The sequence below is a fragment of the Crinia signifera genome, chromosome 2, assembly GCF_055691185.1.
Source record: "Crinia signifera chromosome 2, ASM5569118v1, whole genome shotgun sequence".
NCBI lineage: Eukaryota > Metazoa > Chordata > Amphibia > Anura > Myobatrachidae > Crinia > Crinia signifera.
The window spans coordinates 262,594,708-262,666,796 of record NC_139218.1 but is presented as its reverse complement, the minus strand read 5'-3'; the positions used below and the strand labels follow the sequence as shown (position 1 = coordinate 262,666,796).

The following is a 72,089-nucleotide window of genomic DNA, read 5'->3' as shown; positions in this document are numbered from 1 at the left end:
CTGGGGGTTTGAAATGTACACTATACCCCTAGATGAATTCCCTGAGGGGTGTACTTTGCAAAATGGGGTGACTTGTGGGGGGGTTCCACTGTATTGGGGCTTTGGGAGTCTTGCTAATGCAACATAGCACCCACCATTCATTCCACCAAAATCTTTGCTGCAAAATCCAAAAATCACTCCTTCCCTTCTGAGTCCTGCCATGCACCCAACTGGTATTTTTTGGTCACATGTGAGGCATTGCCGTACTCGGGAGAAATTGGGGCACAGATTTTGGGGTGCTTTGTCTCCTTCATTCCTTGTGAAAATGAAAAATTTTGAGCCAGAACTGCATGTTTGTGTAAAAAAATGTAATTTTCCATTTTCACATCCCAGTTGTACCAAAATTGGTGAAACCCCTGGGGGTTTGAAATGTACACTATACCCCTAGATGAATTCCCTGAGGGGTGTACTTTGCAAAATGGGGTGACTTGTGGGGGGGTTCCACTGTATTGGTGCTTTGGGAGTCTTGCTAATGCAACATAGCACCCACCATTCATTCCACCAAAATCTTTGCTGCAAAATCCAAAAATAACTCCTTCCCTTCTGAGTCCTGCCATGCACCCAACTGGTATTTTTTGGTCACATGTGAGGCATTGCCGTACTCGGGAGAAATTGGGGCACAGATTTTGGGGTGCTTTGTCTCCTTCATTCCTTGTGAAAATGAAAAATTTTGAGCCAGAACTGCATGTTTGTGTAAAAAAATGTAATTTTCCATTTTCACATCCCAGTTGTACCAAAATTGGTGAAACCCCTGGGGGTTTGAAATGTACACTATACCCCTAGATGAATTCCCTGAGGGGTGTACTTTGCAAAATGGGGTGACTTGTGGGGGGGTTCCACTGTATTGGTGCTTTGGGAGTCTTGCTAATGCAACATAGCACCCACCATTCATTCCACCAAAATCTTTGCTGCAAAATCCAAAAATCACTCCTTCCCTTCTGAGTCCTGCCATGCACCCAACTGGTATTTTTTGGTCACATGTGAGGCATTGCCGTACTCGGGAGAAATTGGGGCACAGATTTTGGGGTGCTTTGTCTCCTTCATTCCTTGTGAAAATGAAAAATTTTGAGCCAGAACTGCATGTTTGTGTAAAAAAATGTAATTTTCCATTTTCACATCCCAGTTGTACCAAAATTGGTGAAACCCCTGGGGGTTTGAAATGTACACTATACCCCTAGATGAATTCCCTGAGGGGTGTACTTTGCAAAATGGGGTGACTTGTGGGGGGGTTCCACTGTATTGGTGCTTTGGGAGTCTTGCTAATGCAACATAGCACCCACCATTCATTCCACCAAAATCTTTGCTGCAAAATCCAAAAATCACTCCTTCCCTTCTGAGTCCTGCCATGCACCCAACTGGTATTTTTTGGTCACATGTGAGGCATTGCCGTACTCGGGAGAAATTGGGGCACAGATTTTGGGGTGCTTTGTCTCCTTCATTCCTTGTGAAAATGAAAAATTTTGAGCCAGAACTGCATGTTTGTGTAAAAAAATGTAATTTTCCATTTTCACATCCCAGTTGTACCAAAATTGGTGAAACCCCTGGGGGTTTGAAATGTACACTATACCCCTAGATGAATTCCCTGAGGGGTGTACTTTGCAAAATGGGGTGACTTGTGGGGGGGTTCCACTGTATTGGTGCTTTGGGAGTCTTACTAATGCAACATAGCACCCACCATTCATTCCACCAAAATCTTTGCTGCAAAATCCAAAAATCACTCCTTCCCTTCTGAGTCCTGCCATGCACCCAACTGGTATTTTTTGGTCACATGTGAGGCATTGCCGTACTCGGGAGAAATTGGGGCACAGATTTTGGGGTGCTTTGTCTTCTTCATTCCTTGTGAAAATGAAAAATTTTGAGCCAGAAGTACATTTTTGTGTAAAAAAATGTAATTTTCCATTTTCACATCCCAGTTATACCAAAATTGGTGAAACCCCTGGGGGTTTGAAATGTACACTATACCCCTAGATGAATTCCCTGAGGGGTGTAGTTTGCAAAATGGGGTCACTTGTGGGGGGGTTCCACTGTCTTGGTGCTTGGGGGGTCTTGCTAATGCGACATAGCACCCACCAAAATTCCACCAGAATCTGAGCTGCAAAATCCAAAAATCACTCCTTCCCTTCTAAGTCCTGCCATGCACCCAACTGGTATTTTTTGGTCACATGTGAGGCATTGCCGTACTCGGGAGAAATTGGGGCACAGATTTTGGGGTGCTTTGTCTCCTTCATTCCTTGTGAAAATGAAAAATTTTGAGCCAGAACTGCATGTTTGTGTAAAAAAATGTAATTTTCCATTTTCACATCCCAGTTGTACCAAAATTGGTGAAACCCCTGGGGGTTTGAAATGTACACTATACCCCTAGATGAATTCCCTGAGGGGTGTAGATTGCAAAATGGGGTGACTTGTGGGGGAGGTTCCTAACTTTTAGCACTTATGGTGCCTAGAAACCTACATGGTGCCTAAAAAAAAATCTCATAAAAAGGAGGCTCCAAAATCAAGTAGGTGCTCCTTCTATTATGAAGCCTGTGGTTTGGTCAACGTGCACACTAGGGCCACATATAGGATATTTTTGAAAACAAAAGAATTGGGGGAATCAATTTTTAGTCACATTTCTCTAGTAAAATCTACTGTATTCGTTAGAAAAATGTATTAAAATTGAAACTCTGCAAAAAAAAAGAAATTTTGAAATTTCACCTACACTTTGTTTTAATTCCTGTGAAACACCTAAAGGGTTAACAAACTTCCAAAATGCTGTTTTGAATACTGTGAGGGGTGCAGTTTTTGAAATGGCATCATTTATGGGGGTGTCTCACATACAAGTCCCTCAAAGTCACATCAGAACTGAACTGGTCCCTAAAAAAATCAGTGTTTGAAATTTTCATGAAAATTTGAGAATTTGCTATTCATATTGTAAGCCTCCTAGTGTCCAAAAAAATTAAAAGGAAGTTGAAATAATGATGGAAACATAAAGTAGACATATGGTCTATGTTAGTTATTAACTATTTTGAGTGGTATGATTATTTGTCTCACAAGCAGAAAATTTAACATTTTGCAAATTGCTAAATTTTCCATTTTTTCACGATATTTTGGTATTTTTCACAAAAAAACACAGACTGTATCGACGAAAATTTACCACTAACTTGAAGTACAATGTGTCACGAGAAAACAATCTCAAAATCACTGGGATAAGTAAAAGCAAAAAAAAGTTATCCCCACTTAAGTGAGACATGTCAGATTTGAAAAAAAGGGCTCTGTCATGAAGGCACAAACTGGCTCTGTCATGAAGGGGTTAAAGACCCACAGGTGGACATAATTATTTTGCTTGTGGTTTTGTGCGGAGACCTGGAAAATGTAAACTGCTGGGGATACATGAGGACCAGGGTTTGGAACCACTGTATTAAACTATGGGAAGTTTTCATTGGAACAGCAGCTATATATAGTTATAGGAAAATAAGGGAATTACACACCAATAGTTTTGACAGTGGAACAGTGCTTAGGGTGCCACAGGTTTCATCTAGTAAATCAGAGTTTAAACATATAGTTATTTCATTCTTAATATAGGGAAACCAGAGGAAAAAAAAAATTACAAACAGCCAAGACCAAAATGTTCTTTCATCAAGAAGCAGAAGCTTTCCGTGCACACCACAATTCTGGACATCTATTGCTGGACAGTTACAAACACAAGTCGATGGCATGCACAATAATAGGGTTAGGCCACAGTTATGACTCAAATGGCACCACTATGTTCACATTGGCAGTGTCAATGTTTTGACTATTGACATTTTGTACCATACACCAATTGATCATGATGGCTTGCTGTAAATTATATCACTGTTGAAATTAAGCATAGGAGTAAGTTAGGGTTAGGCACTAGTCTACTAGAGGGAGGATTATGGGTAGTAATAATTGTCAAAAACTTATTGGAACCCCAGAGGATAATAGGTCTGCTCTAATAGTAATGGCCACATGACCACCGGGATCCGCATGATGCCACTGCAACCACTAGGAGTAGATAAGTCACCAGGACGTAATGTCGACATTTTATCATTGTATATATGATGAATGTCAACATAGTTGACTTTATCCTTAGGACGGTTGACATTTTGTGCCATAAAACACTGAAATATCAGATTATTACCTGGTAATATGTTTTCCTCTACTCCACCATGGCAGCCATTACTATGGGTTCCTCCCTTCTGGGTAGTCCTTCGGAAAAGAAAAAAAGACACCAGCCCCTATAAGAAGGCTCCACCTCCCTGCTCCGGTGTCTTGCATTCTCCAGCTTTAATACATAAACAGAAACAATTATTCCACATAACACAATACACAACAATTCGTAAGGGATGGGAATATATGCTGCCATGGTGGAGTAGAGGAAAACATATTACCAGGTAATAATCTGATATTTCCTCTACCTTCCCCCATGGCAGCCATTACTATGGGTCATACCCCAGCAGTTATTTTTGGGAGGGCATACTCACAACCAGCACCGAATTGTTGCCTCCTCGAAATCATAATAATCGCAAATCATAGTTTCAGAAAACTTCTTCAAACTTTCACAGAGCTGTGCTAAGAACTTTCCTTCCGAACTTAGCGTCTGCTGAAGACATTACGTCCAGTCTGTAATGTTTTGTAAATGTATGTATCGACGACCATCCTGCCGCCTTACATAATTCTTCCACTGAAGCGGATCCTTTCTCCGCCCAGGAAGCGGCCATTGCTCTTGTAGAGTGTGCCTTCAAACTCACAGGTGGCTCTCTTTGCCTCACTTGATACGCTTTAAGTATACAGTCCTTAATCCACCATGCCCATGTCGCTTTTGAGGCCATTTGACCCTTTCTAGCACCAGTTGTTAGAACAAAAAGATTCTTGACAGTTCGAACTTCTTTTGTTCTCTGAACATAAACCTTTAGCGCTCTCACAATATCCAAGTTATGCAAACGCTTCTCCTTTTCATTTGTAGGATTCATACAAAAAGAGGGCAAAACAATCTCTTGATTTATGTGAAACTCTGTCACAACCTTTGGCAGGAATTGTGGATTAGTTCTTAGAACTACCCTATTCTCAAAAAAAATTAGAAAAGGCTCTTCCGCCCACAACGCTTGCAATTCTGAAATTCTTCTTGCAGACGTAATTGCCACCAAAAATAAAACCTTCCAAGAAAGAAATAACAATGAAATTTCATGTAAGGGCTCAAACGGAGGTTCCATAAGCACCCCAAGCACCAAATTTAAGTCCCAGGGTGCCATGGGAGATCTAAATTTAGGTTTCAGTCTTCTCACTGCCTGAATAAACCTTCGGACATACCTGTCCCCTGCCAAGTCCCAGTCCAACATTGCCGACAGGGCTGAGACCTGTACCTTCAAAGTACTTAAGGACAGTCCCATCTGCAGTCCTACTTGCAGAAAACTTAGTACTGATGTAACTTCCCTCGGTGACTGCATTTTCTCCTTACACCTTGATACGTATTTTTTCCACACTTTGTAATACGCTGCAGAAGTGGACCCCTTCCTAGCCTTGAGCAGGGTTTGGACCACTTCCTCCTCAAAACCCCTTTCAGTCAATGACCTGGTTTCAACCGCCAGGCCGTCAACTTCCAGGTCGATGGTTGCGGCTGACATATCCGCCCTTGAACTAGGAGATCGGGTCTTGACGGAAGCGTCCACGGTTCTTCCACCGCCATCTGGCGTACTGAAGCAAACCACGCCCTCCATGGCCAATAAGGCAGAATCGCAATCACCTCTGCTTTCTCCCTCTGAATTTTCCTCAACAATCTCGGAATTACCGGATTCGGAGGGAAAACATAGGCGCGCCTCATCCAACAGGTGGCCGTCAGCGCGTCCCATTGCTCTGCTTGTGTAACCTTGAAGCGAGAAAAATACACTGGCACCTTGTTGTTCTCTGCTGAGGCCATGAGGTCCACTTGAGGTAGACCCCATCTCCTCACTAACATGGTGAAAACTTCGTTGTTGAGCGACCATTCTCCTGGAAGACAGGCCTTCCTGCTTAATTCGTCTGCCATGTAGTTCTCTTTCCCTGCTAGAAAGACCGATGTTATGTTTAGAACATAAGACTCTGCCCAGGCCAACAATCTGTCTGCCACTTCCATCAGACTGCGACTCCTTGTTCCGCCTTGGCGATTTATATAGGCCACTACAGCCCGATTGTCTGATCTGATGATGAGCTCTTTGCCTTAAATCTGCCTCTGGAACTGACGACACGCTCTGACCACTGCCTCCATTTCTCTCACATTGGAGTGTGCCATTCCCCAGGATGGGGACCATCTTCCTTGTGCAATCTCCGGACCACAAGTTGCCCCCCAGCCTGTTTGACTGGCATCTGTAGTCACGACTACTTGTTCCATGGCGGCGAATGACCTTCCCTGCTTTAGCCGATCGTCGTCTGACCACCAGGCCAAATCTAATTTTGCCGCCTTTGTCAAAACTATTCTTTGCATCAGATCTTTGCTGTCCTTGTTCCATTGCATGAGAAAGCAAGCCTGCATTTTCCTCATGTGAAACCTGGACCATTGCACTGTCTCCAGTGCGGCCGCCATGAGTCCCAGTACCTTCATACAGTCCTGTGACCTCACTGTTGATCTCATCCGCATCATATTGGCCTGTTGTATCAACTTCAACCTCCTGTCGGCGGTTAATGCTACATTCATTTGGCTGGAATCTATTATCACTCCCAAGTACTGTATTTTCTGAGTTGGCTCTAAATGACTTTTCTTTCGATTTATAAGCCACCCATGTTGCTCCAAACATTGAATCACTCTTTCTGTGTGACGTAGCACAATGTCTCTGGAGCTTGCCACTATAAGTATGTCGTCCAGGTAAGGCCATAGTTTTATGCCTTCTTGTCTTAATTTTGCCATTAGTACTATCAGTACCTTTGAGAATGTCCGTGGGGAAGTTGCCAAACCGAATGGAAGCGCAGAAATTTTCGATGTCCCTCGAATATTGGCACATGAAGATATGCATCTTTGAGATCTATTGAAGTCATAAAATCTCCTGGACCTATTTCTGGAAGTATGGACTTGATTGACTCCATCTTGGCCTGATCCGCACCTTTTTGTTGAGACGTCTGAGATCCAGAATGGTACGGAAACCTCCGGATGCTTTTTTTATAACAAAAAAACGAGAGTACCACCCTAGAGGTTCTTGTCCTCTTGGTACTACAGTGACCACGCCTTGGGCCATCATTTCTTCCAAACTCAAAAATAAAGCTTCCCTTTCCTCTTTGTCCCTGGGAATAGGGGATTCTACTACCAGATTTCCTGGCCATGTTTTGAACTCTATCTTGTATCCTGACTGGATGATTTCCAAGACCCACCTGTCTGTGGTGGACCTTTGCCAGACCTGATGAAATTTTAACAGCCTGGCACCTACCCTTTGAGGGTCGGCGTCATTGCTGTTCCTTTTTGGAAGGGAATCTATTTTCTCTGCCTCTTTGGGCCCGAAAATTCGCCCTGGATATCCAGGATCCCCTTCTATAGGCCCTGCCAGGCCTATAACTCCTGGCTTCCCTATAATCCTGTGGCTGGTATCTGTTGAACCTACTAGGCACATTCTTCTTGGCAGTTTTATCCTGAGGCAACCAAACCGACTTGCCCCCAGAAATTTTTGTCACCAGATCATCCAGTTGCTTTCCGAACAGATAGTCACCCTGGAACGGAAGAGACATTAACTTGTTCTTTGACTGGACGTCTGCAGCCCATGGCTTTAGCCATAAGGCTCTCCTGATGGCTGCTGTAGTGGCCCCTGCCCTTGCAGCCAGACGCACTGAGTCCAAAGAGGCCTCACACAAGAACTGTACTGCCAGTTGTATGTCCTGAATCATTTTGATTAACTCAGACCTCTTTATGCCATCCAATACGTCAGCCTCAAGCTGCTGACACCAGCCTCTGAGAACTCTGGAGGTCACCGCCATTGCTGCAGCAGGCTTTAATGCCGCCCCTGCTACCAAGTGTTGCCTTTTAAGGCCCAATTCGATCCTCCTTTCCATGGGATCCTTAAAAATGTTTGCGTCCTCTAGTGGAAGCGTAGACTTCCTGGATATCCTGGAGACCGCTGCATCCACCCTAGGGGCCTCATCCCAGGATGAAACTTGCTCCCTCTCAAACGGATACATCTTTGCAATTCTGCCTGGAATGGCAACCCTTTTATCTGGGCATTTCCATTCATCAGAAATCACCCCCTTTAAGGTTTAAGACAATGGAAAAACTTTATTCTTTTTCCTTTTATCCTTAAATAGCATCTCCTGCAAGTTAAGATCTTCTGTCGGATCTTGTATGTTAAGTGACTTGTGAATAAGCCCCAACAAATTATTAATCATGTCTGTGCTAAAGTCAGAGTCAGACTTGTCCTGCACCTGATCCTCATCATCCATGTCAGGATCCTGATCCAACATATGCACACTGCCAGTTGCTTCCACTGATTCATCTGAATCACTTAACACAGCATGTTTTCGCTTAGATCTCATCTTGGAAAAATCCTCTTTTGTCATAAAAGTATCCGACAGAGACTTTCTCAGCATATCTACCAGACTGTTCATCTGAACCATTGGTATTTGCAGCGGGGTCTTACAAGCCTCACATAGGTTGCCCACATGCTTTTCAGGCAAAGATTTGTCACAAGAACTGCATTTAGCTTTATGAGAACGTTTATGCTTGGCTTCTTTCTCTCTGCTGGTCTCCGACCTACCAACAAAAACACAGCCTAATCACTATAGTGGTGTCACCCAAAAAATAAAAAACCAATGACCACCACCAAAGAAAAACTTATCTGGGCTTACCCTGACTTCCTAGCAGCCTGCCGGTTTTCTTCCTCCATAATTATTAAGGTGGTGCGCACTACAAAGAGCATGTATATAAAAGATATTCAGGACAAGTCCTCACTGAAGGCACTCATTTCACACTCCTACTGCACAGTAATCAGTAATCACCTCAGTCCAGCTGACAGCGTAATTCCAGCAGCAGTGCTTCACTCTTTACTTCTCACTGTCTCCACTCTGACACAATATCTATTGTAACATATGCCGTTACTATTGCTCCGGAAAACATTGGTGATACAGCGGGTATATTCATTCCTCTTACCCGCTCTGTCCGACACTCTCCGTCTCCGTACTCCTGTCGCAGCAGCAGCGCTTCACTCCACGCGTCTCCGGCGTCTTCCGGCTTCTTCCTCAGCCGGCTACTTGATATGCAAGTGACGCGCTCCGTCACGCCGCACACCACCTGACACCCGCCTGTTCTCTGATTAGATTAACACAGGCCAGGGACATACACAGCAACGCTCCGGCGCCGCTATCAGTGTATCCCTGCGGGTGCCACCGACTCAGCTCCCCCCTGTAATGGGTTCGCATGCGGCACAATATACTGGGACCGGATCCCGCTGACTGCAACAAGGTCAAAAATACCTGAGCAGCGGTCTCTCTCCCAGGCAGCACTTCACAGGGTAAGCCCTTCTCCAACTACCCGGAAAAGAAAAAAAGACACCGGAGCAGGGAGGTGGAGCCTTCTTATAGGGGCTGGTGTCTTTTTTTCTTTTCCGAAGGACTACCCAGAAGGGAGGAACCCATAGTAATGGCTGCCATGGGGGAAGGTAGAGGAAATAAAGTTTATATAACCACAGATAAAATAGAGGCCCTCATTCTGGTTGACTCGGTAAGCCGTGAAGCTCGAAGCTTACCAAGTCCCAGATAGCCTCCCCCATCACCATATCCCCTCGCAACCATGGGAGGGGATGTGTTATAAAAACAAATCCACTCGCATGTGCCTAGAGCAGGAGAAATCATTCGATGATCGGTGACCATCGAATGATTTCTCATAGACTCGCAAATATAAATGGAGACTGACTTAAATCTAAGGGCTCCGGGACAAAGACCTCATGTGACGTCAGCCACCTGCCCCTGGTACACTGTGTCCCGCCTGTGCATGGGGATGCCCATGAAATGCTGGGCGTTCTTATTACCCCCCGTGTGTGAGAACGACATGCTGACTTTGCAAGTCGGTGAGGGCGCCTGCAGAGAAGCCCTGCACATGCGCATAAGAGAATATGCGCATGTGCGGTATTTGTTTTTCTTAAAAAATAGGATAGGTAAACTGGATTTATTAAATATTGTACGGTTTATTAAACAACAAATTAAAAATAGCATGGACAAAAATGATAGGCCCCCTTGCTCTAATATTTTGTTGCAAAACCTGTAGAAGGAATCAAGTAATGTTTCTAGATCTCACTGAGCATTCTGCATATGTCAGTAGGTAGTTTGACTCACTCCACCTGAAAAAACTGCTCCATCTGTTGCTGGAATGATGGGTGCTTTCTCCAGACTATAGGTTTCAGCTGTTTCCATAGAGCTTGTTAGATCAGCACTCATAGAATGCCACTTCAGAACAGTCCAATTTTCTTTTCTTATACATACTTGGGTGCTTTCAGCTTTGTGTTTTCGGCCATTATCCTACAGAGCTTTCTGACACTGGGAAGTATGTTTCTCACCTTTATAGTTTTCAGATCCCATTCTGCCCTGCACAGATACAAGGCATCACATGCCAGACGCAGCAAAGCAGCTGTAAAAGAGATTCCTCTGTTTCACAGTAGGTATGGTGAGCTTTTCTTTAAAAAATGTATTAATTGAAACAAGTTTAAATGACGGATTACACGTTTGAAGATAGTGTTCCCTCTAGGCTGTTTTAGCTAAAACTGGTGCCTGCCCTGGCTGTGTGCACGGGGAAGCGCAGCGCTGCCTTAGATGGCGATTCCCATCGCTTCCCCGGCAGCACGGTAACTTTGGCGGGGTCGGGCCCGCCTCCTTTAGTGACGGCGGCCTGGTCTGCCCCTTTTCATGACGTCACGGCCCGGGCACGCCCCTTTTGTGACGTCGGCTGCCTGGGACCGCTCACAACTGACGTCGGTGGGCCCGGTCCGCCCCCTTGCGCTGCCCCCATGCAGCAGCGCCCTACCCGCCCTCATTTCTAGAGGGAACACTAAAAGACATACTGTATGTGATGTTGATTCAAGAAAGCTATTGGCTTGAAATATCACTTTACTCCAATTACTACCTTTATTAAAGAGTTCAAGCACATTTATTCAGGCTATTTTACTCTATATTTTAGTATTAAGCAATACATTTCTCTTTACAGTTTCTTTGTTTTATTATATGACATAGCAAAGTAATGACATTCTACATAAGAAAAAAGCTTTTCAAGAAAAATGAAGCATTTATTCGGTTAGCTTTAAAGCTGTGTACACATGGTGCAATATATTGTTCAGTTTCTCATTTTCATCAGTCACCAGAGACACCCTGCCAGGGGGAAACAGCTGGTCGCAGGAGCATGCCATCAGGGGCTGAACACGGGAGCGCGCACCCCCCGATGTATCACGCACAGCACATACAAATCACTGGCAATAAGGTCGCTCCATGTGTACACATCTTAAGGGTGTCAAAATAGTTGTCAATGTGCTCATATTGATACAGGTAAAGTCCATTTCCCCGAATCACCGATTGATTCCACCATCGAAGACTGGCAATCCATTGGGAAAATTCTTAATTTTAAAAAATCCCCAAATTTGTCGATCATGACCGTTTTCAGACAGGGTCAGGGAAATCACGATTTTTAAACATGTTTAATATTCCCGATCACCAGCCTGCCCATTAGAGAATGTGGAAATTGCAGCACAATTAGGCTAGAGAGCATATTTTCTGTATATCTGTAAAGAAATCTATAAATACTTCTCCATGCTTAATACATCTGCCCCTATATTCGCTACCACACGTGCCTCTACCTCGGAGTGTGTGCAAATTGACTGAGGCTCTCTCTGTGTGTTACACGCATTGCAATAAGTGGAAAACATAATACAGCTTGGAGAGAGATAATATGCCAGCCAACCAGCTGTGGCACTCAGAAGCTGATCACTAGGGTACTTTCTCTCATTCCACTTTACCCCTCCAAGCTTTGATACATCTCCAATGAAATGTGGTAATTTGCACACAGCTATGTGACTGCACCACCATTAGCAGAACATTTGGTTTAATTGCCAACATAATTTTCAGGGAGCACTTTCACCACTTCTAACCTTGGTATTTTTATTTATTACCAGTTATTTATATAGCGCACACATATTCCGCATGGCTTTAAAGAGAATATTTGAACATTCACATCCGTCCCTGCCCCAGTGGAGCTTACAATCTATATTCCCTACCACATGTACACGCACACACACAGACATTCTAGGGTTCATGTTTGTTGGGAGCCAATTAGCCTACCAGTAAATGTTTGGATTGTGGGAGGAAACGGAGTACCCGGAGGAAACCCACGCAAGCACGGGGAGAATATAAAAACTCAATACAGTTAGGGCCATGAGAAAAAGGGAAACAAATGACCAGCGCTGTAGTGGATACCCAATCAAGGTTATCTTCAATGCAGTTTTCTATAAGACTCTCAGTAGATAATCTTCCTGTTGTTATTAGGAAGTAGACTTACAATTAAATTCGTTCAGGGGTGCCCGTAACGGTTTCTTTTCAAACAGCCCTCACACATGCAGGAGAATCGACATGCAGAAATAACGACATGAAATCAACTTACATGAAGTTTCAATCTCGCGTGCACATAAAAGGTTTCTTTGGCCAGCGATCCGCCCACCTGCACAGCCTGGACCTTCCATTCCACTTTTTATTCCCCGTTTTGTCGTTGTTGGATTTGTGAAAGTGTAAGAATAAAGACCCTGTTACCTGTTCCCTGATGTCTGTGTTGACTTGGCAAACAAAGAAACCTTTTATGTGCACGCGAGATTGAAACTTCATGTAAGTTGATTTCATGTCGTTATTTCTGCATGTCGATTCTCCTGCATGTGTGAGGGCTGTTTGAAAAGAAACCGTTACGGGCACCCCTGAACGAATTTAATTGTAAGTCTACTTCCTAATAACAACAGGAAGATTATCTACTGAGAGTCTTATAGAAAACTGCATTGAAGATAACCTTGATTGGGTATCCACTACAGCGCTGGTCATTTGTTTCCCTTTTTCTCTTGTCTGTAACTACACTGGGGTTTCTTGCGTTAACCCCTTACAAGAGACCAGCAGCTAATTATCTTTTCAGCGCTGGGTACACACCAATCCTCCTTGTACAGTTAGGGCCATGATGGGAATTGAACCTCAGTGCTGTGAGGTAGTAATACTAACCTTTACACCATCCATATAAAAGGAACAACTGAAAATAAATGGATCTCACGTTTCCAAAAAATATAGCTTCACGTCAGGGACACGTATTGCAAAATAAAAAGGTAGTGTTACTGTATCTACAGTAACCTGATTTTTATATGGAATACACAACAAAGCAGATTTGGGACAGGCTAAGATCTACGGAAAGGCAGGTTGGTACTTTTACACCATCTAACCCATTATGGACAGTAATACACAGAAAATATGCCAAGTCTCCACTGTATTTCTAGGCATGTTTCCCTTTGTTACGCACTGAAATAATACAATGTGATCATAGTTTAATAATCATTTAATGTGACTTTTTAGAATTCACAAATACATGACTAGTAAAAATCCTGTTTAAAATACTTGCACAAAAACAAAATCTACCTCCTGAAAGTATTTATAACAATAAATGCAACGCAGTCTTCAATTTGAAGCATAGAGTGTACATAGCCAAGCTTTACCTATATGACATGATTCAGTGTATTAGTTTTCCCAAGATAAGATCTCATTAGCGTAGCTATACTTCTGTCAGAAGGACATGGTCACTGAAAAGTTGACAAGCTTTTGCCGACTCTCCATGGCTGAAATGGAGGTATCACAAATAACTGCTGGGTATGAAAGACTGTGCACTTTGAATACAAAGTAATACTGTAATGAAAGCTGTAAGCAAGGCAAATGGAAACAGAAGGTGTATCGGGCAACTACCTGCACTAGCATCTTCACCGGCATTTTACTCCTTCCATACAGAACCAAGCTAGAGCCCCAAATGGAGGCAGCACAAAAAATACACACATCATAGAAATTTAAACCTCTTTATATTATAAAAATAATACAAGTCAGTTCTGTTAATATATCTAAAATAAACAAACAAAAAAAACCACAACAAACATCCTACGCCAAGATTCATTAGGACAGTGTTAAACTTTCCATCCTCAGGAACCAACAGTCATGTTCTCCCCGGCAATAACCTGGAGATGTGATCAGTAGAAAGGTGTGCGTTTCTGGTATTGGGAACACTGTCCTGTGGCAAAATTCATGCACCTCCAACACCATTCTGGATATAAAAAGGGATATCAATGTCCATTTGCCTCTAAACTCCATGATTGACCGCTAGGAGAAGATATCCAAGTTGAGTATGTCCTCAGGGTGGTAAATCATGGCCATGTGACATGTTGAATCTTCTTCTTTGCGTCTGTGGGTTTCAGGTCATTCTGGAATAGAAGTAACATTAATTGCTTGGTTTCGACACTGGGGCCATAAGCAGACCAAGTGTTCAAGAATGTCAATATAATACAATAAAAAAACCATTACAGTTTAATCTACTGTAAATGCAAGTCTTTTCTATAGGGTAAACCAGTCTGTAATAGACACAGCAGCTTAGATTGGTGAAATGTAGGGACACACACACAAAACGGTATCTGGTCCCTGGGTCGATGGTGGCAGAAGGTCGGCATCTAAATGCTCGATCGTTTTTCATGATTTTTTTATTTTTTTAAACGACTCAGTTCATACTTTACCATCCAAGTGGGCATAGAGATAAATTATAATGGTGTGCCGGAAGCATGGCGAGCAGTACACTTATATGGTTTCCATGTCAACATATGTTGCCAGACACCCCAAAAAAGACAACATTTAGCTTGTGTCAACCAGTCTTAGACAACGTCTAGGTGACTAGGTTGACACCTATCATCTATACCAGAACCAACAAAACAATGAAACAAGTAAATATTTCTTAGGGGTAAATTTACTAAGATGGGAGTTCTATTGAAGATTCTACTTATTTAGCACCTTTTAGAAGATAATAGATACAATCTGATTGGTTGTTATGGGCAACATCCCATCTTCACAAGAACTCCAATCTTAGTAAATTAAAATTGCAGCTGCACTTGTATTTGTATAAGTATTTGGTGGCGCCCAAGGTAATCCCATCCTGTATCATTTGCTTATATTGTACTGGTGGGTGGGTTCCACTTGATTGCATCCAGACAGATGCTATAGCATATAGTGCCGTTGCATTTTCTATCTAACCATAGTTTAGAAACTGTGTGCCAGAGGCAATCCCATACATAAAATTCTCACTGAATGCAATAAACATACTATAATTACACCCAGGATGAAGGATGGATAATGGAAACAAAAAAGCCATGTAGATCTATCTTCTGACTGCTGTTCTGTAAATATCTAGCTACAATTTATTTTTAGGAAAACTTTTACATAGGGTGGCAACACTATACACATGTAAAATGAACAAAGCACATAAAACATGCTAATATATGACCACTAAAGTACAGGCTTAATGACCAATTTCAACTTTCGGTACTTCCTCATCTTTGTAGCCACAGCTTATGCAAGTTATGTTAGCCACTTTGAGAATAGCATCTTCGTCCCCTCGCAGGCTCGGTGGCACAACTTTACTAAAAGTAAAAGATAGTGGCATGGACACAGGAGGGTGGTGTGGGTTACGGTACGTAAGTTCCGTAGCGTAAGCTGTGGCCGCAAAGATGAGGAAGTACCCAACTCTCTTCTTTGCAAGAATTGAGTCCTCAAGTGATAAACCCGGAAATCTACTGGGCCGAGCTGCAGTGCTGGGGGAGGGGGGGTTACCCAGAAGAATTCCTTTTTACACACCTCTTTCTGATCCCCTGGGAACCACAAAGTTGATCATGGCGGCCCGGGAATCAGTAAAATGCATTATACGCTTAAGCCCACGCCCTGGACTCCTATTGGATTAAATGTATAGTGCATATAGTTCCCGTGACCTGTAGATTACATTACATACCGTCATATCAGACTCCTCCTTCGGTGCAGCTCTTTTTATTTTAACAGCAACTCCACTGATGGCTGACTGTGCTTTTAAATTGAGTGCCGCCCCAGTGCTCCCTGGTCCACTAGTCATATGTCCATGGTTACCAATAGTGACCACTTTGGTCTGTCTGTTGGCAGTAGGAGAAGTAAGGTTGGACACAGGGCTAGTAGGTGCTGATCCTGATCCGACACGTGTTCTATTATTTTTTTCTGGGCATTGTGGATGGATTCGCAAAGCTGTCTCTCCATTTTCTGTCTTTTTCACCTTTATACTAGTGCTAGTGGAACTTCCATCGAACACTATGAGAGGTCGTTTTCTTCCACTTTCAACACTGAAACTAAAACATTGCTCAGATTATGTTGCATCCATACAACACAGCGTGTGTGTGTGTGTGTGTGTGTGTGTGTGTGTGTGTGTGTGTGTGTGTGTGTGTGTGTGTGTATATATATATATATATTATCTTTTAACAGCATAAAATTATAATGTGTAACTTGCTGAAGTACATTAAGTAATACAATGCCCTGTACACAATTCTCAAATTTTGTAGCAATTTGTGAGCAACAACTTTTTTTTTTTATAGATGTGGTGAAGCATACTGGAATGTATCCTAACGTTTGTGCAAATATCTATGTCTACCACTGCAACTGTCAAAAAGAAAGGTAGGCAAGGGTGCAGTGAAATGATGGGAAAGGGGGGGGATTAAGGTACTACTTTCTGTAGTGTTCATTCTAGCCCCCGCCATCTTTGAAAACCCATGCAGTTCCTCTTCCCTACCTGGGTTGTCGCTGTCTGCTGTAGTGCTTCTAGCACAGTGTGGTCTGTATATCAGCACTGATATGCAAACCAGGCCTGTGCTAGAAACACTACAGCAGACAGCGACACCCCAGGCAGGGAAAAGAAACTGCATGGGTTTTCAAAGATGGCGGGTGCTAGAATGAACACTACTTTCTGTATTATATGGCAGCCACCGATGCCTCTGAATTTTATAATGGTCACTTATACACCCTCACCCCTGCCAATTATCAGTGTGACATTGTCAATTTCTTGAGGACTATGGGATTGCAAATTCCTGTATATGATAAAACACAGACTTTAGCTATTCAGTTATCAGCCATACAAATTGCAGACATCTTACCTCATCTGTGGCTCAATGTCCTTCTTTTCACCCCTCTTACTTTCCATCATTTTACCCCACCGGCTCTTGGGTAAAGGTCTCTGAGGAAGGGGCATGGCATGCTGGACAAATATCTCTGTTAGCTTCTCCTTGTCACACAAAGCATCTACAACTGCAATATTTTTCTGAATCAGAACATAAAAGAGAGGCACTTTAGAAATGGATAATTGCAAAGGTATACCCTACATTTTTGATACAAAATAACCGCATCCTATGCAGGTGGTGAGTAATGGTGTGTACACACAGCAGATACTGCCGTGAGATGCGAGTCCCGATGCGATCAGATCGCATCGGGACTCGCATCTCACGGCATGCCAGAGGGGCACAATTTACACTATATAGTGCAGATCTGCCAAATCTAACCGTGTGTACACACTATAAGTCTTCTATGCCTCTCTAGAAATAGCCCTCCTCTAAAATAGCACATAAACTAATCCATTTTGGAAAGTGATTCTTCAACTCTGAGCAATATCCTGATCCTACTTCCCTACAGAACAGCTTTGCTGTTGTCCCAGGTGGTTGTAGGTAGTTATATAAAATTCAGTTTCCTATCTATTGCACACCGTAAAAGTCCCATTTTTCTACATTGCATACAGCGGCAGCCTGTCACATAACCCATATACAGAGAGCGATGCATCAACCGACAGAGCTTAAATGGAGATGTTGCCCATAGCAACCAATCAGCTTGTCAATTTAAATGGTGCTAGATAAATGACAGAAGCGCTGTATCAAAGATGAGAGAGATAAAGTGCCAACCAATCAGCTCCTGTCATATCTCTATCACAACCTGTAACAGGACAGACGCGGATTGGTTGTTACTTTATCTCTCCCCAAGCTATAATAAACCTTTCCCATAGCACGGTGCGTGCCCTAGCTGGGGCACAGGTGCTATGCCCGCGTGTGTGCCACCCCTCTGCCTCACCTGGCCCAGAGACAGCAGCAGGAAATCCCTGGAGAGCAGCTCCGGGTGCAGCAGATCACACTCCGGCCTCGCATCACCCGAACTACCTCCCAGAGCCATGGCTGTGGGATCCCACATCCAGCGCTCTGCGCCGCGCCCGGAAGTGGCGTCAGAGCTGCGCTCCCTATAGTGCCCTGCAGCGGCAGCTGCGGTCTTCAGAGCCACTTAAAGACGCATTGGTGTATAGCGGGTACACAAGCAGGCGGGCATAGAAGCTTACTGTATCGACCACAATACACCCGCGGGATGCGCTGTAATATAGGAATTTATCCAACGGGGTTTATTCTATGTACACATACCCACACCAAAGATGGCGGCGGCAGATTCCTACAGGCTATCACGTGGTAAGTGCCAATGTCAGTGTGGCACGTCACGTTCCGCTGAAGACCCGCCCTCTCGGGATCACGTGACTGTGACAGGAGAGGAGGCCCGGGGCAGCACAGAACATCCAGGTACTACTGACCCGCACACTCTTTCCCATACATACAATAAATACATACATACACCTGTGTGCCGCGCCCACCTGTATGTGATATGTGTCCGGCATTTGCCGGAGCTGCGAGAATGCTACAGGAAATATCAGGTAGAATCCCATACGTCCATTTACATCACAGTATGGAGAAGGGGTGTATATATTATAGCGTTGATTAACGACATAGGTAGCAAATAATTTTGCATGTGTATTGAACAAACGTGTCCGGCTTATCCATATCTGCAGTGTGTTATGTAGCATTAGTGCTGCACATATGTGGTGGTTCTGTGCATGCTGCAACTATATGTGTGGCCAGTATGGTATATGTGTGGCCATCATTGGTGGTGGAGGGTTAGTGTATGTGCCCGGGCACTATGCTCTTATTGCTGCCAGCGCAGGAACTGCTCCCAGTAAAGCCACTGACTGACTCACCTGGTGGAACCTGTTCCTAATGGATGTAGTGCAGTGTTGTGCAGGAGACTAGGATTAGGCTGTAGCCTACAGTGACGGCTACTGGGCAGCTACTCACCAAGGGGAGTGTGACATTCACAGATGCCTTACTTCTGATTTTCTAGCTCCAGTAAAATGAACTGGATAAAGCTTAGAAAAGTGGAAGGAAATGGATAGCATTTACTATACTTCTGAGTACTCTGTCCAAGTATTTAGTGTAATGGCCCAAAATAATCTGTGTTCCCATTAATATATGGTGCCTTTATATTGATGATATGTATACAATTGTATTTATGTTGTATAAACACATGAAATACACACAAATATATTTGATTTGTGCATTCAAGTTTGTGTACTATCTCAGGCACTGACTTTGAATGCCAAGCAATAATTTTCTTGCACATATTTATTGCCAGGGGATACGGTCATTGGGTCTACAGCAAGTTGGTCGACATGGGTCTAGGTCAACAGGTCATTAGGTCGACACAAGCATTAGGTCGTCCGTCAAAAGGTTGACATGGGGTTTTTCACGCCATTATGGTGGGAGAATAAAATAGTGTGCCGAGCAAGGTGACGGGATGCGGTGCATTGGAAACTGTGTCCATGTCGACTGTGTCAACATTTGGGTAAAAACATAGAGAAAAACACCATGTCGACCTTTTTACCGTCGACCTAGACACTGTTGACTTATTGTTTGTGTCGACCTAGACCCATGTCGACCTTTCCCCATGTCAACCTAATGGTGTCGACCTAATGCTTGCCGACCAACTTGCTGTAGACCAAAGGATCCCAACCCATTGCCAGTTGCACATCATGTCCCCAGGAGTGCCAGTTGCACATCATGTCCCCAGGAGTGCCAGTTGCACATCATGCCCCCAGTAGTGCTTTTAGCACAAAAAAATTAATTATTATTAAAAAATAAAACATTATTTTGGAATAATTTGGATAACGAATATTTGAATAAAGTATACTCAACCTGTATTTGTATAGTGCCAAAAGGTTTACTCGAGTGCTTTACTAAATACAGAAAGTGTGTACAAGACAAAATGAAGTGGCGTACAGTACAGAACATAACATTCATTCCAGCACCCTGCCTCTAATCAGTGAGGAAAGTAATATTTCATTTTGAACGGGAACTGCAAAAAAGTTGTTGCAGTTTAATCAGCCCTATATGTAAAAATATTTAAAACAAATCTTTTTTTATTAAAAATGTTTATATTTATTTTTCCTTTCACGGGGTTGATTCAATTCACAGTGCTGTGAATAGTGCCAGGTGGGAGCTCCAGGAGCTATTCGAGTGAGCTTGCTGCTAACTTCGACTACTGTAAATCTGACAACGGTAGGCCGGCGATGCTGTTTTTTGCCCTAGCACTGTGCAAACCACATCAAAGGGGACTTAAGTCAGAAAATTCCGGTTTTGTGACTAAACACCCATGCGTACCTGCATTCTCCGACATAGCAGTGAACTGATTTGAATAGCTCTAGGAGCCCCGCCCCTATTCACTGCATACACATGGGGTGATTTGGAGCCGTTTTCTAAAAGATCTGTGTAGATCGCTTAGAATTTAAGAATGTATTGGTCCATTTGTACAGTTCATGGGCATGTGCTCAGATCTTGAGCACAATCTCAATCTTTATAGTAGTGTTCACTCTAGGATTTTTTTAGGGCAGCGTCATGACCACTGGGCACTGCACTTTTTTCAATCAGGAAGGCACATTTTATATTAGAAATTTAAATTGAAAACAAAATAAAAAAAATATATAAAAAATTGCACACTGCACTAGGATTACACCCATTAAACATTGTCATACTCTGCTATGCCCGTTACATATTCTATTGTAATGTCAGTTACACATTATACCACACACCTTAATGCCCATTACACATGGTGGCACACTGAAAGTTCTCAGCGGCATGTCAGCACAGTGGTGGGCAGCGTAAGGACGCACAGTGCCACACACAAAAAGGGCAGGATGCAGTTTGAGGTTTTAAAAATGGGCACCCTACAAAAGAAGCTTAGAGGGAACCCTAGATAGACTCCTGCATGTGCATCAAGAACATTGTTAGCACAAATTGCTCAGCACACATCACTATGGGCCTTATTCTAGTTTACTCTTTCTGACAAATTCCTTCTTAGACGGACAAAACCATGTGCACTGCAGGTGGGGCAGATGTTACTTGTGCAGAGAGAATTAGATTTGGGTGGGGTTTTACTTCAAAGTGAGATCTATATTGCAGTGGAAAAATAAAGCAGTCAGTATTTACCCTGCACAGAAACAAAATAACTCACCCAAATCTAATTCTCTCTGCACATTTTACATCTGTCCCTTGCAGTGCACATGGTTTTGTCAGAGAGTGAACTAGAATAAGGCCCTAAGTGTGTATGGGCAATCTTGGATGCGATGTGTGTTGATCGATCTGACAAGCCTAGATGGCTTAGTACACATTACTGAGTATAACTCACCCTGTGTGTACAGGGCTTTAGGCAGATGTCCCACTGTCCTTTTAGATGCAGCAAATTTACATATTTTTGTTGCTTATAAAAAGAGCTAGGGTTATTTCCATGTGTGTCAGCACTTTATCTCCTGAGAGAAATGTTGTCACTGGCCGCCTTTTTTATGGTTTGATTCCGTAAAAAAAGGCAATTTCAGCATTTTCCCCAGGTCAGTGTATTATAGTGTATCTTTCCAGTATGCTACATCCTGTTACAGAAGCACAAGTGCAGTGTCATGTAAGCTGTGTACACAGCGTTGATTCTTATTTCTGGCCTGGATATCACTAAAACCTGCACTGTTGGTGTGCCTTGAGGACCATGGTTGTGAATGCCTGAAATACAGCCTGTATTTCTCTGTTAAGTTTAGGAATCCCCTTACAGAATATTCAAGTTCATGTATGATTTCTGGAGCAAGTAAAGCAACTATTATTGTACATTATTTACAGAGCTGGATAGTATAGGTGAACTAACTTGTGTTAATACTTAATAAGAAATATGTATCATGCTTGCTCCTCCTCAGCAGGTTGAGATGTTAGGATTCGGGAGTGGGGTGCTCTTTAACCCAGACAAGCAGCCCGTGACTGACAGCTTGGACTACATGGATTGGTTGATTCACCCCTTTCACATCAAACTCCCAGTACTGAGCTGGGATAATGAGTACAGTTTAAACCTGTGTTGATACCCCTTTTTACGGAGTTTGGTACCTGGGGAAAAACCCAGGTTGTGTGTCTGTTATCCTTTAAAAAAAAAAAACACATTCACATTCACATCACCATTTATCTGGTTCAGACGTAGGAAAAGTCATTGAGGCGGAGTACAAAATTCATGTACACCCATTCACATGGATGCTTGACCTGGGTTTTCCCCATGCATACAATCCGCTTTATTCACAATGCAAGCTACTGATTTGTCAAAATATTGCTTATTGTATTTCCATTTAACTCCACAGGACGCCCTGGGGCTCCCTTTTGATTTGGCCATGAGTGTGCAGGCGTTCAGACTGGTTTGTGCATCAGGGAAGGAACACCTTCCCCCAGGAATACAGATTGAATGCTTGGAGTGTTGTGGACATGATCTGTACATTGGCACCAGTGACAGCTGTATTCATCACCTCCTGCTAGTGGAAGAAAATGGTACCGAGACGCCTGGTCTACCCTTATCAGATCATCCTAATACTAGCTTCACAACCACACGGCAAAGGCAGAGACAGCTGGGTTTGAAAAAGCCAATATGTGAATTGAGAGCTGCCTCCGCTTTGGGACGGTTACTAGTACTGTGTGATAATACTATTACATTGCTGTGTAGTGACTTACTTGAACCAGTTCCTGGAATCAAGATCCGAGGAGCACTCAGCTTCACCCTCAATGAAAATCCAGTAAGTGGCGATCCCTTCAGTGTGGAAGTCTGTATAATCTCCTCAAAGCGACGCACAGTGCAGATCTTCAGTGTGGGGCAGGAGAAGGTGCAACTGGTTCGGGAAGTTCCCACACCGGAGCAGCCTTGTGCGCTAGCGGCAGATGGACATTTCCTGTGTCTGGCACTCAGCAGCCGTTATATTACTCTCAACTATACTACATTACATTGCCAGGATCTTTTCCCGTATCCCAGTGAGCAGAAGAGACCGATTATAAAGAGGATCAGCAGACAAGAGTTTCTTTTGGCTGGACCTGGGGGTTTAGGTAAGGAAAAATTGTGTTTACCAATGAAAGGGAAATATATTGCTTTTTAATGGTTAAATAATGTGCCGTAAGTAATCATCCAAGAATAAATAATTATGCACAACAAACCTAATTAATATAAGTGTTGCGTTCTACATTGAGGTATATGGGGGTATTCAATCTTGGCCGAGTCTTTAACCAGGTGAAAAAAATGACAAGGATTCACCTATCAGTATTCAATCACGGTTTTGAGTACATTTTTATTCATGCCATTTCACTTTTTCATGGGGGGGAATCGGCATGGGCAAAAAGGAAAATTTCAATGATTTAAGCATTTTTCGTCGATGCTAGATCTTTCACCCAGGTAGCTTAATTAGGGCAAGTTGAATTCGCCCCCAAAATGGACGGAAATAGCAGATTTTCGCCTGGTGTAAATTTCGGCCAGGATTGAATAACCCAACAATCTCCAATCATTCCCGTTCAGTGAAAGTTATCCTTTAAAATGGTATAACACTTATTTGTATTTATTATACAGCATGTTTTCATTAAATATTCACGGGTTATACATAATGCAGTCATACGAGTGGAGAAGTTGCCATGGCAAACAGTCAGCTGCTCTGTATAATTTTATAGTATGCATATTATATATGTTACTTCAATGTTGATTGGTTGATATGGGCAATTGTTCTACTCTTATCACCGCTCCATACATTTACCCCATTGTGTTGTAATGTATTCTAGTGATTGTATTCATAAATACCAGTCAGTAAATGTACTATCCTGATTTACCTGAAATAATGTCAAGCTGTGCAGGTGGGATGTACCAAGCAGTTACGGTACATCCCACCACACATCGCATTCATACTAATCGTATATGCAATTAGTATCGCAAAGGGCAGCTCTTGTGATAAGAGCTGCCCTTTCCGAAGCAGCCAACAGGGGGTGAGCGGGTCTCCGTGGCTCTCCCCCCTCCTGCTGTGCCTGGCCACTGCTCAGACATCTGCAGGGGCTGCCAGACTCCGCCTACTCGTCCCTGCACCCGGAAGAGGTGCAGTGAGGAGGAGGTCACTGGTCCGGGCAGCACAGCAGAATGCTGCCTGACACAGATGAGAGGGGTGCGGAGGGGGGCGCAAACAGAAGCCAATGGGCTTCTATGGGGTTACGCCAGATAGAGATGGCATAACCCCACGCGGTGAAGCCCTGGCGGTGGGGTTTATCTGCATATGAAAATGCGGTAAAACCCCCGATTAATGGGTTTTTACCGCAGTTTCATTTTGGTACATCCCGCCCTGAGTCTCTTATATAAGGCACATTTTAACAGGCGAGTGTATAGCTAAATGGTCACACTTGTGTAAGAAGCTTGAATGACAGACTTTAGGCTTTGTGACAAAAGATGTTTTGATACACTTGAAACGTCGGTAAACCAGATGTTATGTTATTCTTTTATGGAGTGATTGAAGGGGTGATTGATAAGTACCCGTATTAGGCAAGATATTTTTTTTCTTTTTTTGGGGGGGGGGGGGGGTTATTTATTTTTCAACATAGTCCCCTTGTAGCTCAATACTCTTGGCCCAATGATATTCCAACTTTTTCAAGCCCTCCAAGAAATAGGATTTATCGAACTCCGCTAAGCAGGCTTCAGTTTCGGTGCTGACCTCCTTGTTCAATGCACATCTCTTTCCACTGAGCCATTTTTTCATGTTCGGAAAGAAGTCACAGGGGGCAAATTTGGAAAATACGGTGGATGCAGCAACAATTCGTAACCCAAATATATATATATCTACTATATATTTGGCTACATCTGTCACTCAAAGTGGGTGTCTGTGTCTATAACGCTCTGTTCCTGGACTTTCCTCTTAATGTGTGATTGCCTTCATCTGTGCTGAACACCTTTCTGAGAAATTAACCTGTTTAAAACAGGTGATGGCAATCATACATTAAGGGGAAGTCTAGAAACAGAGCATTGTGTCCCTCCTGGAGAGGGTCATGTTGGGAGGTATGTGACAGAGAACCAGCCCAGTGAGCCCACAGACAGTGCCAGACACCCACTGCCTTCCCATGGTGCCCAGCACTGCTACTCCACAGCCACCAGGTGAGCGCCCCCCTCCCGCGATTTGCGGCAAAACCTCCCCCCCCCTCCCGCGATTTGCGGCAAAAATACCCGCTCCCCCGAGACCCCCCCTACCGCGATTCGCAGCAAAAATACCCCCGCGACCCCCCCTCCCGCGATTCGCTGCAAAAAGAACCCCCCCACGACCCCTCCCGCAATTCGCGGCATAACCACCACCCCGCGACCCCCCCCTCCCGCGAATCGCTCTAAACCCTCCCCCCTGACCCCCCCCCCGATTCGCGGAAAAAACACCCCCCCCGCGACCTCCCTCCCGCGATTCGCGGCAAAAAGGACCCCCCCGCGACCCCCCCTTGCACGATTGGCGGCACCCCCCCTGCGACCCCCCTCCCGCGATTCGCGGCAACCCCCCCCCCTGCAATTCGCAGCAGCCCCAGGATTAAATGACACATGCAAAACACTGACATGGCTATGGTCGACAATGAAAAAGGTTGACATGAGTTTTTGAAGATTTATTTTTAATTTTTTTAATTTTTTTCATATTCATTGTCATGTGTCGACATGGACACCAATGAAGTGGCACACTTATGTCAACATTTACATGTGTTGACCTTTCTGTGTTGATTTTTTCTTGTGGCGATTCGCGTCACACCCCCCGCAACCCCCCCTCCCGCGATTCGCGGCACCCCCCGTGACCCCCCACCTCCCGCAATTCGCGGCAACCCCCCACCGGAACCCCTGTGAACCCCGCCCTCCCGCGATTCGCGGCACCCACCCCCGCGACCCCCCCTCCCGCAATTCGCGGCACCCCCCCGTGATTCGCGGCAGCTCCAGAATTAAATTGCACATGGAAAACACTGACATGGCTATGGTCGACAATGAAAAAGGTTGACATGAGTTTTTGAAGTTTTTTTGAATATTTTCATATTCATTCTCATGTGTCGACATGGACACCAATGAAGTGCCACACTTATGTCAACATTTACATGTGTTGACCTTTCTGTGTTGATTTTTTTCTTGTGGCGATTCGCGTCACACCCCCCGCAACCCCCCCTCCGGCGATTCGCGGCACCCCGGCACCCCCCCGCGACCCCCCCCCCTCCCGCAATTCGCGGCAACCCCCCACCGGAACCCCCATGAACCCCGCTCTCCCGCGATTCGCGGCACCCACCCCCCGCAACCCCCCCTCCCGCAAATCGCGGCACCCCCCGCGATTCGCGGCAGCCCCAGGATTAAATGGCACATGCAAAACACTGGCACGGCTATGGTCGACAATGAAAAAGGTTGACATGAGTTTTTGAAGATTTATTTCATTTTTTGAATGTTTTCATATTCATTGTCATGTGTCAACATGGACACCAATGAAGTGGCACAGTTATGTCAACATTTACATGTGTTGACCTTTCTGTGTTGAGTTTTTCTTGTGGCGATTCGCGTCACACCCCCCGCAAACCCCCCTCCCGCGATTCGCGGCACCCCCCGTGACCCCCCACCTCCCGCAATTCGCGGCAACCCCCCACCGGAACCCCTGTGAACCCCGCCCTCCCGCGATTCGCGGCACCCAACCCCGCGACCCCCCCCCTCCCGCAATTCGCGGCACCCCCCGTGATTCGCGGCAGCTCCAGAATTAAATTGCACATGGAAAACACTGACATGGCTATGGTCGACAATGAAAAAGGTTGACATGAGTTTTTGAAGTTTTTTTTTCATTTTTTGAATGTTTTCATATTCATTCTCATGTGTCGACATGGACACCAATGAAGTGCCACACTTATGTCAACATTTACATGTGTTGACCTTTCTGTGTTGATTTTTTCTTTTGGCGATTCGCGTCACACCCCCCCGCAACCCCCACTCCCGCGATTCACGGCACACACACACCCCCCCGCGATTCTCGGCACCCCACCCCGTGACCCCCCCTCCCGTGATTCACGGCACATCCCCCGCGACCCCCCCTTCCATGATTCGCCGCAACCCCCGCCCCCGTAACCCCCCTCCTGCGATTTGCGGCAACCCACCCCGCGACCCCCCTCCCGCGATTATCTGCAATCCCTCCCCTCCTGCGATTCGCAGCATCCACCCCCCCACAACCCCCCCCCCTCCTGCAATTCGCGGCACCCCCCCTCCTGCAATTCGCGGCACACTCCGCGACCCCCCCTCCCGCGATTCGTGGACACCTAAGTTGCAATACAGGGCATCTTTCATACAATTCTAACCATATTTCTCATATACAAACGTTCACAAATTAAGGGGGCGCAGCCCCTTACGACGGTGTGAAGAGCGCCCGTAGGGCGCGATGAATCACCTAGTATATATATATATATATATATATATATATATATATATATATATATATATATATATATATATATATATATATATATATATATATATATATATATATATTTCTTAAATGGGTAAAAACTATATTGTTAGATGTTTACTACATCTGTAAAAAGAAGGTATCCACAGTATCCACAGTTCTTTAGTGTTTCGGTTAGTAGGTGCAAAGCTCAAGTAGTTAGTAAACAATTAGTTTGTAGTTTGCAATTACTAAACGTCTATCTGAATAGTAATGCAGAGGCGGGTATGTGAAGGTGTTATGTAACCATTTTCAGAAAAAATAAATTTCAATAAATGTGTTATGACCTAGGGTTTATAATAACAATGTTATTTTAAATGTTTCATAGTCTATTCACTGAAATATTTTGTGTATTAAGCTATGTACACACGGTGCAATATATTTCTTTGTGTCTCCTATTCATCAGCGACCAGAAATGGTCACTGATGAACCGAACACTCTGCTGGGGCCGCTGCAGAGGGAAACAGCTGATCACGGGACCAAGCTCCTGCAACCAGCGACCATTAGGAGGCTGAACACGGTAGCGTGCACCCGGCAATTTATCGCTGCAGCACAAACAAATTGCTAGCAATATGGTCACTCAGCAAGCATATTGCCAGCGATATTGCACCATGTGTACACCGCTTAATGCTGTGTACACACGTTGCGAGTACCGTGCAATGCGATCTGCATACAACTTTGATTATATAGTGCAGATCTGCACTATATAGTCAAGGCAGCCAAGACTTTCTGCTTGCAATGCAATCTCCATGCGATCCCAATGAGATTTTGACTATATATAGTCAGAATCTCATGCAGATTGTACCCATGTGTACACACCATAACAGTGCTTTGTCCAATTCAGGTCCATATACAATCTTTCTAATCTGGCTGGTTATTAATTCTTTGATCTCAGTTTCTTCTAAATATTGCATAGCACCTTCATCCACTTGCCCCTTCAGTTGTTAAGGAGCCCATACACGGTCCGTTGTGTATGGCTCCGTTCTGTACTATGCGATGCGCGCTCCCGCGCATCACATAGTACGGTGCAAAAAGTATGTGCTGCACATACTTTTTGTACTAGCTATACATCGGATCGGATCGCAGTGCATGCACACTGCATACACTAGGGATGCGATCCGATGTGTGCTGATTAAGCACACAACGGATCCGATTAACGGACCGTGTATGGGGGGCATTAGGATATCTTCTTATTTTCTACATGCATTTAAATCTTCAATTACTACATGCAATTTAGCCAGTCCAACTCCACATGGGTGGAATTAATAAATTCTCTTACCTCCGGCTGCTGGTTTTCTCTATTATGCAGCTCAAACAGGAGGATTCCAATTCTGTCCATGTAAAATCCAGTTCAGATACTCTCTGTAGCTCCAGCAGTAGTATTGCATTTATTTGTGGTGGTTTTAGCCTGAGTAAATTGGCAGAATGGAAACCAAAACTGCAATTTAGTAAATGTAGCCCTGGGTGTTTGCTATGTGGGTGATGTGTTATACCATACCCATGGTTTTCCTTAACTCTTTCCAGCTTTTGGGAAAACAAAGAGATATTAATGTTAAGCTCTGCAAATGAATAGATAATAGTTATTAATGAGCAATCTTACTCCAATAATGAAGACCCGTGCTGTTTAACCTGACTGATTACTCTACACTGGGGCACAACATGCAGCCCTCCAGCTGTTGTCAAACTACACATCCCAGCATGCAGATTTAGTATTCCCTAACTGTGGCAGGGCATGCTGCTATGTGTAGCTCCACAACAGCTGGAGTTCTGCAACCCTTCACTAATACATAGGGGATGCCAGGTTAAATTGCTATCAGAACCAGGCTATGCTGCTCGCACCAAAACTTGGTCAGCACAGTTTATCGATATTGTAAGCTTGCAAAACAGGGCCCTCCTACTCTATGTTGGTTTGTTAAACATCCCTCACTGTTTCATCACTGTTTCCTATTGTAAAACGCAACAAAATTTGGTGCACTGTGGCACTTATTCTGGTTCACTCGCAAAGGCAAATGGCTTCTCAAATGGACAAAACCTTGTGCACTGCAGCTGAGGTAGATGTAACATGTGCAGAGAGAATTCGATTTGGGTGGGGTTTTAGTTCAAATTGAGATCTATATTGCAGTGTAATAATAAAGCAGTCAGTATTTACCCTGCACAGAAACAAAATACCTCACCCAAATCTAAATCTCTCTGCACGTGTTACATCTGCCCCACCTGCAGTGCACATGGTTTTGTCCATTTGAGAAGGAATTTGCCTTTGTGAGTGAACCAGAATAAGTACTTATATAAGAAACTGTAAATAAATAAGACTGCTCTCCTGAACACCCTTGGGTTAATAATAAAAGCTTTACAAACCTTTGTGATGGTTCCCCTCAATTCATATATCTTATTCTGTCACACACCTACTGTTCAATTAAACCGCTTATTATTATTAATAATAATAATAATAATAATAATAATATATTCATACATAAAGGGTCATACACATGTAGAGATGTGTGCTATGCTATTTAGGGTAGGCTATTTCCCTGTGCCCAGATCTCCAATGGAGAGCACATACACATGCAGAGATTTGTGCAAAGCGATTTTGCCAAGCAATTTTGCTGAAGAAAAAAGTCAGGGTATTAGTTCAGAATGAGAGATCTCGATCACTATCGTTCATTGTGTACACACACAGAGATTTGCAGTCACTTGCTAAGCAATTTGACTAGATTTGGACTGCATGCACTGACTTAGCAGGCGATAGCGCCGTGCGTGACTGCGTACACATGGAGCTATCTTCGCTTACTTTCTAAGCAATCTAGTCAGATTGCTTAGAAAAGAGCACAGAATCGCTCCGTGTATGTGCCTCTCAACACACATACAAAATATATACAATAAAATAAACAAAACTTGTGATGTGCATTGCCAAATCCTCATCACAATTCTTGTGCATGAGTCAACATCAGGACTAAATAGTGTAATCTGATTTATAGACCACCATTTTTTGGACAGCTGAAGGGAAATGTATAGGCCACAGCTTCTCAAAGTCGGTCCTCAGGATCCCACACAATGCATGTTTTGCAGGTCTCCTCACAGAATCATGTGAAGAATTAGCCCCACCTGTGGGTCTTTTCAAATGTGTCAGTCAGTAATCATTGCACCTGTCGGGTGACCTGGAAAACATGAACTGTGTGGGGTCCTGAGGAATGAGTTTGAGAACCACTGGTATAGACTATGGTCCATGGGATATGTGAGTGCATGTCCAGGACCAGAAGATACACACCAGCCAGAAACTCAGAGCAGACACTGGCCAACCAAACCTGCAGCATCCATTTCAAGCTGTGTCTTGATTGGCCAGCACTATGGTAATGGAGCACTATCACTAAAGCCAAATAAATGTCAGGACATATTTGATTATTACCAAATAGTCCAAAGTAATCTTTCGGGGTTGAACCCAGGACAGATGATTACCTTAGCAGCTGCCTGCCACCAACACCTCTGGGATCAGTCGGCATAACTCTAGAAAACAATGGCTAATGGGAGGGAAAAAAGAGTGGGCGCTCGATGATAGTTTTTGGAATGAATGAGTAATCAGTAAAATTGTATTCTAAGCAGGCCTATGCATCAGACTGCCAACTTTTATAAAATTATAAAAAAAAATACATAGATACATCTCTGCACAAGTCATCTACTCATAGCTATGTGTCAATTCTTAATCAGGTTCTGGATGGTATTGTACTGGTTTCTTATGCAATGCTCCACCCCATTTACTTGCATCATTGACTCTTCTGCAACTTGAAAATAATGCATACTTTTTTCTCTATATTGTGTGTCTCTCACGTTAAAATTATTTACATTGCTGTATGTGTGTGTACAGTATGTGTAAAATTTATATATGTATGCATGCATGCTAACCCGGGTGTTTGCAGAACACAGCACAGTTGTTCAGTTTCCCCAGGCCAAAACTACCTAGGTTTAGGACGAAGAAATCCTGGAGACTCCCATCCATGCAGATCCAGTCCAGGTGTTGGAGCAAGCGCTTCCAGCAATCAGGCACACGCTTGTCACACTTTTAGGGCAAGGGCTCAGGGCTCCTGATGCCAGCAAGCGGCCAGGTGATAGAGGGTGGTGGGCCAGTGAGCTAGAGACAGGGAGCCTGTAGGCATGTATGCTGTTTGTGGACCGGTGCCTGGCAGTGGCATAAGTTCGTTCCAGTTGCCCGGAGGCAAGATATATATTGGTCTTTATATTGGCAAGATATATATATCTTTCTTTATAATCATTACACCAATATATATACTGTAGGGACCGATTCATGATAGATTACATGCTTAATCAACAGCATACATCACTATGGGGGAGATTTAATTGAATGCAGTGTTTTTTAGATCTTACACAGGGCTTAGTCACAGTAAGGTATAATGCAGTATTCCACTGTTAGTGCCCATGGTAATCCCGCGACTAGCATTGTGGCACTAGTTACAGTTAGTCAGCTTTCTGTGCACACCTCAGGATGGAGCAGGCAGGAATCCTCTGGTTGTGGGCTTGCCACGCAGCCAAACAGCTTCAGGGCTCATTTCTGGAGCTCTACGAAATTTATTCCAATTGGGAAGAGTAAAGTGTGCTGAGAGCAGTGGTAGCAGAATGAGCCCCCTGTCCATTAGCATGTAGAGCAATGCAAAACATGTGAAGTGCATTACTTGGGGGTGCGTGTGCTCAGATGTCCACATTGACACACACAAAAAAAATGTTTTAAAACACATTGACCTTTTCCCTGTTGTCCTTTTGGTATCAACCTAATATAACATGCTTCCCTTTAATACCAAAATGCTGGCTCCATCCCTGGTCACTGAACACGGGTTTCAAGCACTATCACAGCGGCTTGAAACCTGTTTGTACTGCAGACGACCCGGGGTTATTGCCGGAACTTCTCCTCTGCCGACACTTGGAGACTACATGAGCCTGCTCTCCAGCAGATTTTGACTGTTACCCAATAACACTGCCCCATTATATGGTTTCTTTACCGTGTCCAACCTTCCTTGCTGCGCAGGCTGGATTCCTGGATCAATGGACCTGGGTTATGTTTTGGGACCCTTTACACCGTGCTGCATCCTAAGTTAATTTGGTTTTCGGGGCATCATGAAAGGGGTATTAGTATTATGTATTCCTTCAATATGAAGAGGCGATCGCATGTTATTAGCGCCACTGTGAGGATCACTAAGAAAGAAGAATCTTGGGCTTTTCTGATTCATCGGCTGGCAATGTCTTTTGAGCTGACAGTCATTATTCTGCTGTAGAGAATAATACAGCAGAATATTGTTCTATAGCCTCATTAGAAGGGTGGGACATCATAAGTCTTTTTTGGACCATATTGATAAATAGGCATAATAGTGAAAAGTAGGCAAGTAGCTCTTTCCCACATTCTGTATTCCGATGTCCTGCTGCTGCTGCTGATTTTGTAATGGCAGCATCACAACCAGTAACCCAATCATTGTCCTTTTTAAATAAAGCAAATATTGCAACTACTTTATACAAAAACATTGAAAATCTCTTCATAAGCAAGGTTTTGTAAGAGCAAGATATGCTTTTTTGGATGATATAGTCCATAGTGGAAAATGCATATTGACAGGAAGTGTTTAAGTGATTTGAGACCATAACACTATAATTCCTGAAGGTATGAGGGAGCGGCCTGTGTGAGAACGGAGTATGTACTTGTTGTGCAGTCTGTATCAGGAAGTCAGCCACACTGTGTCATGCAGGTCGTTACTGATGGTATCATGGTGCCTGTGATAAGAACAACTCTGCTTTACCTGGATAGTTGGTGCATATCTGTAGCTGAACTAAACGTAATATTTAGAGAAGGTTGAATGTAGTAAAATATTGTCTGTGCTAACCAAGCAAGTGCTATAAAAAGCAGCACGTGAGATGGTAATGAGTAAATAGCAACATATTTCAGCAATAGGGTGTGCATCCAGTGAGCTAACTTTGTTCATACTCTTTTATTTTATTTTTTTAAAGAGCAAAATACAATCTCTACATAGACTATATTTAGTATCTGAATAAGAGCCCGTATTCTAATTGTTTGGGTGAGGAGATTGTATCTGAAAACAATATTGGGGGTATCCAATTCCTGGCTGAAACAGACTATTTTTCATGATTTTTGCCCAATGGTCATAAGGGATCAGGAATAGCCCATTTTCATGCGATAACACATGATTCAGGATTATTTTCTGGACCTATGTCCTAATATCTAATAGCAGAACCAGTCTCCAATGGCAGGTTATTGGGGATTACCCCCAGTAGGTGTTGGATATCAGGATATTGGATAGCCCCCAGAGAATACAGTGGATACTTCTCATTCTGTTAACATTATTAAAAATTTGGGTACTTATGTAGTATCTGGGCGCCCGATTTAGAAATCGGGTCGGATCGGGCACATCGCATCGCATGCGACCAAATCGGATGCGATGCGATGGACCCGATTTTTCCATAGGATTCAATGTTAAAATGGTCTGAGTCCATTTTAACATAGAATTCAATGGGAAAAAGGGGTCCTTTTCATACCCCTACTATCCAAGTGGGCATGGAGTTGGATATAAACCTGTGGCGAGCGTAGCGAGCCACCGAGCCCGAAGCGTGGTGAGCGGACGGTATTCTGTGTCCCCTCGTGGGGCTCGGTGGCTCGCTACGCTCGCCACAGGTTTATATCCAACTCCATGCCCACTTGGATAGTAGGGGTATGAAAAGGACCCCTTTTTCCCATTGAATTCCATGTTAAAATGGACTCAGTCCATTTTAACATTGAATCCTATGGAAAAATCGGGTCATCGCATTGCATGCGATGCGATGCGATATCGCATCGCATCTGATTGTATGCCTTCACTTAAGGCATACAATCAAAAAATCGGGCGCCCAGATACTACATAAGTACCAAAATTTGTACTGTATCTGTTTTTGTTTATCTAGCTATTTGGAACCGTTTTCTCTTAAGGGGTGTACACACAATCCGTTTGCCTTGCTATTCTATCCCGATTTGATCAAGATCATTTGGAATATGAAGTACAGATCTGTAATATATAGTCTTGTCTGCATAGTCTATTTTTTTATTCAATTTCGATGGGCCCCGTATCGGGATCGGATCAAAATAGAATGCACTCAATTTCCTTTTGATTCCCTTTTAATTTGATTTTGCTTATATAAGCAAAATCGAATAGAAAAATAGACCACATCGAACTGTGTGTATGGGGGATTAATCTGTTTTCTCAAAATATTTACAGCAGTATGTGTTAATTGTATGAAATTTGTTACCATCTGTATACAGTATAAAGTGTGTAAAAGGGAGTTGGGGAGTGGTTACATGGTCCGTGATATGTGAAAGAGTCTCTAAGGCACGGGTGTCAAACACAAGGCCCGCGGGCCAAATCCGGCCCGCCAGACCTCGTCATGTGGCCCGCGCAAGGAGATAACACGCAGGGGCAGTGTGTCCCAGCTCCTGCCTAGGCCACCTCCTCTCACCCACCCCCCACCCCGCGCGCACTCGCTTGCTCGCCGGAGCTGCGGGGTTGGTTGCTGGGACTGGGACGTCACGCAGCTGGCGATCCGTGCTGGACTGCTGGTAGTAGCGGTAACCGTGTGTGCGAGGCGGCTGACTGAAATAGGTTAGTAGTGTATAGCTCGGGCTGGTCGCTGTACGTGGGGATCTCTGTCACTGAGGGTGCCATTTACACACCAGGCCATGCTCTCCTCTAGTCACTGCGTGTCTATCTTGCTAGCCCACATTAAAATGTCTTTCCCAAAATGGTGTCACCTCCTCTAGCATCCCTAAGGCAGCTCTGTACCTTCTGTCCCTGTCTACCACTGAACCCTGCACCTCAATATAATTAGTACTGGATGTGGAATTAAATTTCTGCAGCATAGCTCTGTGTTTGATGGCCCACCATTTTTGTTATCGCATTGTTATATGCATGTCCTGTTTCATACTGCTTTAAAGTACACCTTGTACAAGTTTTCTGTCATTTGTACTTTTTGGGGGACCGGCCCTTTGAGGGTGACCAAACTGCTGATGCCCCCGATGAATTTGAGTTTGACACCCCTGCTCTAAGGCCTCTATATCTTCCTCAAGTAATTAAAATGCATACAAAATCTATTGCAGATGGTACCTGGTGTCTATCAGTTCAACAAAATGTATAGCTCCGCCTCAGACCAATGTTGTAGTGGTTGTTGCGAGGAGTGCACTTACTAGCACATCTGGTGGTTATGCCCTAAGAGAGCCCGGTTTTGAGTGAAATTTCCCTGCTTCCCTCAAGGTGCCATAAAATTGTGTGCACACCTAAAGACTTATCCGTACAATCTGTCTGGAGGGAACACAAATATGGTAATATGGGAGCTAATGACAACTGACCATTTGCTCCCAAACACTGGAAAACAGCCAATGAATGTTGGGCACCATCTACTGGCTGCTAGCAAGCAAATAATTGAATCTCATCCTATGACTCTTACCGAAAGCTTTTAAATTTGCTTGTTTAGTGCGACTCCAATAACCTTTTGTGGTCTCTGTGCATTTCTTATTGTTTTCAGTCCCTCCATGTGTAAAGCTGGGTTCTCGCAAGGTCCCCAGCGATATTTTGGGTGATGGGATCTGACATCGGCAAGTGCATACAACCTTGCCGATGCTGGCATGTACGTAGCGTGCATTGTCAGTTTTATATAGCAGGTTCACACTGGAGATAGCACAACATATATCGGTCCGATCTGCTGGTTCAGACCACCTATAGGGCCTTATTCAGATCTGAGCTCAGTACAAATTTGTTTGGAAAATGGGCAAAACCATGTGTACTGCAGGTGGGGCAGATGTAACCTGTGCAAAGTTAAGTTAAATTTAGGTGGGGTGTGCTGAAACTAAAATCTAAATTGCATTGTAGAAATAATGCAGAAAGTATTTACTTTGCACAGAAACAAAATATCTCACACACATCTAACTCTCTCTATACATGTTACATCTGCCCCACCTGCATAGCACATGGTTTTGCCCATTTTCCGAACAAATTTGTACTGTGCTCAGATCTAAATAAGGCCCATAGTCTAGTGTGCACCAGCGTAACACTGTAATTTATGTCATGCTCTCTAAAGATGTCCTTATTTAACATTTCAGTCTGGCCCCTTCCTGCTTTGGATTATTGATTGCTGCTGTCACTATTTATTGTTGCCATATTGTGCTTGATCATTCTCCTGTTCATATTGAGACCGTTTACTTGCTGTTTTTGCAGGTATGTTTGCCACAGTAGCTGGGATCTCCCAGCATGCCCCAGTGCATTGGTCGGAGAATGTCATTGGAGCTGCCGTATCTTTCCCATACGTTCTGGCTCTGGATGAGGAGTTCATCACAGTGCACAGCATGCTGGACCAGCAACAGAAACAGAGTCTTCCCTTCAAGGAAGGCATCATCCTGCAAGATTTTGAAGGTAGTGCCCATAAATCACTGTTGTTAATTATCGGTTACATGACCCAAGGCTAGTAATATTACATACCTCCCAACTGTTCCTAATTTTTTGGGGACGGTCCCGCATCCTGCCTGGGCCGGCAGTGTCCCACGGTGGGATGGGGGGGGGGGGGGGGGGTTGGGGGGAGGGCAGTTGGGTGTCCCTCCTGCCACATTCTGCTCTTCCCAGTGAGCAGCTGTGAATAGGAGCTGGGCGCACAGTGTCTATTCATGGGAGGCTGGAGGCATGGCCAGCAGCTCACACAGCGCAGGCCATGCCCCCACAGCAGCAAAATGGGTTGAGGCTTTGCAATCGCAGCCATCCCACATAGCCTTGCCCCCTTTTGGGCCCACACAGGGCGGGCCGCCCAGCAATGCCGACTAGTGCCGTGAGAATGTTGGAAGGTATGATATTAATATTTATTTTTAGTGTGTTGTAATATACGTTTCACCTGCTGGTCAGTAACAAGAAAACCAGACTTCAAAATACGTATGAAACTACAACAGACTAACTAGAAATGAGATGATTGGAACATGGTTATCCTAGAAAAACATGATTATTAGCTATTAAGTGATAGGGGTAAATTAACTAAGCAGCGCTATTTATGGCTATCAAATATTCCTGTGATTTCTGCACCTAGATTTAATGGGGCAATAATATAATTTACTATCCAATGCAAGTCTAATGGCAACTTCTCCCTTGGGAGAAGTCTTATCCAATCCACCTTAAACCACCCAGAACCTTTGCATGCGATACTTCTGCATGTGACTCATCGCATGTCATACCTGTCCCCTGCGACCGGAAGGGGGTACGACCGGGAGATCTTGCGTGCGTATGATTTCTGATCCAATGCGCACCGGACCATGCATCGGATCGGGTGTCACACATGCTATTTGGGCTGATTTTACCCGATTTTCTCAGCCCGATCGCCGCAATCCGGTGAAAACAGCACAAATCGCATAGTGTTATGGGGGCCTTAAGTAATTTTGCAATAATGTAAATCATATAGTCACTCTAGATATCAACTGTAATGTCAATAAATGCTCTTTAGGACATTAGTGGCTGTTTTAGTGCACAAGAAAAATTTGGGTCAGAATAGCATTATAAAGTATTTCAGTCCATATCAAATGTAGCATTATTTCCAACATCATATGGGTGACCCTTTTAACCAGTGTGACACTGAGCTTTCTCTACTCGTTGTACAGTAAGCTTTTTTTTATTTCAGTTATTGAAACAGGAAGAGGTTGTTTTCTTTATCTTGTTGCTGTTGTTGTTTATATTTCTCTGGAAGTAGGTGTTCCTGTTTCCTTCCTCTTTTGTAACTGATAAGGGTATGCCTGTATTGAAGAAAAGGAAATTATATTGCTCTTCACCCTAAATGGAAAGTCAACATAGAAGACAGCAGAGCACTGTTGCTGACATATTTATCCTTTTTACTATTTATAAGCAAACATGGTGAATAATGAGGAATACATTATTTTGTAATGATACATCAATAAATGTTGAGAAAATGAGAGGGGATATATCCCAACATATAGGCGATAGCACATTTTTACGCTTGGACATGAGCTATAGGACTCCCAGTGACTATCCAGGGCAACGGCCCCATGTGCAATGGATTTTCATGGAACCAATCTATGGCAGTGGCTCGCCACGTCGTTGCCCCGCCCCCTCAGGGTGGCTATATTAGTCAGCGTGAGACAGGAGCAGGTGGTCCGGCAGAGGGGAAAGCCAACATTTCTTTAAGAGAAGAGAAGGTGCATGGCGGCCAATGTAAAAGAGCCGAAAGGTGCCAGATGAAGGTGAAGATACAATTATTATAACAATAGCTGTTGTGTGGTTATATTTATATTGCCTTTGCAGGAGGTCTATAGGTACCAGTGGCCCCTAGTGCCTCACATGCTGGTACTTGTGGTTCTCCAAGTGCAAGCTTGCTTGGACCTATAGTCCCACTGTAAAGGACAATATTGCTTTAGACACAAGCTATTGACCCGGAAACCACTGCCCAGGGGTGTGAGGGATTGCCCTGGGGTTTAGCCCAGGCCTTGGGTACCCTAGAGAGGGGGGGGGGGGGGCTTTATTTGGAGAGTCCCTGCCTCTCTAAGAATCCCTGGTCTGAGCTGACTAGTTATAGTGAATTCATTTTTTGGCCATGGGACCCCATCAAGTGTGTCCCCTGGTCAGAGCTTCCATCAGAAATTGTGGGGCCCAGGACTGCCAAATTAGGCAGGGCCCGCCTACCATTTCTCGAACACCCGGCGTGCTTTGTGAGACCCGTGTTGGCAGCACTGGCCGCACTCAACCTCTATATTGCTTCAAGGGAAATGTAAACTTTGTTAAAGACAAATTATACTTTATAGACTCCAGTCCTGGGCCCCCTTTCTTTCTGAGCCCTGGACTGGAGTCTCCACAGTCCCCCCTTCCCCCCTGATGGCTGCCCTGCCCCTGGCTGTGGTGTTACCACCCTGCTAGTGAAGCACAGAGCTGGTTCTTAAAAAACATGTGACCCCTACTCAACCCTCCCCCTGCCGGGCTGGTTATGCTTTTTTTTCTAATTTATGTGTCTACAAACGGCTGTTTGCCCTTAACCCTCTCTACTCTAACTGCTGCATGTCCTCATAACTGTCCCAGTTGCTGCATGCCCCCAACAGCCCATTATATGTGATGAGACCCACAAACGGAGGAGTAACACCCAATTTATAAAGGCACTGGCTCGCCAGCCAACCACCCACCAGCCTGTCTGGATTCCTGGAAGGGAACTTACTGGGACACCCCACTGGTAACCCCCCCTGGGCCTGGTCACCTGTCCAGTTCCCTGCACTAAGGAGCTTAGTGATCATGTGACACACTGAATCACATGACTCTCAATGCTGCAACCTCCCATCTGCCCTTCCTTATTACATTACTTAGTGAATATTAATTATATGCTCTTTTGTAATAATAAAAACACATTCAATCTGCAATGTAATAAGAACCCGCTGCTCAAGGAGAGGCCCCAGAGATATCCGTATATCGGGCCCTGAGATTTCTGTTGCCAGCCCTGATTACAGGAGGCTAGTGTGCTTGTCACTTCTCTGCAAACCATTAAAGGTGTATAGGACTTTTTTATGTTCCCTGTGAAATCCTGTTTCATGAGCACCTGCTAATGCATAGTTACCTGCAGCAGTGTCCTTGGCAAATCTGCGCATTGTTTCAGTGCAGTACACCTGTGCTGATGATTAAATGAAGAAATGTTGTATATTACATTTAAATGACATTACTAAACATCTTCACATTGTTAATTTGGCACAGACCATAACCAATGAATCCAAACTCCATGAGCCAGCAGTATTGTTATAAACACTTTGGGAACCAGTCAAAAGGAAGGAGGCTGTTCAAGTTTAAAAAAACACATTCCATGCCACACTGCCAATACATAACAGTAGCACACCAGCCTGTACTTGCAATGGCATTAGAACCCATGTCTGTTCTCCTGTAAAAAGCTATGTCATGTCTCCAGCTTTCCATTACAGTATGCTATGTCCTGATGCTTTTTCCTTGTAAATATAATTTATTTGTGCTACTGTACATATAAGTTGGTTAGAACTTATTTATGTGTTCGTTAGAGATCTTATTCTCTACAAAATACAAAGTTCTAATGATTCATTCTAAATCACTATTATTCTCTCTATCTTGCAGGGAGGGTGATCGTAGCCACTGGTAATGCAGTGTATGTTCTAATTCCCTTGCCTTTGGAAAAACAGATACAGGACCTTCTATCAAACCAGAGAGTAGAAGAAGCTCTTGTGCTTGCCAAGGGTGCTAGACGCAATATTCCAAAGGAGAAATTTCAGGTTTGTGATTTAAATTTTTTATAAAAAAATTATTATTTTTGCTTATTACAGAAGCACTGCACCTAACATGTCTGAATACGTTACACTTACTATTGGGATACGGTCGTATTGTCGACTCGACTTAGGTTAGGCAGCAAGGTTGACAGGGTTCTAGGTCAACATGGATGAAGGTCGACAGGTGTCTAGGTTGACATGGGACAAGGTTGACAAATGCGTTAAGTCGACATGGGTTATGTCGCGAGGTCGACATGGGTTTTTTCACTGTTTTTTGAGCTGACATGTGCCGACAGGCGGTATTTCATGCCCTACCATCCACTAGGGCATGGTGGGAGAATAAAATAGTGTGCCGAGTGCAGCGAGGCACTGTGCCCGAGGCATAGCGAGGGGCTGCGGTTCACTAGCAACTGTGTCCATGTCGACTGAATCGACATTCGGGTCAGAAAACAGTGGAAAAACCCATGTCGACCTCACGACCTGTCGAATTAACCCATGTCGAGCTAACGCATTTGTCGACCTAGACACCTGTCGACCTTCACCCATGTCGACCTAGAACCCTGTCGACCTTGCTGCCTCCACACCCTTACTATTGGACCCACCATCTTCCATAATACATTTCTTATAGCCTTAATGGTCTCCTCACTTTTTATTAAAGACACAACCTGCAGGAACATGCTAGTGACTTGTATACACCTTAGGTTTATTCAAATAAAACAAAGACTTTTGCTATCAGCACTAACAGAAATATATTGCAAATTTATGTGTATGTAGCAAATAAAATAGGGATTTTTTCATATTGTAATACTTAAGCTTACAGGTCATGGTTAGCAAGTCCCTAAAATAGCATATGTGCCCACCACCGCATTGCATTGCAGTTATATATACTTTCCTCCCAGATACAGAGGGGGGAGCATCTATACAGAGCTGACTTGCGAAACACTCCCAACTTGGCTTTCTGTAGCCTTCACTGAAAGCTGCTGTGATATCATGAGTCAAAATCCCCTCTGTTTTATTTGCTACACCCACACGATAACAAAAGTCTTTATTTTTTGCATGTATATTGCATTAATATTGCCACACATATTTAAATGTGTTGAAAATACTTTTATATTTGAAAGTTCCCTCCTAATACCTCCCACATTTGTACCAGCATGTCTTATACATGCTCCAGTAACAATGGGCTGGACCACACCCCATTACTGGACAGAGAAAGAGATGTGGATATGCACAGAGAATTTTAGTAAGTAATCTCAAGGGATTTTTTTTATACAGCAGTTCAGTTGCATAAAATATTGCATAGATTTGTAGTTGCCTATTCTCAGATCATCAGAGATTTGTGTAGTTTCTTGATTTACATAACCGGTTTTGAAGCGCTTATTAGCTCCGATCATTTCTCTCCTGAAAAAAATGGTCTGATATTGTGATTTTTGACCGATGGTAATTTTCGGGATAGCCAATTAAAGCATTGAACCATAATCCCAAATAACTGATGGGTATCGGGGCTAGTTGCATGCCCCTGCTGAACTAAATTGGAAACATAGAAACATAGAATTTGACGGCAGATAAGAACCACTTGGCCCATCTAGTCTGCCCCTTTTTTAAACATGTTACCTCAAACCATATTTGATCCTTATTTTTTTGTAAGGATATCAATATGCCTATCCCAAGCATGTTTAAATTGTACTACTGTATTTGCCTCTACCACCTCTGATGGGAGGCTATTCCACTTATCTACTACTCTTTCTGTGAAGTAATTCACATTTCCCCTGAATCTTCCTCCCTCTAGTTTCAGTGCATGTCCTCGTGTTCTGCTGCTCCTCTTCCTGTGAAGAATGTCTCCCACCTGTACCTTGTTAAAACCCTTGATATATTTGAAAGTTTCTATAATGTCCCCCCTTTCCCTTCTCTGCTCTAAAGTATACATTTTAAGATCTTTTAGTCTTTCCTGGTACGTTTTGTGATGTAGGCCATGCACCATTTTAGTTGCCCTTCTTTGTACAGTCTCTAATGTATTTATATCCTTCTGGAGATATGGCTTCCAGAACTGAACACAATACTCTAGGTGAGGTCGTACCAATGACCTATACAGTGGCATTATTACTTCTTTCTTTCTACTGCTGATACCTCTCCCTATGCAACCAAGCATCTGACTTGCCTTCTTCATTGCTTTGTTACATTGCCTACCTGCCTTTAAGTCCCCTGAAATAGTGACACCTAGATCCCTCTCTTCCTCAGTAGTTTCCATTATAGTGACATTTATACTATATTTAGTCTTTGGATTTTTGCAACCCAAGTGCATGATTTTGCATTTTTTGGCATTAAACTGTAGTTGCCATGCTCTTGACCATTCCTCTAATCTACCTAGATCATCAATCATTTGTTTTACCCCTCCTGGTGTGTCTACCCTGTTGCATACCTTTGTGTCATCTGCAAAAAGGCACATTTTACCCTCAATTCCATTTGCAATATCACCAATATGTCTGTTATTTAGATATACAGCTTTTTCGATGTTTTATGTTAGTATTCCATTCCCTTCACTTTTGTCACTGCTGCTGGCACAGTGCTCCAGCCGCCTAGGATTTTAAAGATATATCTGTAAATGCATGTGAGAACACTATCAGGGGCAATACAGTTGACTCTTATGCTGGCATTGAGCTTTCTGACTGGTTTGTGAACACTCAGAACAGAGACACATGGGCAAGAGATTGGTCATTGTAACTTCTACCTTCATAGGAGGTGTAGATTAACCTGGCCAGCATCTCTTTAAGAAAACATCTGCTAAAAATGCCAGCGTCTATCACATTTGTTATATAAATTCAAATAAAATATTTAGTTAAAAAAAAATGATATTTCCTATGTAAGGTAAACATTACAGGTCATTATGATGAATTCAAATGTTTGCTTACCAATTTTCACACCTATCTTGACAAATTCCCTTACGACACATTGTAGGTCATTTAATTGCCCCTTTTCAATACCAATGCGTAGCTGCCATTTTTAAGTATGAAGAACAGTGAAGACATTATTTCTCCACAGGTTATGTACAGAAGAATCCTGCAACAGGCTGGATTTATAGAATTTGCTCAGCTTCAGTTTTTAGAAGCAAAAGAATTATTTAGGTAAGCTATAATTTCTCTTGCTTTGCACAGTATATTTGTGTCTGACTGGTAGAAATGTTTTATCCATTTTATATGATTAAAATACCTGAAATTTTTATATCTTAAACTCGGTAGATACCTATGCAATCCATGGCCCGATCTCCCGATATCTGGTTAACGGATGGATAATTGGAAATATGTGTATACAGGACTGTTGGCTGATCTTTAAATGCTCATGCACTGATTGGAATCGGGAGGTCACATGTTATGTATCAGCCTGACCACCTGATCTTATAGAAGCCTGTATGCAATGAGCTACTTGTAGTGCTTCTGGGCTCCGGAAAGTTCAAGGAAAATTGCATAGTCAAAATAAGCCATAGCCATAATTGCACTGTGGGGCCGATTCAGCAGTCAGGGTTTGCGCATGCACATTTCTGCTCATGTGCAAACACAGTCAGAGAACGGCTTTGGGCCGTTCGCTGTGGGGAGGAAGGGCCTGGGGGCGGACACAGGGTCGGCCCGAGGGAACGCCCAGCCTCTTATTGGGCATCCCCATAAAAAATTGCTGGGCGTTCCCCTGGGTACGCGGGTGGGCCGATGCCTGCCGTGGGCTGGCGACTGACGTCACAGGCTGTAACCCATTGAAGGAGTATCCTGATTTTTAGGCAACTTTGCTGGTTTAGGGATGCTTAACAATTGTATCCCTTGAAGAATCATTACATTTATAGAATGATGTCAACAAGATCTTTAGGCTATCTCGGTATCTCGCCATGAAGTGAAGCTTAATAAAACACTGTAGCTTGTGCAGAGCATAAACCAACAGAATAACTAATGTTCAGTGTTCGGTCTGGCCGGGTGATCCATGTTCTGTAACCTCATTGAAAACTTGAGCTGTAATCAGAAGTAAGGAGTCTCTGTAAAACATGTTACATGTAAAATCCGTACAGGCTCACCTCTGATACGTATAATTCCTAAATCTTTCATTTCTTAATCAGTGATCAGTTAAAGAGGCAGCAATGGTCTCAGAGAGTGTATGTTCTTTGCTCATCTCTGATGCCTGGAAGACTCTGGTAGTTCATTTTTCTAATACGATTTACTGTGCAGCTTCTATAAGGAGTCCTCTAGTTACAGTGTTTGCTGGTTTGTTCTGGTATAAAGCGTCCACAGTATCTAGGCTGACATGCACAAGGTTGACCCGGAAATGGTCGACATGAGTTTCTCGGATTTTTTTTGTGTTCATTTTGTAGATTTAATTAAGTGGCTTCATCTGCCATGCCTCAGGCCAGGTCCCTCACTGCGCTTGGCGCATTCTAACCGTTCCCAATAGCTGTACACATGGATGGAAAAGTATGAAAAAATTACCGTTTTATTTGCCGACCATTGCCTGTTAAGCGCCGCACCTGGCGTCGCCGCCGTCCTGGTCCCTCAGCAGCTTCTGCGCTGCTAGAACGGCGTCCATTTTCAAACACACGTCGTCAGGAGCTTGCAGGGGATGTTGCTAGGCAACATCCCAAACTTCCGCTCCAGTCGCTCCTGCACGTGGAAGATTGTGCAGAGCGGACAGGAAGTGATGTCACCCCCGGGGGCGGCTATTTCAAATATAAGCCGGCGTCTTTCTTTCACTGACGCCGGTTATAGCGTTCTGTTCGCTATTGCTTACGTTCGTGTTCCTGGTTGGAAGTTCCCTTGCTGTTACTACCTGCCTTGCCGTGCCTGTCTTGTCCTGCTGCGTCTGGAGTTCTGTCGCTGTGCCCAGCTGCCACTCAGCGGTCGCAGTTGTCTGCCGTGGCTTGTCTGGTTTCTCATCATTTCACCAGATAAGTCAGGGGTTACCCTGTGTTCTTTCCCGTTGTTTGGTAGCATTTCATATTGGGCTTACCTGTCAGCTTTATTGCCATTTCCTTATATAACATCTCATAAGCATGGTTGCTCATTTCCTTATATAACATCTCATAAGCATTGTTGCCCATTTCTTTATATACCATCTCATAAGCATTGTTGCCCATTTCCTTATATAACATCTCACAAGCATTGTTGCCATTTTGTGGCTCTTACTGAGCAGTTTGCTTCCAGGGGGTTTCTGGGAGTTCCCCGGTACTAGGGTCCAGCTAGGTTTCCCCTTGCTCTCTCCTGGCCTTGGTGGATGTGTTGTACTTTCCTAAGACCTGCCTGTAGCGGAGTGGGGAGGACCTAATTCGCCCTTCAGCCGAGACGGGCCCAGGTGAAGCCTAGCACCGCACACATCCGTCAAACCCAGCCAGAAGCAACGGAGTTAGGGTGCCGGGGATACTCCCAGAATCCTTACATTATAACCGGCCCAAAAACCAAAGACTTGATCTCCCAGCGGTGCTGGAGGATCTTCCTGTACTCACTTGTTGTGCTCAGGTATCTTTTGTCCTTTCTACCATCATGGATCCCTCTGCAGGGGGTCCAGCTCAAGTTCTCTCTGATCAGGTCCGTCTCCTCACGCAGCAAATGGTGGATTTGTCTCTGCAAGTGGAGACACAGGAGGAGGTTAGGAGAGTAGTTCCTGCTAGCCTTCAGTTTGTTAAGGAACCTAAAATGAATCTACCTGATCGTTTTTCTGGCGATAGGAGATTGTTCTTCAATTTTAGGGAGAGCTGCAAATTGTATTTCCGTCTTCGTCCTGCCTCCTCAGGCTCCGAAACCCAGAAAGTCGGCTTGATAGTCTCTCTACTTCAGGGGGATCCACAAACATGGGCCTTTGGGTTAGGGGCAGATAGTTCTGAGCTCAGTTCGGTGGATGCATTTTTTAAAGCTATGGGGGTGCTGTATGATGATCCCGATAAGGCAGCCTCCGCAGAGTCTCATATTCGGGCTCTGAGGCAGGGTCGCCGTACTGCAGAGGCCTATTGCTCTGAATTCCGTCGCTACGCTGGGGATACCACTTGGAATGATCCTGCACTGCGAAGCCAATTCCGCCTTGGTCTTGCAGATCAGATCAAAGATTTCCTGGTACAATATCCGGCAGCAGCTTCTCTCGATGAATTGATGCAGTTAGTGGTTCGTATTGACAGGCGCATCAGAGAGAGACGCTCTGAACGAGAGTTGCCTTCCTATCCTCCTGCTGAGACTGGAGGAGAGATGGTGGGCGGGTCTGAAGAACCAATGCAGATTGGTGCGTCCCGCTTATCTAATCAGGAGAAGGCACGTCGTCGCTCCCTCGGTTTATGTTTATATTGTGGGGGTAAGGGGCACCTTGTGGGCACATGTCCAGAGCGTCCGGGAAACGCCAGGGCCTAGGGGTTAGGGGAGGAATCCTCTTAGGCCAGTCCCGTTTATCTCCCAATAATTCCCTTTTGTTGTTGGTGTTTCTAGGTCTGGGGGCTCAACGATGGGAGTCCCAGGCCTTCGTGGACAGCGGAGCAGCCGGGAACTTCATCGATGCTCGTTTGGTGCAGGATCTTGCCATCCCATTCGTTCCTCTTCCTTCTGAGTTGGCTGTTTTTGGTTTAGATTGTAGTCTCCTTCCCAAGGGTCTAATTTCACATCGCACTGTGCCCTTAGACTTAAGCATTGGTTCTACCCATTCTGAAAGCATAGAATTTCTCGTTATTCATAGTCCCTTAGCACCGGTGGTACTGGGGTTACCTTGGTTAAGGTTACATAACCCCCATTTCGATTGGCAGACAGGGGAACTGTTGCGGTGGGGTGAGTCATGCGCTGATTCATGTCTGCACCTTCCTGTCAGGGTCTCAAGTTTCGCCAATCCTCTACTTCCCGCTCCTTATGTTTCTTTTTCTGATGTCTTTTCCAAAAAAGAGGCAGACACATTACCTCCCCATCGGCCTTATGACTGTGCCATCAGCCTCCTTCCTCAGGCCAAATTACCCAAGGGTCGTTTGTACGCATTGTCCTTACCCGAAGCTAAGGCGATGGAGGAGTATATTACTGACAACTTAAAGAAGGGCTTTATTAGGCCCTCAAAATCCCCTGTGGGGGCGGGGTTTTTCTTTGTCGGCAAGAAAGATGGTACATTACGTCCTTGTATTGATTATAGACAGTTAAACTTAATTTCTGTAAAGAATTCGTACCCGTTGCCTCTGATCTCTGTTTTATTTGACCAATTGCGCTCTGCGACCGTGTTTTCTAAGATTGACCTCCGAGGCGCGTATAATTTGATTAGGATTAAAGCGGGAGACGAGTGGAAGACCGCCTTTAATAATCATACGGGTCATTATGAGTACCTCGTGATGCCCTTTGGATTGGCCAATGCCCCGGCGGTCTTCCAAGACTTCATAAATGACGTCCTTCGGGACTTTTTGGGGATTTTTGTGGTCGTTTACCTGGACGATATCTTGATTTTTTCCTCATCGTTGGAGCAACATAGAATGCATGTTAAAACAGTCTTACAGAAGCTCAGAGAAAACTCTCTTTATGCGAAACTCGAAAAGTGTGAGTTTGAGGTTCATAGTATTTCCTTCCTTGGTTATATTATTTCCCCGGAGGGCTTCTGCATGGATCCTGCCAAGGTCCAGGCTATCACAGATTGGGTGCAACCCACTACCCTGAAGGCAGTCCAGAGGTTTTTGGGGTTTGCGAACTACTATCGCAAGTTTATTCCGGCGTTCTCTGATATTGTCGCACCCATAGTTGCACTCACTAAGAAGGGTGCAGACCCCGCTCGCTGGTCTACAGAGGCCCATAACTCTTTCCGTCGTCTCAAGGAGGCGTTTATTTCTGCTCGTATCTTACGTCATCCCGATCCTGACCGTCCTTTTATCTTAGAGGTAGATGCCTCTGAGATCGGCATTGGGGCTGTTCTTTCACAGGTAGATCCCAAAGATGGTCTGTTACATCCCTGCTCCTTCCATTCTCGTAAATTTTCTTCCGCAGAATGTAACTACGATGTGGGGAATAGAGAATTACTGGCCATAAAATGCGCACTGGAGGAATGGAGGCATTGGCTGGAGGGGGCCAAATTTCAGGTGACCATTTTTACGGATCATAAAAACCTCTCCTATCTTCAGGATGCCAAGCGACTTAATGCCCATCAGGCAAGGTGGGCGTTATTCTTTGCTCGTTTCAATTTTCGTATCACCTTTAAGCCAGGTTCCCGTAATGTCAAGGCAGATGCCTTGTCCAGGAGTTTTTTAGGTCTTCAGGACAAGGAGTCAGTACTGGAGACCATTATTCCTTCTTCTCTGGTTCATGTCGGTATGGCACAGACACTTTTAGACAAGGTCTTACGGGCACAAGCTGAAGCACCCAACCTCACTCCTTCAGGGAGACTGTTTGTTCCCTCTAGACTCCGGGGGGCAGTTCTTACTGAGTTTCATGCGGCCAAGACGGCAGGGCATCCAGGTTGTGCCAAGACATTGGAGTTAATTTCCCGTTCAGTATGGTGGCCATCTATGAGAGGGGATGTGGAATCTTTCCTCAAGTCCTGCAAGGTTTGTGCCAGGAATAAGTCCCTCCGCACCCCTCCCGCGGGTCAACTCCTTCCCTTTTCTTGTCCGGAGAGACCATGGACCCATATCTCTATGGATTTTATTGTTGAATTGCCCTCTTCCTCTGGTTATGATACCATATGGGTAATTGTGGACCGCTTCAGCAAGATGGCACATTTTGTTCCCCTGGTTGGTCTTCCCTCCGCGAAAAAATTGGCTTCATTATTTCTGTTGCATGTTTTTCGTCTCCATGGGCTCCCCACAGATATTGTCTCTGATAGGGGGGTACAGTTTGTTGCCAGATTTTGGAAATCCCTTTGTGCAGCTTTAGGCATCAATCTCAGTCCATCTTCTGGGTATCATCCTCAGTCGAATGGACAGACTGAGAGAGTCAACCAGAACCTCGAACAATTTTTAAGATGTTATGCTTCCAAGTGTCAGAACAAATGGTCAGAGCATCTGCCCTTCGCAGAGTTTGCATACAATAATGCATGGCACTCTGCTTCTAAGATTTCTCCGTTTTTCTGTGTCTCTGGGCAACACCCCAGAGCCAACTCTTTTGATTCCGGATCTTCCGGAGGTGGTTCTTGGTTGTCACAAAAGAGGGTCATCTGGAACAAAGTTCATAAGGCTCTTCTCACGGCTTCTGCATCTGCCAAGCATTTTGCCGATCGTAACAGGAGGCCCTGCTCTTTTAGAGTAGGAGACTGGGTTTTTCTTTCAACCCGGAACATTAAGATTCGCCAAGCCTCTCAGAAACTGGGTCCCCGATTTATCGGTCCTTTTAAAATCATCAGTCAAATCAACCCAGTAGCTTTTAAGCTCCAACTGCCTCAGGCCATGAGAATCCATAACACATTTCATTGTTCTCTTTTCAAGCCGGCTGCTCAGCCCAGGCGCAAAGGACCCGCACCCATCCTTGTTTAAGGTCGCAAGGAATTTGTTATAGAAAGGATCCTTGATTCTAAGTTGTCTCGTAATCAGCTCAAGTTTCTTGTGCACTGGAAAGGATATGGTCCGGAGGAGAGATCCTGGATTCCGGACAACAAGCTCCACGCTCCTTTACTCAAAAAATTTTTTTTTTAAGAATTTCCCCATAAACCCAGGGTTGGGGGTCCCTTGACCCCTCCTCAAGGGGGGGGTACTGTTAAGCGCCGCACCTGGTGTCGCCGCGTCCTGGTCCCTCAGCAGCTTCTGCGCTGCTAGAACGGCGGCCATTTTCAAACACACGTCGTCAGGAGCTTGCAGGGGATGTTGCTAGGCAACATCCCAAACTTCCGCTCCAGTCGCTCCTGCACGGGGAAGATTGTGCAGAGCGGACAGGAAGTGATGTCACCCCCGGGGGCGGCTATTTCAAATATAAGCCGGCGTCTTTCTTTCACTGACGCCGGTTATAGCGTTCTGTTAGCTATTGCTTACGTTTGTGTTCCTGGTCCTGGTTGGAAGTTCCCTTGCTGTTACTACCTGCCTTGCCGTGCCTGTCTTGTCCTGCTGCGTCTGGAGTTCCGTCGCTGTGCCCAGCTGCCACTCAGCGGTCGCAGTTGTCTGCCGTGGCTTGTCTGGTTTCTCATCATCTCACCAGATAAGTCAGGGGTTACCCTGTGTTCTTTCCCGTTGTTTGGTAGCATTTCATATTGGGCTTACCTGTCAGCTTTATTGCCATTTCCTTATATAACATCTCATAAGCATGGTTGCTCATTTCCTTATATAACATCTCATAAGCATTGTTGCCCATTTCTTTATATACCATCTCATAAGCATTGTTGCCCATTTCCTTATATAACATCTCACAAGCATTGTTGCCATTTTGTGGCTCTTACTGAGCAGTTTGCTTCCAGGGGGTTTCTGGGAGTTCCCCGGTTCTAGGGTCCAGCTAGGTTTCCCCTTGCTCTCTCCTGGCCTTGGTGGATGTGTTGTACTTTCCTAAGACCTGCCTGTAGCGGAGTGGGGAGGACCTAATTCGCCCTTCAGCCGAGACGGGCCCAGGTGAAGCCTAGCACCGCACACATCCGTCAGCCAGCCAGAAGCAACGGAGTTAGGGTGCCGGGGATACTCCCAGAATCCTTACATTGCCATGTCCACCTTGCTTGTGTGAACCTTTGACCTATTGACTGATGATCTATCAATCGGATAACTTGTTATTTCAAATTATAGGAGTTGGAGAATGTCATATGTCAACACTAGTGGTAAAATATTATAGTTCTAACACTAGTTTTGTAAAGAAAAAAAAAGAATTGGTACTTGTGTACTATCACGGCACCCATCGCATCGCAGACCATATCGCGGGCGATGTTCTACAATGTCATACAATTTTAAAATTGTATGGCATTGTATATGGCATACAATGCGATGGGATGCGATTATAACTTGCCACACTTTATAAAATAACTCCACGCCGACGTGGATAGTGAAGGTATGAAAAGGTTGTAGGACGCGTACCGCCGCCCCTCGCGGGCTCGCTGTTCTCGCCACGCTTTGGGTTCACGTTTATACTTGGGTGTGGCGTGGGGGTGCATTTAACCATTGTAAGCACCCATTAGGGTGCTTATACAATTTAATATCGTATATGGGTCAAAATCGCATCGCATGAAATCGGGTGTATGGCATGCGATGCGACTAATTATTGTGGGCGCCGTGCTAGTACACAAGTACCAAAAGAATAAACTGTGGTCATTTTGATTTCTAGCACTGGTTAGGAATCTTCTTACTGTATGCTATGGTACACTGGCATTTTATTTATTTCTTTGCATCAATCTAAAATATAATTTGTGTGTGTTCTGTTTTATTTTCAGAACTAGTAACCTAGATATCCGGGAACTCATCTCTCTCTACCCTCTCCTGCTGCCATCGTCCTCTGCATTTATCCGTACTCATCCTCCCCTGCATGAATATGCCGATCTCAACCAGCTGACCCGAGGAGACCAGGAGAAAGTTGCCAAGTGCAAACGTTTCCTCATTACCTATTTAAGTGAAATCCGCTGCACCGAGGTGGCAAACGGTTACCAGGAAGATATAGATACAGCCTTGCTGAAGCTGTACGCAGAAGCAGATCATGAAAGCCTGCTGGATCTGTTGGTTTCGGACAATGCTTGCGCCGTGGCAGACAGTGCAGCCTGGCTGGAGAAGCACAAAAAGTGAGCTGTGCACCAACTCTTGTCACCGCCAACTCATTATTTTGATAAATTAGGTCAAGCGCAAATTGGCAGGAATTTTAGCTCCAAAGTTTCCTGTCTCCGAAATGATTAGGCAGTTTTAGCGTTTGATCTGCTCATTGAATTTGCACATATAGTCTTTATTGTGCACTTTACTCTTGGGTGCCTCTGTGTCATCCAAAGTATCAGAATACATCCATATAATTCCTCACAGGGGCGGCACTCGCAGGACGTCTATAGATCCAATCATCAATAACACAGGGGTTCCCCCTGCTGGTCAACCAGAGTGAGTGAGTGAGTGAGTGAGTGAGTGAGTGTGTGTGTGTGTGTGTGTGTGTGTGTGAGAACATGTGCATGAAGTACCTCCGCAGTGATTGTGTGCCAATTTTCCACACAGAGAATGAATGCTGAGTAATATGACAATATAATTATTTTAAAACGCTTGGTTTACATGAAATAGAACATAAATTGTTATGTACTTCTCTACATAAAGTGTTGATCCTCTGTGGCCGCCCGCAGCTGGTATGCCTTGCTGTGTTGGAGCTATGTTGTTGTTAATACTGGATTAGTGAGGTGGGAAACGTTTGTAAGTGGTGTGAAGAACATGCTTTGTCAGACCAAATCACTATAAAAAGCTGCTCGTTAGAGCTTCTAGCAATGATGGTTTTAGGGTACTGTGGGTATGTTGCTCTGAAATTAATTTTAGCAGTATATTTAGACTAATAAAATTAAGTGATTCCAGTGTCGTTTTCTCTGTCTGTTCCCACTATGAAACAGTCCTAAATATATGAGAGGAGCTCAAAATGGCTGCAGTAGGCAGTCTCCAAATGATGTATCTTTCAAAACTGAAGTGATTTATGACATCATTGTACTCATTGTCTGTTTTATTTTAGGTATTTTGCTCTTGGTCTACTGTATCACTACAACAAGCAAGATGTGACTGCTGTACAGGTAATTCTGTCATACTCGGTTAGCATTTCTGTAGGTTAAATTCATTTTGTTCACATTTATATGTGACTTTTATGGTTTTGTTTATTTTTCACTTTAATATAATTTGTCATTAAATTAACTAAACGTACTGTATTGTTGGTGGCATGTTTTCCCTTTAACCCCTTCCCTGGTACTCCCGAAAATTTTCTGGGCTGTGCTCCAGTGCGCAGACTGGCAAACCCGGAATATTCTCGGGAGTGCTCCCTCTTGCCGGGCAGCGCCGCTGAGATGAGCGCTGACATCAGCACTTGTGCTATAGACCGTTTTATAATGTTTTACTTTCTTACAGACCTGGGTAAGAATTGTGAACGGTGAACTGGAGGACAACACAAGGCCAGACTTGTTTGAGTATGTGGTGGACTTCCTGACTTTCTCCAATGACCAGCAGCTGGTGTGGCATTATGCAGACTGGGTTTTGCAGAAAAGTGAGCAGGTTTGTGGTTCTCCGCTTGGGTCAAGGCTGTGTCCGTATTTGTGAAGGACCTAGAAATGTTGGTAATCCTTTTGCCACACCTATGATCTGAACATAATGGTCAGACCACTGCTTCTCCACTTCATTTTTACAGCACAATTCAAATGAAGAAATTGGTATTTAGTAGCTGGGTGGAATTGCAGAAGCTCAGCAAGGGTATGGATTTGGCTGTAAGCATGGCTGGTGTAAGGCTTTTTTTTTTGGCACATTAGGCAAAACATCAACCTACTGCTCCCATAATCCCCCTCCCAACTCCACACTGTCACAAATACCAACTTTCCAGCCCCTCAAATGAAAAAGTGAAGGTGGCGTCTTAGAAGTTCCACACCTGCTACTTGCGTTAAGTACAACAAGGATGTCTTCCTGATAGACATCCTTCATTTTGTGATAGGCAGACTCCAGATCCTGGCACCTTAGGCAGCTGCTCAAAAATGCCTAATGGCAAAGCCGACCCTGTCTGTCAGTCATGTTTCTCATCTCAGGGGCTGTAATTTTTTTTGTGTTTTTGTCTTTCTTTGTCTGCAATATGAACACGGCATCTATATTTGTAGAACAATTGTTTTCAGGATTGGTTGTGGATTTTTTTAATACAATGCGCAGAAAGGTCACCAATGTCTTAAAGCTAATTATAAAAAAAAAAGTTCTGTGTATTCATGTCCAAATTATCATTAACATAACAATTTTCATTGTAATGTTACAAAAATACATTGCTTCTATTTCTCTTTTATAGTGGATGTGATCCTTATGTGGTAAACTCACATGCAGAGGAAAAAAGTATTTGTCCAGATATGTGCGCAATAAAATCAATGTGCAGCTATTCACCAATTCACCAGGTAGAAACACCTTGGACTACCAAACATACAATAGCAATAGACAAGAGGTGAACTGGAAGTAACAGCGCTCACAGATAACCAAGCAATAAGGGTAATTAAAACCTTATACTGATATACAAAACCAATTTGGAACTTGACAAGGTTCATAGATGTATTGATGGGAGTATAACATTCTCCAGATCCTTCCTATTACAAAGATATGGAAGACATAATAGAAAGCAACATAGTGCAATTCAGTAAAATCAAGCAAAATGTTTTAATTGAGTCAGATACACTCACAATAAAATGACTTGAACAACAGCATAGAAATGTGTCACCCAGGCAAAACAGCATACAGATGGTATCCACGGAGTTGTCCCTCAGACTGGGTCCCTTGATCCGGAATACAAGGGGGGCTCAGTCAGGTCTCAACGCTCAGCAGTACTCTGTCCACGGGTCCACAAGTCCACACCAAACATGCAATAACGCTTAAACGCGTTTTCGGAATGATTCCTTCATCAGAAGCGTAATTTGCATGTCCCAACCAGGGCATATATATACCCCAGTGAAATACAAAACATGTGTACAGCATTGCCGCTAATCGGCACACAGCGTCCGGTCTCCGAGTGAAATCCAAGATGGCGGTGCGTTCCAAAAGCCCGGAAACACGTCACCGCATGCGTTCCAAATGGCGGAAGTAGTCATCCAGATATGCTGTAAGACGGCTGTGCGTTCCATCCAAACAGCGCTTGCGTCCCAGCTCATAGTAAACTTTAAATTCACATAAGGAAAGGTTTTTTTTTTTTTTTTTCCTTCCCAATCCTTCACAGGGAGATCGGATGCTGCTCACAGTATAAATCTAAAAAGATATATTAAAAAATGTTATTAAAAAACGGAACAATTATTGCACATCCCAGCACCATTCCTATGTCAAAAGATAATGACTAGAGGCACTGAAAAGAAGTGTGATGGAGTAAGAAATTAATTTAGGAATGGTTTTAATTCAAATTCAGTGTTGAGGCCTCTAGGTGTTAATGTGCCCAGATTATAAATCCAGCGCATCTCTGTCCTAGAGAGTCTCTTAGCCAGATCATTAGAGCGGATCATCTGTCTACACGTCTTTCTAACATATGATAAGCCGCAGCTACACTGTAGCACATACACAATATTCCTGGAATGACAGGTCAGGAATTGTTTGATAAATTCAAATGGGCTTTTGTTAGCAAATATAGTTCTATCCATAAAGACATGGAGAAAATATTTCAAAATAACTGGCATTTGCTTCAAAATGACCCTATCATTCGTGCGCAATTGCCACCAAAACCGCAATTTATATACAAGAAAGCACCTTCGCTTAGGGATCATTTAGTTCATAGCTCCACAGACAGTGCTCTCCGCCAGACAATTAGGACAATTTGATTCCATCGTTGTGGGTCCTGTCTGGCATGTAGGACAGTGAAATCAAAAGAAAAAAAGATGGAGCAATTTACTGTTTATGGAGTTTCTTTTCCAATCAAACAATTCCTGACCTGTCATTCCAGGAATATTGTGTATGTGCTACAGTGTAGCTGCGGCTTATCATATGTTGGAAAGACGTGTAGACAGATGAAGGCCCGCATCGCTGAGCACATCTACAATATTAGAAAAAAGCTACAGACACATAGTGTCCCTTAAAACTTTCGATTGGTCCATAATTCTAATGAATGTCAAATCACTGTTTTTTTCGCAATAGAACAAGTGCTGCCGAAGAGCCGTTCTAATGATCTGGCTAAGAGACTCTCTAGGACAGAGATGCGCTGGATTTATAATCTGGGCACATTAACACCTAGAGGCCTCAACACTGAATTTGAATTAAAACCATTCCTAAATTAATTTCTTACTCCATCACACTTCTTTTCAGTGCCTCTAGTCATTATCTTTTGACATAGGAATGGTGCTGGGATGTGCAATAATTGTTCCGTTTTTTTAATAACATTTTTTAATATATCTTTTTAGATTTATACTGTGAGCAGCATCCGATCTCCCTGTGAAGGATTGGGGGAAAAAAAAAAAAAACCCCTTTCCTTATGTGAATTTAAAGTTTACTATGAGCTGGGGCGCAAGCGCTGTTTGGATGGAACGCACAGCCGTCTTACAGCATATCTGGATGACTACTTCCGCCATTTGGAACGCATGCGGTGACGTGTTTCCGGGCTTTTGGAACGCACCGCCATCTTGGATTTCACTCGGAGACCGGACGCTGTGTGCCGATTAGCGGCAATGCTGTACACATGTTTTGTATGTCACTGGGGTATATATATGCCCTGGTTGGGACATGCAAATTACGCTTCTGATGAAGGAATCATTCCGAAAACGCGTTTAAGCGTTATTGCATGTTTGGTGTGGACCCGTGGACAGAGTACTGCTGAGCGTTGAGACCTGACTGAGCCCCCCTTGTATTCCGGATCAAGGGACCCAGTCTGAGGGACAACTCCGTGGATACCATCTGTATGCTGTTTTGCCTGGGTGACACATTTCTATGCTGTTGTTCAAGTCATTTTATTGTGAGTGTATCTGACTCAATGAAAACATTTTGCTTGATTTTACTGAATTGCACTATGTTGCTTTCTATTATGTCTTTCATATCTTTGTAATAGGAAGGATCTGGAGAATGTTATACTCCCATCAATACATCTATGAACCTTGTCAAGTTCCAAATTGGTTTTGTATATCAGTATAAGGTTTTAATTACCCTTATTGCTTGGTTATCTGTGAGCGCTGTTACTTCCAGTTCACCTCTTGTCTATTGCTATAGTAAACTCACATGGTCTGAGGACTGGTGCACACTTGGGATTACTGTATTTATTTCTGTCAACTGAAAATGTGTTTCTATTCTGTATGGTTGGTTAAGGAGTTCTAATAAAATGTTGTTTTATATGTTTTTACCATCTTGTGCACTATAGTTACGAGATGCTGTTAGTCACAGCCATCTTAACAGCACTGTTAGTAATGTGACATAGATGATCTAGCAGCATGATAATACAGATGTGTCCACGTACATCTAGCCTCCTTTCACATTAAACAGCCCTTCTCCATTGTGCTACTCTGTAGCACTGGCTGTCCTTTTTGCAATTTTTCTATTAAAAAGCATCTTCTTTAATATTAAAATAGGATGCACAAGCAGCTTCTACTGATTCAAATGATATGCAGCATGTCTTTATTCTGTGTGCTACTGTGGCTGTGTCTGAATATGAAATGCTACGTTACTGTGTTCAAGAAAAACAGTCTAATGTTCCATTTCTTATGCAGATGCAGTGGCAGTCGCACACTGAATGGACATGCTGCATATCATTTTCATCAGAACTGGAAAAGTCACAAACAAAGACATCCAGCGCTACCAACTAACATGGCACTTCCACAATATGTGTAACACGACTTGTATTGCGTGAAGGATAGATGTTTGTGGACACATCTGTATGTTCAGATTGTGCATTAAATGATCCTGTATTTCTATTTTGAAAATATTTAACACCATATTTGAATGAAGTTTCCCCAACTCCTACTTTCATGTATTTCATCTCAAAATAAAGTCCTGTGCAATTTTGCAGATTGGTGTTCAGATTTTTACCAAGCGCCCATCAGAAGAGCACCTTCAAAATGGCTTCTGTCCAGATAACATTGTGGGCTATCTCCGCAAGTACCGCAAGGCTTTACTTTCTTACCTGGAACATTTAGTCATGGAACAGAGGATACAGGTAATGGCCCCATTAAATTAATATCATGGACGATATGTAATGAATTATAGAGCTCTCTAATTTGTCAGTTTTTTTTGTGTACATCCGATGCACACTTTGTACCCCTCCCCCCTCCTATTGCACCTGAAAAATGGTGGTGGTGGTTGTGCTCAGCATCCCCCAGTGATGCATGGTTGCTCACAGAGACTAGTGCCTGCACTATCGGACACTCTGTGCAGCATTTTGGTGCCACCCCCACCAAAGGCAATACTAATGTGTGCCCTGCATCCCGCTAGAGATGCCACTGCACTATAGATTAATTCGTCATCAAATATTTTGTTTTGATAGACATTCCAGAAAGCACTTTAAATTGTTTTTACTTTGGTACAACTAAAGCGTACGGCTAGGTCTGTCTTGCTCGAGTTTTGAAATAGCCACAGACCTGCTCTGATACAGCAGGCAAGATCTGCTACCGCCTTTCCTGCCAAATCTGGTCACCAGGAAGCAGAATCTGGTCGCTATAGCGACCTGGCCACCGGGATTTGTCAAGTCCTGGCACGCTTAATATAAACAAATGATGATGGAAAGCCTCCCACTGGTCATATAGCTACACCCATGTGCTCTAAAAGCTTTGCTTCCAAATATTCCTACTCTTTATTTAAACACCCCCTCCCCTTCCCTTTATTTACATAAAATCAAATAGGCCACACAGCTCGAACCCAAATGCTCGTTATTGGTGGGAGGGGGGGGTTGGTATATGTGTTGTTTTATGGTCGGGCTCCTTTCTATGGAATGCTGATATGTCTGAAGTGTTTTTTTACTCTAGGTGCCATATTCTTAACCAAATTGTTGAACATTTTTTATATCATGTTTATTGTTGATATCGGTTGATGCCATGTTGTTTATAACTCATATCACTGTGTTTTACCTTCACTGAAATGAAACCGTTCATAGTGAGAGGTGTATGTCATGAGTGCTTTTCTTGCACTGTTGAATATGAAAGATACATAGCACCAGCAATGGCCATTTGGAACCTCTCCTTAATATTCCCTATAACAATGGCATAGTATTGTCTATTCAGCGTCCTATGTCTGATCAGGCTAATATCCAGTTTCTATGTCATGCTGCATATAGAAAGAAAAGTACCATACACACCTGGCTGTGCTGTACCTGGAAGAAATCCTGCGCCTTAAATCGCTGAGCGCTACAGACCAGACTGAGCTGGAAGATCTACGTCAGAGATTTCAGAACTTGCTGCAACAGTCAGACCTGTACCGAGTCCTCCTGCTCATAGGTGAGTCGTCCTGCCGAGTACTTCTGCTCATAGGTGGGTGTGCACCAATCCGCTACCACGACCACACCAAAGCATGGCAATGGCAGGAGTTGTTTTATATTGTAGTCTTATGTAGCACTATGGGTTGAAATCATTTTATATACACATATGTAGAGTCTTTTTTATACGCTGGTTCTTCTCGTGCAGCTACCTGTGATCGTTCTATTTCAGCCTCTGTTTCCTCTGTCAGATAAAATCAAAGACACAGATCTGCACATGGAGCGAGCGATATTACATGGGAAGCTGGAAGAGCATGAACAGGCCTTGGAAATCTTAGTTCATCGTTTGAAAGACTTTGCTGCGGCTGAGAGTTACTGTCTGTGGAACTCCCAGGGCAGAGATGCCCATTATCGCAAGAGACTCTTCCAGCTCCTTCTCTCCTCCTACCTCACTCCATCCACACCTGACAATGCATGGACTCTGGCCGCAGTGGACTTGTTAAATAACCACCCTTTGGAATTTGAGGCATCCAATGTTTTACACCTGTTACCGGAAAGCTGGTCCGTGCAGCTTCTTTCTCCGTTCTTGGCTGGGGCAATGAGGGAGCATGTTCATGCTTTAAGGATTTCCCAGGTGGCAATAGGCTTGGCAAGGGCAGAGAATATAATATACAAGAATGAGAAGGTTGGTATTAGATTTTTTTTTTATCATAAATCGAACAAAAAATACATAATTCTTTCAACTCCACATATACTGCTCTATATGACGGCACATACAGGGCTGATTCATAGTTGTACATATTGATGCCGCAGCTGCAATTTTTTTTTAGCTGTGGATATGTGAACATTTACTACTGCAACAGCCGCCAGAACTTGCATGACACACCCACTAGAGTCTTTGCCGCTGCCTCAACTGTGTACACATAAGCAGCATTGGACACAGATCATGCAATCAGTGTCTTCCTTAGTAAGTCTATGGTTGCTCCAACTGGGCAACGATACTAAGATGTCAGTGCCATTTTATCTGCCTACTTGGTCGCGGTTTCAGTCTATGAATGGACATGCCTTTGTTTTTACCTTCGCTACTCATAACGTCCACAAATTGTCCCTGACTGTCAATCACTTTGCAAGAAAATCCTCACAGTGAGCTATGTTAAGGTATCTTGGTCATGCTCAATGCCACCATGGAGTATGTGCAATTGGACTATAATCTCTTAACTGTGGAAATATCAGCATTGTGTATGACTCAGAATCAGGCCCACAGTGTAGGCACATCATTATTCTACATTTATATATGACCAATCAGGTGGCCAACCATCCTCAATCAGTCCAGTGATCGGCACTCTTGTGCTATCTGTATGCAGCAAATTGCCAGCGGTGCACAGCCAACAGTTGGAATTAACCACTAGTGCAGCGGTTCTCAAACTGTGGGTCCTGACCTTCTCCGCATGGGGTCACGACTTCATGTTGCTGACTATCAGGCTGATGACTTTTCTTATCTCAGTCAGTGATTCAAGGAGTCTGAAAGATCTGTTGAGTTGTCTGTTATATTAGACTCCTCACATGGTTTTGTGCCTCCACAATGCTGCCATGTATGTGCTGTCTGCTGACTATACATGTGATGTGATGACCTTCTGCAGTAACTTGCTGTGGTCCTGTCATTATTTTTATTGTCTGATGGGGTCCCGGAGCATAAGTAGTTTGAGGACCCCTGCACTAGGATATAGCAGCAAGGATGAGAGGCACTCAATGGACAGATATCCATAGAGAAAAGAGGCGGCACTCACGGAGTTAAAGGTGAAAACCAAACTGTATTTAAAAAGTGAAACAGGTCACATCAGTTGCCTGACGTTTCGAGGCCTGTGGCCCCTTCTTCATATATATATATATATATATATATATATATATATATATATATATATATATATATATATATATATATATACTTAGTTTTTTTTTTTTGGGGTAGGATTTATACCACTAACACTTTTTTTTACTATTTTCCAGTTAAAAATGAGGGAAAAGCCAGTGGTTCTCTCAGAAAAGAAATTCTGCCATGCATGCCGGAAGCCATTCCAAGAACCAGCCTTTGTCAGACTCCCAAGCGGCCACATTGTCCATACCCACTGTGCTGCAAAACAGCACGTCAACAGCAGCATCGACGGTCATGTCCCGAACCCGAGCAAACGAACTTGAAAGAAAACAAAGAAACAGCCAGAAATGCCTGTATTAAAATCTGTCCCCGAGACATCCACGTATAAGGATTGGGAAGCTTCCGCACAGCGTGATGTGAAAACCGTACACTTCTTAGCAGATATGTTTACATATGTCAGAAGTGGTGTAATTGTGCAGAACTTCTCATGCAAAGAAGAGTACAGTCCCTTAAACGATGATGAACGTCTTAAATATCAGATAATACTTAATAGTTTGAATGGAGCTTTTTTTTGCATTTTTTAAAGATCTTTGCACTGAAAATATTTTGCATATACTGTGATGGGGCAATATAAAGAATACTTGTACACAATGGACTTACTCATGTTTTGAAAAAATTGTTGTTTTTCACAGAAAAATATCAGCGAGAAACATGACTGCAGTCATTGTGGTAGTATGTGATCTATTGGCATAGTCAATTATGGATGTTTTATGTATTGCACATTTTCCACTAAACTCCTAAGTGATGAACCATGATCTTGCAGAGCATTCCAGTCATGTTATGGTGAGGACGGGTGGTGGCTGGGGGTCAGTCATGTTTTAGATGGTATATTTTGTAAGTTTAAAATACTTGTCATATCACCTCTGCTCTTACCACCCATCAGAGCTGTAATCAAGTCAACATTTAAAGATACTAATTATACAAAGATGATTTAATATAATTGATGGTGGGTTTTATGTTACACACTTTCATTTCTCACTGTGATGCATCAATGCTTGAAGAGAAAAAAAGTAGCAAAAATCAGATCCTGTCATTTTTCAAACCCAGCCTATTAAGTGACATCAGATGACGGTACTTTATATCTCTCCAACCCTTCATTCATATACCTTTGCTTTCTGTATTCTGCTAGATGTAAAATATATAAAATAAGTTGGTGGGTACCAAGTCTTGTTGTCTCTGGTATACCATAACTTTATTCCACAAGTCCATTATGTGACTATCAAGGATGAAAGATACAGAAAAGTTATCAAGTACCTTAGCCCTTTGAGTGCCAACATCTCTGTGAGAAATATTCAAAATATCCAATAAAAATTCCAGCGTGGCTCACATTTGTTATATGAATTAAAATAAATGTTGTGTGAAAAAAAAAAAAATTGTATTTCCTAATATAAGGTAAAAATAACAGGTCATTATGATGAATAGAAATGTCTGCTTGGCAATTTTTACACCTATTTTGACAAATTCACTTGGCACTCAAAGGGTTAAAGGCATATTGGAGCAATAGGTCCAAAGTTTTTAACATATAAAATACAAAAAGCCACAGCAAAATATAATCCATTAACCTTGATAAATAATGTCAATCATTTTCCTTATATACAGCCACTACAATTAAGATATTGCTTCTCCTGAATATTTAGCGTAATCATAACCTGATATACTATATATATATATATATATATATAATATATTTTTTACATCTAATTAAAGATGCTCTCCCCCCAATGGTTACAATAGCTATTGACATATGTAGGGAACTCCTAAGCAGGATCTCGCTGACCAGAACCGGGTAAGGAAATGCTGGCTATGATCTCATACATATTTTCCTTCATTCTTCATTTTGTGATGCATTTAGTGAGTGCAACTTATTAGCTGTGACTATAATTTACTTGAAAGTGTCTACTTGTGCACACTGATTGGTGCTAGACACTACATAGACCAAGCATTCCCAACCACGGTCCTCAAGGCACACCAACAGTGCAGGTTTTGTAGATATCCAGGCTTGAGCACAGGTGGCTTAATTAGTATCTGAGGGATTCTGATTAAACCATCTGTGCTGAAGCCTGGATATCACTAAAACCTGCACTGTTGGTGTGCCTTGAGGACCGTGGTTGGGAATGCCTGACATAGACCAATGAAACGAAGGATGTCTTACCCAGTATTGCTGAATATAATGGAGTATGAACATAATGTATTAAGGATCTTTTCCATATATTTATGTGATGAATATATTAGGTTATGGTTGTTTATGACACATTTGCACATTGATAAAATGCTGTTTGCATGGTGGAAAATTTGGATATGTGGATTTATGAAAACTACTCAAGGTTTACCTTTACTGTTCATCCCATGTATGCATTTTGTAATTCTACTATTCATTCATAATCAATATTATTGTTATTTTCCTCATTCATAATCAATATTATTGTTATTTTCCAGACCAGTGTCTCATTATTCATTTGCTAGTGTACAGACATTGTACTGCTATAATTATCTGTAATCTGGCAGATTTTGAGGTCCACACTGCATGTGTGCATAATATATCACATACTGTATACAGTCCTTTATTTTACTTATAAGCATTACCTCAGTTAAGCTCATTTGCTGACCAAATGTATATTTAGTGAGCACTAGTACATGAAGATAAAAATGATTGATTCATAGTCAAATGTTGACCCGAATGTTGACTGTGCTTCGGGCACGGTGCCTTACTGCTTTTGGCACACAATTTATTCTCCCACCAAGCCCTATTAGATGGTAGGGCATGAAGTACTACCTGTCAGCACATGTTGGCTCAAAAAACAGTGAAAAATCCCATGTCGAACTTTTGACTGTCGAACTAATGCTTGTGTCGACCTAGACCCATGTCTACCTAAAGGTGTCGACCCAATGCTTGTAGATCAACATACTGTTGACCAAATGACCGTATCCTAGTAGTCATGTTTCCTATATCGCAGGCCCTAGAGTGAACTATATTCCCGATACCAATGCTCACCATTTTCACATTCCCTGCTCCAGAATCCCAATGGTTAGGTCTAGGAACTGGAGGCAGGTTTAGAGTTCCAGGACCATGGTTTGGGTTGGGCTGGGGGAGGTGTAGGCTAGGGGTTAGTATTCTCATCAAAATCCATTAAGATTCCGCTGCTGGGTTTGTGACTGTCAGATCTGATCGCAGTACAAATTTGTTCTCAAAATGGGCAAAACCATGTGCACTGCAGGTGGGGCAGATGTAACATGTATAGAGAGAGTTAGATTTGGGTGAATTATTTTGTTTCTGTGCATAGTAAATACTGGCTGCATTATTTTTACACTGCAATTTAGATTTCAGTTTCAACACACCCCACCCAAATGTAACTCTCTCTGCACATGTTACATCTTCCCCAACTGCAGGGCACATGGTTTTGCCCGTTTTGAGAACAAATTTGTACTGGGATCAGATTTGAATAAGGGCCATAGAGACGGCTGCAAGACTATTATTCCTGAGAATGCAGACTCTCAATTCATTGAATGAATGAACCTGTTGTATATTGGTCATAAAGCTGTTAGCAGTGATGTGACAGGTGCACATTAACCCCTACAGTGGTCGTTTTTTTTTTAGGTAGCGCTCCCCACTGGGCGAGTTTTTTTTCTGGTGATCAATACCTAAAAAAAAAAGCACCACTGTGTTCCCGGGTCCGGGCAGCGCCGCTGAACCGTCCATCAGCTGCTGCCCTGCCCTGCACCCCAGCACCCCGTCCCTGCATGCGGCTACCCGGCTTGTCATAAGCCGGTGCCTCAGGCTCTAATAGTACAGGGGGAGGAGAGGGAGCCGGGCAGCACTGAAGCCAGTTGATTTTAGCGATGAACTCCGTAGCGCTGCCTGGCGCTAAACGCTGGGAATCCTGAGAATTTTCCGGGCTTGCCAGTCTGGGCATTAAGGCATAGCCTGGAAAATTCTCAGGATTACCAGTGAAGGGGTTAAACAAAAATGTCCCCATTTTATCAAGATATTTGAGTTTCCTTTGAAAAAAACTAACCATTTTACTTGAATTTGATAGAGTTGTACTTTTCCTACAGTCAGGTTTTCATGCCAGATAAACATTGCAGATTGCTAGCAGTGACTCAGTCTATCAATGTTTTTTTATTTATTTTTTATTGTTGCAGTAAAGCCCCATGCACACGGGCTGATTTCAGCTTATAGCACCAGGAATATGGTCGCTGAGCAACCATATCCCCAGAGTACGGGGCGGCGGTGGCTAGGAGAACGCTCTTGTGACCAGCTTAGTACTGGTCGGAGGTGCATCCTCCAGCGACCAGCGGCTCTCTCCTGTAGTGACTCCTTTTTCAACTATCGCTGGTCGCTGATGAAAATGGACGTTGCTGAGTAATATTAAGTCAGAATCCCTCAGCGACCAAATTGTTCCATGTGTATGGCGCTTAAGGCTGTTTTGGCAATTTATAAAAAAATATTTTTTTTATTTTGGATCTAATTTATCCAAAGCACTGTGAAATGTATTTAACTGAAAGTCCTACTGCTGTTACATTTGTGCATTTTAAATTAAAAAAATGTGCTTTCTTGTGGTATCCAAAATCTTTCCTCTGGTGCAGATATTTGAAGAGACAGAAACGACTTCACCTCCTTTTCTTCTTAGAAAAGGAGGTGTAAGTGCAGTATGGGCGATGCTCTAGTACGCTTCCAGCATCTAGCAAGAGATGGCGAGACTAGAGGAGGTTTATACAAAACAGTGCTTGCTAAAATTAAAAAAGAAATCCTGCAGAAATTACACTTATTTTTTTTATATAACTCTGCTATATTTTTAGTAGCCATTTAGATGTTTTATACTTTTCTGTGAGTATGCTGGATTTTATTTTGGGTTGGCAAACGTGGGAGTGGCTAACCTAAAGCTGAAATAGGATTTATTTTTAATGCAGTATTATTGTGTGCATATAAAGTTATCAGAAGTAATAGCAGTAATAATTCTTGATATCCATAAGGCAGTGGTTCCCAAACTGTGTGCCGTGGCTCCCAGGGGTGCCGCGGAGCACTTGCAGGGGTGCCCTGGGTTGGTGGTCCAGGACAAATTCAAATTATATATGGTCAATGTAATAAGGAAAATCAGTACTTGTGACTTCCAATTATAACATATGTGGATAAACAGAAGTGAATCCTGTTCCTCACCACATAACTGGACCTAAGGAGGACATATAAGCGCAACTTACTTAATTTAATATTTTTTTCTGAAGTTCTTGGTATCAAATTTTTTCAAAAAAAAAAAACACACTTCGATGTTTTAGGCCAAATTTACAATTTAAGTGCTGAATTTTTGACAATTTGAAATATCCGGCAATGTTGAAATTGCACCTTCTTTTTTTTTTTTTTGTCATGTTTCGACTTTAAAAAAAAAAGTGCATTATTTGTAACTTTATGTTCTTGTATAGTGTCAGAGAGACCAATATGACCAATGACCACCTGCAATTTTTTAAGCAGATTTTGTATAGTCACCATTAAGGAACAACCAACATAAGTAAATTACAATATTCTTTGCAGAATTTAATTATTCACTTTTCAAATAACACTTATCAGATAGGTTGGGTGCAAATAGCAATACCACCTTAATGCTTCTCAATTTATCAAATTGGTACTTCAGTAGTTTCATGGCGCCGTGCTACTTCTGGGTTCTACTTTCTGCAAACTATCTAAAATAAAGTAACTTAACTCCATGCCAAGGTGGATAGTTCATACCCCCACTATCCAAGTTGGCATGGAGTTGATTTTAGCTAGCGTGGCGAGCTACCGAGCCCGCAGCGCGGGCAAGTGAAGCGAGCCCCGCAAGGCGCCGTGAAACTACACAAGTACCATCAAATTTTTTATTAGTCATCCTACAATCAAAATACCGGCAGCAGAATCCCAATACTCAAAATCCTGACAGATCCTATTGGTATAGGAGTTGAAATTAGGCACTAGGGGGAGGGTTAGGCTGTGGGAGAGGTTTGGCGTTGGCGTTTGAATGTCGGGATTACGCTGTCAGGATCCTGACCACCTGCATGCGTGCCTGAGACAACTTGCTCAATCCAATGTTTTGAACCATTACTTTCCCATTTTTGTAAGCTTAGCACAATCTAGAACAAGGTAAATTATTCCTATTGCATCTCCCTATGCTCTGCAACAAACACTGTATAGATAGTAAATTAGGTCACTATCCTCCGCTTACTTATACCCCTTTTACATGGCCCAAATAACCTTGGTTGTTGTCGAGTCGACCTGGATCGCTCCTCAGTGTAAAAGGCTCCCTAAGGAAAATCCAGACTCACCTGGTAATCTAACCCAGGAAGGGCAGCAGGGTTGGACTCAAACAATGTGGCAATGTACAGAGGTAACTTGACTGGTCCAACCAGAGTACGATTTACAACATTGGGAGATTAGATTTCCTAGTGGTTGGAGGTGATACATCTCCAAAAGCCAGAAAAAGAGTTCCACTGCACTCATGCGCAGTGTGACTGGTGCCGGCGTGGTGTGCAAGGGGTCAGCACTAGTTTGGACTAGTGTTCCAAATCCAATTCAACCTGGAACTTGGGTGTGATGTCCATGAGGTATTACTCTGTGCTTGGCGAGTTAAGACAAATATAATGTTGTTAAGTAAAGCAATCTCTGGAAGTCACAAACTAAACCATTTTCAAATTCCCCAGTTTCATATGTTGGTTTGATTTAAAAAGTCTGATCTCGTTTGAGTATGATATGTATTCAATATGATGTGTAGAAGAATTTCTGATCTCTGCAATGAGCAATGAATGTGCTAACATGTACTACATTTGCTTTTATGGGCACTACTGCTTCAGCATTATGGGCTGTATGTCTTGTACATAGGTGTGTCCAAGACCCAGTAAAACATGGAATGTAAAAATGTAAAGCTATTGATTTTATTAAAATGATATGCCCTGCAATCAAATGCTATGTTTTTTATGAATCAATGCAATTGAGAGATGTATATGAAATTAACCATTTTAAATATTTGATTTCAGAAAATGTTGGTCATTTGGGGGTATATTTACTAAAGGTAGATTGTGATCGATCAACCAAAATTGATCTTAATTTATCTTGGGCTTCCAGAGCTAGAACACACAATTTACTAACATTTAAAAATGTATTTGTTAGTAAATGTGTGTTTTAGCCCTGGAAGCCCAACATTGAATAATCAAACAAAATTTACCTTAAAGTTAAATATACCCCTTGGAGTCCAAACAAAGCTAATTTCTTTGCAGTAATATAGATTTCGGCCAAATTTTGATTTATTTGAAAAACTATATTGTTAATAAACCTGTGATTTGTATTGTTTTCCATGTAGGGAACATGGTATTAGGTCCGAAGGTGAATTGTGTTGATTTGGTGCGTTTAAATGCATGTTTGAGCTGCATTTTTAAATTTAATAAGTCAGTTTTACAGTATTGACCCAAACTGCAGAAGGAACAACAAATGGACCCAAAATCTTTTGTAAATGTGACAAGAAAACATTCCCCACATCTGTACGCTAGCACCAGCTTGAAATAAGGTATTCTGGATCCTTGTAATTTCTGGCAAATTCTGGCCCTACAATCATCATGCCACTGCAGAAATCAAAATTCATCAGCCAGGTGTATTTAACACCAGTGGTCAGCCACCCGTAACAGAAACGCCTCGTCACAGGAGCAAATGCCTTTGTTCAGGTCTAACCTGCAAGCCCCTTCCAACCCGCTGTTCCCCCTCTCTAAGTACAGAAAATCATGTGTGGAAGATGTGACCGAATCTGTGTAGCGAGGAAAGCTTAAAGCTGGGCACACATCTATACAATCTAGTTTTCATTTGAGCATTCGAACGACCCTACGCCCGACAATGTCCCCAAACTACAGCTGAAATGCACTTGTGACGTTTGATTTTACTTGGGTCGTTCAATCTCCTCCCATCCAAACTATCACAAGAAAATTATTGCTTTTGGAGTATTATTGCAAGAACTCCCAGCATATCAATTGAACATGCATACACACTGTACTTTTGTTCCTATATGGGCCCGTTTGGTCGTATGAATATTAAACTGCACAAAAGATTTGACAGACCAAGGCATAGCATAATCGATCTTACCAAATGAGATGGGACAGTGTAAAAATCTATACAATCCAACGGGCTTTCAGCCAAGTTCGAAAGAACGGCCAGACAATTGTATGGTACCCAGCTAAAGTCTTCTACAGTTGCAAGAACATGCATGAAGTCTTGAGATTACTGTAGGTAACATACATGTAAACAACTCATAATATATTATTTTAATATTTATATCACCTTTAGCCCTTTATTAAACTGTGGCCAGTATTCAATGCTCCCGAATCACAGTTTTTTTCGGCGAATCGGGCTCTTTTCACTCCTTGCGCTGAATCTTTTTCACTGAAAATCGGATTCACCCTATTCAATGTTTGAAAGTGAACAGTGAATGCTGGACAGTTCTCTGTTTCATTCTCGCTGCAATTCGATGGTGTATTTCAATGGGGTTTTTCGCTGGGATTCGCCGAGAGTGTATTCAATGCCAGGATGGCGAATTGCTTTCTCCCTGATTTTTGCCATGATTCACCGTTTTTTGTATCTTTTTAAGGTGAACTGGAAAATGATCTTTTAAAATCAAGTTTTTTTTTCCTAAACAGGATTCGCTGCACTTGGAAAAAATAAAACATTAAATACTCTGTTATTTCATAATGCATCTGTTGGGCATTAAAAAAAAAATATTAATCATTAGCAATGTACCCATTAGCTAGTTGAATTTATCCAACACATGCCATTCAATGAGCAGTACCTAGGTAATAATTTGGCAGAGACTGGTTTTATATCTGCGATCATAAGCTCAGTTAATCATTGAACAAGACCAGCACATACATATGTCTATGTACCGTACAACTGCCAGCAGAGTGACTGTGTGCCGTGCATATGTGCTGGCATTGCGCTCTGTGCTCTTATTTTCTGTATAGTCAAATGTTTTAAGCAATCCAATAATTTCAGTATACTGTTTATTTACCATTGTGAAGGGCACACACCAGCTCAGCCTTCTTATTCTATCATATTCTGAACTATGTATGAAAATCCATCTGGTCTGTTCGTGCTTTCCATAACAAGTCCATAACTCATTTAATGTTAACACAATGGGTGTCATTTACAGTTGGGCCCAAATCCTGCTAAAATAGTCCAAAATAATAATAATATCATGTGGTTTGACCATATGCATGAAGGGATGCGATGTATAACATAACGCAGTAAATCTGGCTGCTGCGGATGCCACAGTTGGGACCTCTGTACATCACACATCAGGCCCACTAGCTAGGTGTAATCCTAATTATACATTAGTCTCAATGAGAGACTGCTCTATATTGGCGAGTTATAATTGGGCCATTACAGCCTGTCTGTGAAACAGACCCCTGCCTAAATAACCCCATAAAGTTCTTTATCTGTGTGTGTGGCTCTGCAGAGCATGTGAACTGCTACATCGTAGACATATCAGAAAATTGACTTAAACTTTAAATGAGTTACAAAACCGTTACGTAGCTCGGCACATCTAAAACTCAAATAAATAGGTTCTTGTAGCACACATCCTAACTATTGGTCTCTCCAGTCTTTTTCCTTTTCTAGTGAGTGGAGGGTGATGACATCCTCCTTTCCTTTTAGCACATTTCATTGAACTGCTGATTTCATCTCCTAAAGTTGCACGAAAGGGTGATTTCTCTCTTCATAATCATTTCTATTTTTACAAAGAATTGGTTTAATACTTATGGTAAAATTTCCATCACTGCACTCTTCTCACTACCATGATAACATCCTCTTTAGTTTATATAACGTTTTATAAATAAAAAGCTAAGTTTGTTACTGAGCAGAAAAGTGTGGTCTGTGATAAAAAAACAACACCCGTTAATATGGTACGATGCCCAATGAAGAGAAACCTCTGTAGTTCCTACAGTTTCCAATTTAAATCGCAATCAGTTGGTAAATGAAGAGTATTCCCTAATTGCTGATGCTTTTCCTAATCCTTATAAGAAACCATACCGTCTTACAAAAATATACACATTTTAAGCAGATCAGAAGTTTCAGTTCAAATCTGCTCCCCTCCCAACATAATGCATGCATTCATACATAATAAACCCATGAAAAGTGTTTTTATAAGCAAATTACAACCTCATGCCTGTCAACTACTACAGTGACACATTACTTGCAAAAATCGAAAGAATATTTCTTTTTGTCATTAAAAACAGCAGACCGTATAATGCAACCGT

At 43.1% G+C, this 72,089-nt stretch overlaps 2 protein-coding genes across 3 annotated transcripts; one reads left to right on the top strand and one right to left on the bottom strand.

The window, feature by feature from the left end:
* Nucleotides 1–13,531: 13,531 nt before the first annotated feature.
* C2H2orf49 (chromosome 2 C2orf49 homolog) lies at nucleotides 13,532–18,436 on the bottom strand. Its single transcript, XM_083174404.1, has 4 exons — nucleotides 18,148–18,436; nucleotides 17,187–17,350; nucleotides 16,025–16,388; nucleotides 13,532–14,456 (listed from the first exon to the last, which is right to left on the bottom strand). Exons 1-4 carry the CDS (start codon nucleotides 18,262–18,264, stop codon nucleotides 14,400–14,402), a joined length of 702 nt encoding a protein of 233 aa, XP_083030530.1. The 5' UTR covers nucleotides 18,265–18,436; the 3' UTR covers nucleotides 13,532–14,399.
* TGFBRAP1 (transforming growth factor beta receptor associated protein 1) lies at nucleotides 18,329–69,144 on the top strand. 2 transcript variants are annotated; one of them, XM_083174402.1, is made up of 12 exons: nucleotides 18,329–18,638; nucleotides 22,553–23,282; nucleotides 36,940–37,134; nucleotides 40,831–40,985; nucleotides 44,019–44,101; nucleotides 52,284–52,625; nucleotides 53,537–53,594; nucleotides 53,923–54,066; nucleotides 58,505–58,651; nucleotides 59,765–59,924; nucleotides 60,154–60,587; nucleotides 61,910–69,144. In XM_083174402.1, the coding sequence occupies exons 2-12, from the start codon at nucleotides 22,583–22,585 to the stop codon at nucleotides 62,096–62,098; spliced, it is 2,607 nt and encodes an 868-aa protein (XP_083030528.1). In that variant the 5' UTR covers nucleotides 18,329–18,638; nucleotides 22,553–22,582; the 3' UTR covers nucleotides 62,099–69,144. The 2 variants fall into 2 exon arrangements, with proteins under 2 accessions (XP_083030528.1, XP_083030529.1); XM_083174403.1 differs by lacking the exon at nucleotides 18,329–18,638 and adding an exon at nucleotides 18,647–18,769.
* The last annotated feature ends 2,945 nt before the right edge of the window (nucleotides 69,145–72,089 follow it).

Bases quoted from the DNA above. Each gene is read 5' to 3' on its own strand.
- C2H2orf49 (XM_083174404.1), bottom strand. From the start codon at position 18,264: ATGTGGGATCCCACAGCCATGGCTCTGGGAGGTAGTTCGGGTGATGCG. The intron at 17,351-18,147 runs GTGAGGCAGAGG...GTTCTGATTCAG, and splicing joins TGCTGCTGTCTCTGGGCCAG to AAAAATATTGCAGTTGTAGA. The intron at 16,389-17,186 runs GTAAGATGTCTG...GCAATGTTTTAG, and splicing joins GACATTGAGCCACAGATGAG to TTTCAGTGTTGAAAGTGGAA.
- TGFBRAP1 (XM_083174402.1), top strand. From the start codon at position 22,583: ATGAGTGTGCAGGCGTTCAGACTGGTTTGTGCATCAGGGAAGGAACAC. The intron at 52,626-53,536 runs GTGAGCTGTGCA...GTTTTATTTTAG, and splicing joins TGGCTGGAGAAGCACAAAAA to GTATTTTGCTCTTGGTCTAC. The intron at 53,595-53,922 runs GTAATTCTGTCA...ACTTTCTTACAG, and splicing joins AAGATGTGACTGCTGTACAG to ACCTGGGTAAGAATTGTGAA.